Source organism: Cetorhinus maximus, chromosome 17, assembly GCF_964194155.1.
Source record: "Cetorhinus maximus chromosome 17, sCetMax3.hap1.1, whole genome shotgun sequence".
NCBI lineage: Eukaryota > Metazoa > Chordata > Chondrichthyes > Lamniformes > Cetorhinidae > Cetorhinus > Cetorhinus maximus.
Window position 1 is genome coordinate 66,839,212 of NC_135895.1, and position 63,097 is coordinate 66,902,308.

Below are 63,097 nucleotides of genomic sequence, written 5' to 3' on the forward strand. Positions count from 1 at the left end.
ATGTTGAAGATTTTAGAAGTGTGGGTGCAGCTTTTAAGAGCTTACAGGCTTCCAAGATGGCATTGCCATTCATTGCAGGACAATAGTTTTACTGTGCTTGCTGGTTTTGGTGGGCTTCGCAAACTGGCAGTGGTGCTCTTCGGGAAGAAGAATTTTCAACAATGGCCGCGTGGTTCGGCGTTGAGCTGACTTGATTTAATCAGTGAGTAGTAAGACATTTGAATGAACTGCAAGCTTGCTGTTTAAGGATTCAGACAGCTGCAAGTTGCCCGAGAGTTGAGTAAGTTAATTATTCATTTGTTTTTTCTTCTGTTCAACTTGGAGCCTACGTGTTGAGGCTCAGGGTCAGGGAATCGGGATTAGCACAGGTTTTGGTGCTTCTGATGAATTAGTAAAAGGCCTTCTCAGGACCGAATGCAGCCAGGAAGTGAAAAGGGTCTAGCTCACTCTTGCAGGCTGTGAACTCTGCGTGCTGAAGCTGGACTTCCAGGGGAGATTTTGGAGTCTTCTGCTGCGGTAAAACTTCTGACCTTAGCTTTCAGGCTCGTGTCTCTGGAGCTTTTTCTGGTGAATTTTCTCCACATCAGTAGCTTCATTTGGGAGCCTCTTTCAGTTCAGAATTAATTGAAGATGTCCTTTTACTTAGTTTTTCAGCATTTCTCTGAGGATGAGGGCTTTTGACCCCATCACTACCACCATGTTGGGATGGTGCTGGTTACAGAACGCGTCTGTTAGAGAAGTGTTCCTAGTCTTCTGAATGTTAACAGCAGTTCTTTATTAGCTACTTGTAATGACATACAAATACACAGTAAAGGGTACAGGCATGGAGCTATCTCCATCCTAAGTCTTAACACATCTCTGGCCAACATCACACTAACGCTAGGTCTAGGCCATCTGCCTTCATACGTCACTGTTTGGGTGGTACTGTACTCAGTCCAACATTAACCCTATATGTGTCAGACCCTTCCACTAAAATAACTGAAGCAGAGATCATATAGCAACATTTAAAAATAGGTTGGATAATTGGTTAAAATAAATGGATAAAGGAACAATGCCAATTTGGAGGATAGACACCAGTTTGGAGTCTTTAGGCCCAGTGGCTAGTTTCTGTGTTGTAATTTCTATTTAATTATTTGTATCCATTAAACCTTGTTTAAACTATTGGTTAGGTTGGGACTAGCATTTGCCTCAAGCTTATTTCCATTTGCTAACGTAATTTTTAAAAAGTCTATGCAGTAAGTTGTCAATAGCATTAACTGAAGCTTCCCTGGGGTGGATTTTTTGTCAGTGTCAGTCTGGAGTTGGTGCAAAAGATGCATGATTTTCCCCTAGATTATCTCTTCCCCACCTATCACATTTACCCTTGTTCCATTTGCAGCACTCACTCCATTTAGTCTACCATACATAGAAACCAGTTTATTTTCTTATTTCAATATATCTTTTCAGATTGATGCATACTCATAAAATAAATTCAGCAGGTACTGCTGTCTTTTGAAAATGTGGAGTATGAATTGGGTAGATCCACTTCATCTGCCTGCCCTGCAGCCTGCCTAAGACACTGGATCCAAAGTAAATAGAGAATTAGATAACACTGTTGTTGATGGGGAGTGTTTTTGGTCAATGTCCTGGCTACTCGATTCTGTTGTTTCTACAGGGCCTCAAACATTCTGGTACATACAAGTATCTAAACAAATTCAATTCAAATTCCACTCAAAAGTAGGCCAACAAAAGCAAAGCCTTCACAAATGCACAGCCACAATCTGTTTCCAAAGATCTAATTAGAATACTGAGAGACAATGCATTTTACGATATAAACCCCAACTGAAACATTGAGCCATTGGGCATTCATTCAGGATTCAACAAAAAGCTGTCCAGTAGGCTTATCAAAATGGCACAGAACCTTTTTGCATGTTTCCTGAATATAGTTGTCCAACAGCAAATTATTCCTAATATCCTGAAGTTGGACTGGAAAATATTATGATGAAAAGTAACAGAGCCGCAAGAAGAAGCTAGATGTACTGTGAAGGAATTACATTATATTTATAAAATGAATCTGCAATTAAAATAAAAATGACAAATATCAACAGTGTCGCAACTGATGGCTCATTGTTTGAACCCATCATGCCGGTGAATTTCCACACCATTTTCAAAGTAATTACTGTGCCAAAGTAGTGCAGGAAAATATTTCTGGTATGAAAACAGGACAGAAACCATTTGCACTTGTTTTCTGCCATTAAATGGCTTCCCCCAAGTTCCTACATACTTTTTGGCCCTTGCAGCCACCCATCCACTGATAAACACATCCCATCACTGGAGAATTCTCTTCTGTGTAATTGTCTACCTTTCACATCAGAGCCTCACCTTTTTTTTTCAAATTAAAGGGACATCCTCTTAATCCACTACCCATCCTATAATGTGACAACAGATTGATCCTCATGCCCCCCACTGAAAGTGGCAATAACGGATGGTTTATTGAACAAGTTATCAAAAATATGCATCCTTTCCTCTACGAACCTAACCTCCATGTAGACCAAAAAACATCAGTGCACATATTTTAATAGAATAATGTACAAAATGAGTAAAAAACCTGCACTCTCCTAAATCCCTGCTTCTCCTGAGTGCTTACAGGTGCCTTTTTTCTGCCAATTATGCGCAACCTTAGGAAGATTACTTGCTGCTTGTGCCCCACATTTAACTGCAGAAACATTATGCCCATGAAGATTTGTCAGACCTGCCTTTCCACTCCTCCACTCTCTACTATGCTGTAGTGTTCAGGGTCAGGATGCAGTTATAGCATTTGAATATTGTCAGTGGCTGTCCGAACGAGTACGAGCACCTCTTGTGTGCCTGCTTTGGTGGGTGACAAGGAGGGGTGGGGAGATAGGTGGTAGGGGGTACAGAGATGTGGCATTGAAAAGCTGCTTGCGTACTCAGCTGATGCCACAGCCTGCTAAGTATTTTTTACGGTGACACTCTTTAAAAGGGGCCAGAGCGGAGGACTGAACATTCAGGTGGGCCTCACCTGCACCCTAAAATGAAAAGAAGTAGGAGCAATGAGAATTCAGGCAGAAGTAGTTTTTCTGTTGGTCCTGATTCCTTGAGATGTCAAACTCGATGTTTGAACTGCATCCTCGCCCCGACCCCCACAATCTCTGCAATCCCAAATGGAAAATCATTCTGCTTCCTACTCTTAGCATCCTGCACCCATTTTAACCTCCCTTTCTTAATCTATTGTATCTCAGGCTACAAAGAAATTCAGGTCTAAAATTTTAGAATATAAAATATATATTTTTATTATGATTTTATCAAAAAACTTTTAAAAAACAGCAACCTTTTTGATGTTTAAAGTCCTTGTGCCACAGTATCCTCCTATGTCTCTGGTCTTGACAATGACAAGAAACTTTTGGGTCAGTTTGAGGAACCAGCACTGGTACAATTCTCTGCAACACTAACCTGTGACTGTATATAACATGGTACCAATCCCCTACTTCATTAGACTGTTTAATTGTACACAAAATTTTGCGGAATCCTTAAGTGACACTACATTTACTCCAATCTATTTTGGATAACACATATAATAAGGTTCCTGTTAGCTGATCTATCAAAAGTGTAGCAGGTCTGTGACTCAATCCTGTCCATGTCATCATACTGCTGTATGTCATTAAAATTAAAACCTACAAAACAAGCTGTGAGATTGCTCTTGTAACTTCCAGGAATTAGACAATATTTGTCTAGCCATGTAAACTAAAAGTTGTTTCACTCTGAATTGTGTGTCATATTTCAAGGCATTTTACTATGGGTGCTTTTCAAGCATATATGTATTTTTGTAACAATGAGTTTTGCATTTACGCAAGCTGGGAAATTTGGCTGCTGTTGCTGCTCGTAGCTACTCCTGTCATGCTTGTTTATCTTGCACCATCCTCGCACATCCACTGTAGCATGTCTGCAATCACTCTGTGACATCCTCATCCAGTCAACCCCTCTTCCTGCTGCCCTCCACTTTACCCTCTAGAAAAGGTCTCTGCAGCTTTTCAGCTATGATCAAATGGCTGGAATACTGACATTTTCTTTTCTGGATGTCACTTTCTGCGGAATTTTTGCTTTTGCTATTTCAAGTACCTCTCCATTTTTCTTATGGTCTTGTGTATGGAATTTTAGCACACATCTTGGTTCCCATTTTCTTCCACAGATTTTTACTTATTCCTCGGGTTTCTGAGGCATACAAGAAAGTGGATAGAATTCTTGTTACAAGCTTGAGTTTTCTTGTTAACACATCTTTCATCTTCATGAAATTACTTCTGGCTGTCTCTATCCTTCTTCTAACTTCTGCATCACATCTATCATCTTCTGTTATTGTCCTAAATAGACAAACTTATCTACTTGTTCCAGTGTGACATCAACTACTTTAATCTTCACTTTAATTTCTTCTAACATATTCCTTCTAACTACCATTGTTTTTGTCTTTTGGTGTTCATAGTCAATCCATATCCTAAACTTCTAGATTTTACTTGACCTACAAAATTTTGTAGGGCCTCCTGATTCTGCAAGTAGAGCTGTGTCATTGGAGTACTGCAAGTTTATTATGTTCTTGCCTCCAATTTTTACCCCTGGAGGTTCGTCTAATTCTCTAGATGGTAAGCTCAGCACATCCAAAATGTTTTACAGCCAATTAAATACTTTCTAAGTGTAGTCACTGTTGTAATGTAGGAAACACGACACCCAATTTGCATACAGCAAGCTCTCACAAATAGCAATATGATGATGACCAGATAATCTTTTAGGGAGAGTTTGGCAACAATACAAAGTCTTGTCATACACCTTGCTTCACTTGAAACATATCTGATTGTCCATTTTCTAGCCTGACACTCACTATTTGGCCCCAATATAGGCTCTGGATTGCCTTGTGCAGTAGTTCATGGAACAGACTATAAAATGGCTAGCAGTTTTGGCTTTAGTTGTCACTTATATTATGGTGCTTTTAGATGAGACATTAAACTGAGGCCTGGACTGTCCTCTTGGGCAGATGTAAAAGATTCCATAGTACTAAAAAAAGCTGAGAAGTTCTGTCTGGTGTCCTGACCAATGTTTATCCCTCGACCAACTTACCCTCTTTAAAACAGATTATCTGGTCATTATTACATTGTTATTTGTGAGAGATTGCTGTATGCAAATTGGATATTGTGTTTGCTGCCTCCCAATTTAGAATATATTTCATGGGCTGTAAAGCGCTTTGGATATTATGAGGTTAGCAACTAGAAGGACAAGACCAGCAGATACATGGGAACACCACCACCTGCAAGTTCCCCTCCAAGCCACACATCCTGACTTGGAAATATATCACCATTCCTGCACTGTCGCTGGTACAAAATCCTGAAACTCCCTTCCCAACAGCATTGTGGATGTACCCACACCACAAGCACTGCTTATCATCGCCTTCTCAAGGGCAATAAGGGATGGGCTACAAATGCTGGCCTTGCTAGTGACACGAAAATTCCATTAAATAATTTAGAAAGGTTGTGAAAGATATATATAAATGCAAATATTTTCTTTCTTTTAGGTGATGGGTATTGGTGATACAGACATACCACAATTCTGGGTCTCAAATTGGTTTTAATAATTGGTCAAATAACCTCTATTTGCGGAAATTCATATTCACAGATAAATAGTGCCATATATAGCCTGTCCAACGAAATAAATTATATTGCTAAGTACTTTTTCTGACATGTGACCTTCTACCTTGGACTCTAAGTATGGGACTTGGTTAGTATAGATTGTAGACATACATGGGGGGGAGGCTTTCATCCGGTAGAATTTCCATTGCTGGGGGTTGTTCAAGACTGGCAAGCCGGTCATTCCACAAGGCGATGCGGGCTTCAGATGGGGTTGATTGTAATGGAACAAAACTGTTCATGAAGCACTTCCTTGACTTTAGGCAGCTGGGTGTAGGTGTATGACCATGTAGAGGGTGCCTCTCATCTGATGTTTGACGGAGTCGCTCTTACTTGCTGGCTACCGTTCTTCTTATATCAGGGGGAGCGATACCCGCCAGGATATATAGGCTGTTGGTGTTTGTTGGTTTTAAACAACCTGTGATAAGTCGGCAGCTTGCATTCAGAATAGCATCCATCTTCTTATCATGAGTAGATCTTTCCCATGCAGGGCAGGCATATTCGGCAGTGGAATAGCAAAGAGCAAGTGCACTGGTTCGCAATGTTTTCGAGCTTGCTCCCCATTTTGTGTTAGTAAGCTTATTCAGGATGTTGTTTCGTGCGCTCACTTTTGCCTTTGTCTTTTCGATGTGATTCTTGAAGGTGAGGCATCTGTCAAGGGTGACTCCTAAGTAGATAGGGTGCTCGCAATGCGTCAGTGTTGCTCCACACCAGGTTACTTTAAGCTGGCATTTGGCTTCACGGTTTCTGAGGTGGAATGCACAAACTTGCGTCTTTGATGGGTTTGCGCGAAGGTGGTTTTCTTCATAGTAGGATGTTAGTCCCTCCAAGGCCTCAGAAAGCGTTTTCTCCACGGTGTTAAAATCAGTGCTTTGGGCAGTGACACATAAGTCATCAGCATATATAAAACGGCGTGTGACACCGTCTATAGGTTGGTCATTCGTGTAGATGTTGTACAGCAGCGGTGCAAGCACGCTTCCCTGAGGAAGACCATTCTTCTGAATACGCCACCTGCTGCGCTTCCCACCTAGTTCAACATAGAACCGGCAATTCTGAAGCATGCTTTCTAACAGCTCTTTTAAGTGAATATCTTTTGTCATCTCTAGGATCTTGCAGAGGAGATGTCTATGATTCACTGTATCGTATGCTGCTGACAGGTCTATAAAAACAGCACCTGTTACCATCCCTTGTTCAAAATCATCTTCGATATGTTGTGTGAGGTTGAGCAGTTGGCTTGTTGTTGGTTTGCCGGGGCGGAAACCTGCTTGCTCTGGAATGATGATCTCATCTACAGTTGGTGCTATCCTATTGAGTATCAGGTGTTCAAACAGCTTATTTGTGTGGCAAAGCAGTGAAATTGGCCGAAAACTCTAGGATCTAAGGATATGACTGCCTACCGATGCCACATTAAGATCCTTGAGAGCTTCCATCAGCAATGCTTGCTTCAAATCCTGGGGATCAAATGGGAGGACTGCCGGACTAACACGAGCGTCCTCCATGAAGCTGGGTCTACCAGCATTGAAGCCCTGCTCCTGCGGAACCAACTCCAATGGACGGGCCATTGCGTCCGGATGCCTGAAAACTACCTCCCTCGGCAGGTTCTCTTCTCACAGCTCTCAGTTGGCCAACGCAGGAAGGGTAGCCAAAGGAAAAGGTATAAGATACGCTCAAGGTCGCCCTAAAGCACAGAGGCATTAACACCACTAACAGGGAGGAGAATGCTGCCGATCGCTTGGCATGGTGCAAGCCACTTCGAGGCTCAACGACTCAACAGCGAGGTGGAACGGCGGGGGCAGAGGAAGGACAAGGAAGCCAACCCAGGGCTGCGATTTCCACTCCCCTGAGCAACAACGTGCCCCCACTGCTGAAGAACATGTGGATCCAGAATTGGGTTCCTCAGCCTGACGGACATCATCCTTGATTCCGAGGGACGACCGGCGACGAAGGCATATCCAACATCCATGAGTCCAAAGAACTTGTCACAAAGTGATAAGAGCCATGAATTAGTAGTCACAGATGAAAGGGGCAAGAAGCCTAACATAAATTTGGGCTTGTTAAGATCCAACAGTATGCCTATTATATACTCCTATTATAGTACTCCTACTGTAATGTTCCTACCACAGTGTCCAGTACTCTACTCTTACAGTGGTGCTCCTACATATTCCTGTTTACACTATTCCTGCCACAGTACTCCTGCTATAATACTCCTGCTACAGTGTTCCTGCTGCAGTATTCCTACTACAGAATACCTACTACTATATTCCTCTGGTATTCATGTTACCATATTCCTGCTACAGTACACTTGCTCAATACTCCTGCTTCGGTACTCATGCTACAGTATTTCTACTACAGAACTCCTACTGTAGTGCTGCTATTAAAATACATCTGCTTTAGCATTCCAGTTACAGTACTCCTTTGGAGTATTTCTACTACAGTATTCCTGCTGCAGTATTCCTACTGTAATGCTCCTACTACAATACACCTGCTACAATATCCCTCATTCTGTGTCCATCCCTGCAAAAAACTATCCTTCAAAACACTTATAACTACACTTTCAAAATCCCAACTGTCTAATCTTTGGCCCTCCATTTGCCTCAATAGCAACTACTGATTTGCTCAACTGCACCCTGACCGCCACCTTTGATGCCCTAGTCCCCAATAAAACCATTCCTCTCTTTCACCCTATTCTGCCTGGTACAGCCCTCATCTCTGCTTCCTTAAGTCCAAGAGATGTAGACTTGAAAGGATATGGCAGACAACTAGTCTAGCCATCCAGTGCCAGATTTGGCTGACCACTTAAAGCACTATCAGGTCCTGTTTTTGTCTACTAAAGCTGCTCACCATTCCAGGATCATCCTGGAATGTAAAGATAATCCCTGGCTTCTTATCTTGGCTACAAACCATCTTGTTAAACCCATCTCCTATTCCCTTCCACCCTCACTTCCAACAATAATTGCTTGGAGCACATGGACTTCTTTGTCCGTAAGTTTGAGACTAACCGATAAGCTGCCTCTGCTGCTTCCTTCCCTTCCACTTGCCCACCTGGCCCAACTTCCTATAATGCAGCCCCCACCCCACCCCCAACAGTCCCTTAATCATCTTTCCAAGCTTCACTTCTATTTCCCCTCACGCCATCTCTGAGCTGATTTTGTTCATGAGACCCACCTCCTGTTCCCTCGATTCTATTCCCAATAAACTGCTAGCCGCCTAACTTCCTCTCCTGGTCCCCATGTTAGCCCATGTTTAAATGGTTCTCTCTTTATGTGTTGTCGCTCTTGCCTTTATATCTGATGTCATCATCCCTCTGCTCAAAAAACAGGCCCTTCAACTCACCGTCTTTGCAAACTACTGCCCCACCTCCAATCTCCATTTTCTCTCCAAAGTTCTTGAATGCGTTGTCACCTCGCAAATCCATTCCCATCTTTCCTGGAACTTGATGTTTGAATCTCTCCAATCAGGTTTCCACCCCTGCTGCAGTACCAAAACAGCTCATAGTAAAGTTTTCAGTGACATGCTATGTGACAGCAACAAAGGTAAACTACCCTCCTTGCCCTTCATGCCTGGTCTCCAGCCTTTGACACAGTTGACCACACCATCCTTCTCCGATGGCTCTCGGGAGTCATTTACAAGGTTTCTGTTCCTCTGCCTATCCTCACATCATTATCTCTGGCATCGCCAAGGATCTATCCTTGGCCCCCTCCTATTTCTCATTTGTATGCTGCCCCTTGATTACATCATCCAAAAGCACAGCGTTAGTTTTCACATCCACACTGACGGCACCCAGTTCCACCTCAATCACCTCTCTCAGCTCTTCCACTGGTGTTAAATTATCAGACTATTTATCTGACATCCAGTATTGGATGAGCAGAAATTTCCTCCAATTAAATATTGGGAAGACTGAAGCCATTGTTTTTGGTCCATGCTCCAAACCGCATTCCCTAGCTACTGACTCTATCCCTCTCCCTGGCAACAGTCTGAGATTAAGCCAGCTTGTTCACAGTCTTGATGTCATATTTGATCCCGAGGTGAACATCTGACCTCATAGTCACACCATCACTAAGACCACCTCTTTCCACCTCCACAACATTGCTTGAATTTTCCCCTGGCTTAGCTAATCTGCTACTGAAACCCTCATCCTTGTCTTTGTTGCTTCTAGACTTGACAATTCAAATGCACTCCTGCCTGGTCTCCCACATTCCACCCTCTGTAAACTTGAGATTATTCAAAACTCTCCAAAAGTCTCCACTGACTTAACTTGCACTAAGTCCAGTTCCTCTATCATCCTTATGTTTGCTGACCTACATTGGGCCCCAGTCAAGCAACATGTTGATTTTAAAATTCTCGCCATTGGTGGCCACACCTTCAGTTGCCTAAGCCCCACCCTCTAGAATATTCCCCCTACACCTCTCCACCTCTCTGCGTCCCTTTCCTCCTTTAAAACACTCCTTAAAACTTACCTCTTTGACCAAGCTTTTGGTCATCTGACCTGATATCTCCTTATGTGGCTTGGTGTCATACTTTGTTCTCTAATGCTGATATGAAATGCCTTTGGATGTTTTATTAGGTTAAAAGTGCTATTTAAATATAAGCTGTTGATGCTACAGTACTCCGACTGCATTTTCTTTGGTATGTTTACACACTTTTTCCTTTTGGGGAATAGTGGAGGCATGTTGAAGGGATTGGCAGGCTGATTATCAACTTGTTGAACTATGTCTGTAGCCATTAAGTCCTGGAGTGGGACTTCAACCTAGGGCTTCTGGATTTGAGGTGGCTGCACAACACAACTGAGCCTCAAAACCTCCAGATTCCTATGACAGTACTGCTGTGGTAGTCCTACAGTTGGACCTTAACCAATACAAAGCAATGATAAGCTTCTTCTTACTTTGTCTTGCAGGATTCTCAAAATGTGATTGGCTGTTGACTTTTGTTGCTATGTAAAACCAGTTTCAAGGAGTAATAAATGAAGAGAGATTCAGCAAAGAGGAATTTACAGCATTTAAAGACAAGCAGATTTGGAGGGAGACAATACCTATGTGGAACTTAAGAAACATTCAACTCTGTGGTTTGAACATACATTTGACTTTTAGTAACTGTCAACGGTATGAAAACTGCTGTGATAGATATCTTGTAGAAGCTTGTGGAAGTTGTTAATCAGCAGCTCTCTTTATCCAGAATTCCTACAATGTGAAGCTTCAGTGCTAGCTAGGGGTTTTGGATTTTTTTTTCACAGGATGTGGACAATGTGACCAAGCCACATTGATTGCCCAGAGATGATGATGAACCTTATTTTTGAATAACTGCAATCTTTGTACAGATGGTGTTCCCACAATGTTTTGGAGCAGGGAATTCAAGTTTTGATCTGGCAATGATGTAGGAATAGCAATATCCATCCTCAGTCTGAGTCAGAATGTTATGTGACTTGGGGAAATTTCAGGAATATTCCTTCTTTTGGGTAAATAACATGGAGCTGGAAGATGCTCTCAAATTTGGTTAGTTGCTGCAATGCATTCTGTGGATCGTAGATACTGCAGCTACCAGGCGCTGATAAAGGAAGGTGGGCTGATCAAGCCAACCATTCTGGCTTGGATGCTGTCAAGCTTCTTGAGTTTTGTTGCAGTTGCACCTATCTAGAGGCAAGTGGTGACTATTCCATGGCACTCCTGACTTGAATCGTGCATCTAGTAGAGAGGCTTTAAGGGGTCAGGAGATGAACCACTTGTCACAGGGTACACAGTCTTGTAGCCACATTTTTGACATGGATGGTCCAGTTAAATGTCAGATCAATGGTGACTCAACAGGAAGTTGAGGACAAAGCAGTTGGCAATGATGGTACCTGTGATGGTTAGGGAACGATGGGCCTTTTCTTGTTGGACATGGTTAGTGCCTGGCAGTTGTGTGGCATGAATGTTATCTACCATTTGTCAGCTTGAACCTGCATGTTATCCCAGTTTAGCTGGAGGCTGACATGACTACTTTATTATTTGAGAAGTTGTGAGCGGAGCTGAACACTTCAGAATCATCTAACAGTTCCAGTTCTGACTTTCTGACAAGTGAAATGGTTTGGACTAAGGAAACTTCACTGAGAAGCTCCAGCAGTATTGTCCTGAGACTCTGATGACTGGCCTCCAAAAACCATAATCATCTTCCTTTGTGGCAGTATGATTCCGGCCACTGCAGAGTTTTCCCTTTGACCCCTATTTTTAAAAATTCTTTCATGGGATGTGAGCATTGCTGGCAAGGCCAACAGTTTTATTGCCCATCCCTAATTGCCCTTGAGAAGGTGGTGGTGAGCCGCTGCCTGGAACTGCTGCAGTCCATGTGGTGTAGGTACACCCACAGTGCAAGGGAGTTCCAGGATTTTGACCCAATGACAGTGAAGGAACGGCAATAAATTCACAAGCCAGGATGGTGTATAGCTTGGAGGGGAATTTCCAGGTGGTGATGTTCCCCTGCATCTGCTGCCCTTGCCCTTCTAGCTGGTAAAGTTTGTAGGTTTGGAAGGTGCTGTTGAAGGAGGCCTGGCAAATTGCTGCAGTGCATCTTGCAGATGGTACACATTGCTGCTACTGGGTGTCAGTGGTGAAGGTAGTGAATGTTTAAGGTGGTGGAAGGGGTGCCATTCAAGTGGGCTGCATGTTGAGCTTCTTGAGTGTTGCTAGAATTGAAGAGTATACCATCACACTCCTGACTTGTGCCTTGTAGATGTTAGACAGGCTTTGACGAGCCAGGAAATAAGTTACTCATCTCAGAATTATCAGCCTCTGACCTGCTCTTGTTGCCACAATATTTATATGGCTGGTCCAGTTCAGTTTCTGGTCAATGGTAACCCCCAGGGTGATAATGGTAGGGTACTTACAATGGTAATGCCATTGAATGTCAAGGAGAAATGGTTAGATTCTCTTTTGTTCGAGATTTTCATTGCCTGACATCAGTTTTTAAGTGCTCTTTGATGCCCTCAAGAAGCACGTTTTTATCCAAGATTAGAACTCTACCTCATATGCTAGATACTTGCAGTTTTTCATCCTCAACTTTTGAGGAGTGTAGTTACATAATTCCAATGTGCTATGCTACTACCTACTCTTTACTACAAGTCCAAGTGGAAGATGGACATTGAGACAATTCGAAATGGAACTATTTATTTAATTATTTAGAAATCCAAGCTTTTTTAACGATTTGCTCAGGATTCTGATATATTTTGAAATTATTACAAGGATAATATATAAAAACAAAGCTTACATATTGGGCCTTTTCAGCAAACTATGGCTTAGAGTGTCTCTTCACAACTGTACAGATGTCAGTTTATTTGCAGCAGTCATTAGGAAGCAGTTGCAATACTGCTGTGTCACAACACCATCTCCTGGCAATCAATGTTTTATACATTTGGACGTGCATTTATATAAAACCTTTATGCTGGGCAGGAACAGTGGCTGAATGGGTGTTAATTAAAATCAGCTAAGTCAATTTACTGAACTGAACTATACTTCAGTGCAGTAATGTGGGAGTGCTGCACTGTCAGAGGTGCTAACGGTGGGTGTGATGTTAAGCTGAGGCCCTCTCTGCCTCCTCAGGTGGATGTAAAATATCCTGTGACACTATTTAGAAGAAGAGCCAACTTCACCAGCATCATTCAAACAGATTATCTTGTTACTTGTTTGTGGGGTCTTGCTATGTACAAATTGTCTGACATTACAAAAATGACTACAATTTTTTTAAAGAAGTATTTAATTGGCTTTAGGACATTGTGAAAGATGCTGTACAAATACAAGTCCTTCTAATAAGAATAACTTTTGAACTTTACAACATTTTACCTTCCACTTCACTCCTCAACCGTCCCATAATCTAACCAACAGAGTACTCTAAAGCGTCTCACCATTTCAATGCCCTATTCCCTTCCTGTCCACTCAGCTGTTTATTTTCATCTACTCCACTCAATCTCTGCAGTCATTTCTTTGCATCTCCCTCACTGTTTTCCCCAGTCTCACTCTATTACCTGCTGTACTACAGACTTTATGTCCACTACAGCTTCTTATTACAATCTTCTGTTACACTATAACGTTCCTATTCTTACACATCATTTTATGATACTTTGAGCAACAACACCAGAGATCTAATAAGTGTATATCTATGTATATAGTCTGGCACAACACACACAGATATATGTTTAAATAAGTACTTTCATATATTGTGGTATTGATAAGTTGTTTGGTAAATCACTCAGATACAGTTTATCTATGTATACTTACAAAGTACATTTGTGCCACCTAGTGCCCAAAAATAATATTAATTTAATGCAGTTAATGGAGTGATTTTGATTCAGCTAGGTTCATTGAAACCACGAGTGTCTGTATTGGAGGACCCCTTTTTGTTGTTTGGAGTGCAGTAATTCATCAACAGTAAGAATCTGCCAAAAAAACACAAAAACTTCCGTTTATAAAGCTTTCCTTACACATGGATACTTCTTAGGCTACATTGTACAGCAATGGGCTAATCAAGGAGAAAGTGATGAATGGAGTTTAGAGAAGATTGAAGCACCATCGCAGAGAAGGGAAAGGTTTTTGAAAGCAAGGGGGATCCAGAGGGTTGGGGGGGTTAGGGATGGTGCTGCTAATGGTGAAGTGAAAGAAGTGGATAACAGGTAGAAAACCAGTGTCGAAACAGCAGAACATCCATGAGATACATATTGCTGGATGGCCATGGATGGATTTGAGAGAGATCGAAGATCTTAAGGTCAATTCTCTGCGGTGTTGGGGCCATGGGCAATCGGCAAGCAGTCTGGTGTCCTGGTAACTGTCACAATGCTTTCATTCTGCAGCCGTCCTCTGTGCCAACTGCCTACAGCCACCAGGGCAAACCAAAGGGGCTGCTCCTTGACATTAACCACAGGTTTTCTAACAGATTTCCCAAGGTACCAAGCATTGTGCATGCCCATTAGTGTTCTGCTGTGGCTGGTTCCATCCAAGTGCTCATCCAAGTCTTCTGCGCCCTTACTCTCCAGGGAGTTGGCACATGTACTACTCTTGCCCCCTGGCCTGGCTGCAGCACACTTGTGCTCAAGTGTATCATTGGGTGGAATTTAAATACCCCCACCACCCACCCCCCAAAGCAGGCAGGGTGGCTGTGGGATCTCTTAATTGAGTGGGAAGGCATGGGGTGGAGAGGTTGTCGCCTTCCTGACTTATCACAATTAAGTCCGGTAGAGGAAGGGTTGTGTATGGCCTTTCCACTTGGAGGCCTATTGAGGCCCTTAAGTGGCCACTTAAGGGCTTCATCCCACTGCCACTAGTACTCTACTAGCGGTGGGTGGGGGACACATCATGTGGGGGTGCAGGCAATTCACCAGAAAATATGACAGGGCCTCTACTGTGGCCTTTAAATTCAGTCCATTATGTGCAGATCCCACCTCTAATTATCCTCTAAGATACGTGCAGTGTCAGTATCTGAGATGGGGGTTGCAAATGTGAAATCAAAGTGACAGTTCATCTTCATCATCACCATCTTCCTGGTCTTCTTCAACTGCCTGGCCAGGTTGTACTTCCTGGGTATCTAAAAGACAAAGACACAGGGTAAGATTTTGGTGTGGGGTGAAGAAGGGAAGGTAAAGAGTGCATGCTTCACCATCTCATCATCATCGTGTATGCTCTGCCTGAAGGCAGGTCCTTGGTTCATAGTAGTATTTCCATATCTCTCTATCCTGTGTCTTTTCATTCACCAATAATTTCCATCAATTTTCAAACCATCCAGCATTGATGTTCTCTTCCTGTTTTTCCTTGAAATCTTCCCTCCACAACATCTCTTACAAGTCTGTTTCCTCTGAAGACGTGTCCTATCCACACTCGGTCTGATCCTAATAACATTCAGCAAATTTCTTTGTTCATTCACTCTCCTCAGTACTTCATTATTTATTACTGTTTCTGTCCAGCTGATTCTTTCCATTCTCCTACAAACCTACATTTCAAAGCTATTTAGCAAGCTGGCCGCCTCCTTCCACAAGGTCCAAGTCTCACATCAATACAAAACAACACTCCAAATCTAGCCCTTTACAAGTCATTTCTTGAGTTGTTCATTCAGCTTTCTGGCAACCATCTAATCTTACCAATATCTATCCTTCCTCATTGCTGTACTTGTTCTTATTCCTTTGCTGCACCTTCCTCCTACAGATATTATGCTCCCTAAATACTTAAATTCTTTCACCTGGTCTTGTTCTCTTCCTTCTATGAACATGTGAATATTTCTTGCTGATTTTGAGACATGCGTCACTTGGTTTTGCCAATGTTCCCTTTCATTCCAAAGTTCATGCATGCTGTCACAAGTCTGTCTAGTAGTTCTTATAATCTTTATTCTGTGCTTGCTACAACATCTAACTGATGTTCTGCTGCCCCCCCCCCCCACCCTCCCACCTCAATCTTAACGCCAGATTCTGTGTCTTTAAACACTTCTTTGATCATTGCTTCCACATAGACATTGAAAAGGACTGATGATAAACAACACCTCTTCTAATAAGTCATAAGTCCTCTTCTAATTACACAATTCCAACTCCCCTTTGGCTACTCTCACTACTGATGCCATGTACAGATTTCTTATAAGTCGTTTCTCTCTCCAGTCTACTCCAATGTCTTTCAGCACTGTCCAAGAGTTTAATCCAGTTAACCTGACTGAATGCTTTTTCAAAATCTACAAAGCAACCATATAATTAATGTCCAAATTCTAAACCGTGCTCACTCATTAATCTTTTGCTTCCCTCATCCTCCCTGAAATCCAAATTGGTCATCTCCAATGTAGTTCAGCCCCTTCCCACTCACTCTCTTTGTTACAATTCTCTACACAACCTTCGATGCATGGGCATGGAGATTGGAACAATATTGTTGGAGAAGGAAGAGATGACAAAGAAATAGGACCATATGACCTTGGAAAAAGAAATGAGCGAGGCCAAAAACAGTTAGATTTTTGCAGAAGAACGGGACTCGTGATAAAAAATACTGGTTTAGGCATCATAAAAGAAGGCGATATAGATGGAAAATGTTTGATGATACAGGAAGATTTCAACTGGACCATATAATGGTGAGACCAAGATACAGGAATAGTGTTAAGAACTGAAAAGCACAGCAGGGAGCCAATGCAGAATCAGATCATAATCTTGTTAAAATGGAATTAGTATTCTGACTGAAGAAGATCCAAGGTGGAATGTGCAGAAAACGATGGAGACTAGAGAGGCTGAAATAAATAAATGGAGAATTTGTAAATGAAACACTAGCTAGAATAGATAAGAAATGTACACTGAAAACAGAATAAAGAATCTGTCAATGAAGGAGAGGCAAGTAAGATTTTTATGATGAATAAAGGTCATAACCATGCAAATAATGGAAGAAAGGAGGAAATGGAAGAAAATCAACACTGAAGAAGGCAAGCTTTAATACAGACATTTGAATAACGAGTTTAGAGGAGAAACAGAAAAGGTACAAGTACCATGGTTAAAAGAGCAGTGTGATATACTTGAAGAATTGGATCAACTATTTAAGTTAGACCTTATGTATGCAAAAGCAAATTATTGGTAGAAGTGACCAGCAAACAGTCCTCATGGGGACAAAGTCCTGTTTTCTCACTGAGGGCACCCTCCATCGTGTTGTGTAGCACTACCACACGAAATGGAATAGATTCAGAACAAATAAAGTGGATGAGTTAACCGCGCAAATAGATGTAGACAGGTATGATATAGTCGGGATTACGGAGACATGGCTACAGGATGACCAGGGATGGAAACTCAACATCCTGGGGTATTCAGTATTTAGGAAGGACAGACAAAAAGGAAAAGGTTGTGGAAATGCATTGCTGGTTAAAGAGGAAATTAACATAATAGTGAGGAACGAAATTAGCTCCAACAATGTGGAATCTGTATGGGTAGAGCTGAGAAACACTAAGGGGCAAAAAAACGTTACTGGAGATTGTTTATAGACCCCCAAACTGTAGTGGCGATGTTGGGAATGGCATTAAACAGGAAATTAGAGACGCATGTGATAAAGGAACAGCTGTAATTATGGGTGACTTTAATCTGCATATAGATTGGGCAAATCAAATTAGTAACAATACCGTAGAGGAGGAATTCCTGGAGTGTACACGGGATGGTTTTCTGGATCAATACGTTGAGGAACCAACTAGAGAACAGGCCATCCTAGACTGGGTATTGTGTAATGAGAAAGGAATAATTGGCAATCTAGTTGTACGAGGCCCCTTGGGGATGAGCGACCATAACATGATAGAATTCTTCATCAAGATGGAGAGTGACGTAGTTGATTCTGAAACTAAGGTCCTGAATCTTAATAAAGGAAACTACAATGGTATGAGGCACGAGTTGGCTATGATGGATTGGGAAATGTTACTTAAAGGGATAACGGTGGATAGGCAATGGCAAACATTCAAAGAGCACATGGGTGAACTGCAACAATTGTTTATTCCTGTCTGGCGCAGAAGTAAAACAGGAAAGATGGCCAAACCATGGCTTACAAGGGAAATAAAAGATAGTATTAGATCCAAAGAAGAGGCATACAAATTGGCCAGAAAAAGACAACAGGCCTGAGGATTGGGAGCAGTTTAGAATTCAGCAAAGGAGGACCAAGGGATTGATTAAGAAGGGGAAAATAGAGTACAAGAGTAAGCTTGCGGGGAACGTAAAAACTGACTGTAAAAGTTTCTATAGTTATGTGAAGAGAAAAAGATTGGTGAAGACAAATGTAGGTCCCTTACAGTCAGAAACAGGGGAATTTATAATGGGGAACAAAGAAATGGCTGACCAACTAAATACATACTTTGGTTCTGTCTTCACAAAGGAGGACACAAATAAAATACCAGAAATGTTGGGGAACACAGGGTTTAGTGAGAGGGAGGAACTGAAAGAAATCAGTATTAGTAGGGAAATGGTGTTGGGGAAATTGATGGGATAGAAAGCCAATAAATCCCCAGGGCCTGATAATCTACATCCCAGAGTACTTATGGGAGTGGCCCTAGAAATAGTGGATGCATTGGTGGTCATCTTCCGAGATTCTAATGTAACGCCACTATTTAAAGAGGGATGTAGAGAGAAAACAGGGAATTATAGATCAGTCAGCCTGACGTCAGTAGTGGAGAAAATTCAAGAGTCCATTATAAAAGATTTAGTAGCTGAGCACTTGGAAAACAGTGGCAGAATCGGACAGAGTCAGCATGGATTTACGAAAGGGAAATCATGCTTGACAAATCTACTGGAATTTTTCGAGGATGTAACAAGTAGAGTTGATGAGGGGGAGCCAGTGGATGTGGTTTATTTAGACTTTCAGAAGGCTTTCGACAAAGTACCACATAAGAGATTAGCGTGTAAAATTAAAGCGAATGGGATTGAGGGTAGTGTATTAGATGGATAGAAAACTGGATGGCAGACAGGAAACAAAGAGTAGGAATAAACGGATCTTTTTCCGAATGGCAGGCAGTGACCAGTGGGATACCGCAGGGATCAGTGCTGGGACCCCAGCTATTCACAATATATATTAATGACTTAGATGAGGGAACTAAATGTAATATCTCCAAATTTGCACAAAGCTGGGTGGGAGGGTGAGCTGTGAGGAGGATGCAGAGATGCTTCAGTGTGATTTGGATAAGTTGACTGAGTGGGTAAACGCATGGCAGATGCAGTATAATGTGGATAAATGCGAGGTTATCCACTTTGGTAGCAAAAACAGGAAGGCAGGTTATTATCTGAATGGCTATAAATTGAGAGAGGGGAATGTGCAACGAGACCTGAGTGTCCTCGTACACCAGTCGCTGAAATTAAGCATGCCGGTGCAGCAGATGGTGAAGAAGGCAAATGGTATGTTGGCCTTCATAGCGAGAGGATTTGAGTGCAGGAGTAGGGATGTCTTGCTGCAATGATACAGAGCCTTGGTGAGACCACACCTGGAATATTGTGTGCAGCTTTGGTCTCCATATCTGAGGAAGCATTTCCTTGCTATAGAGGGAGTGCAGCAAAAGTTTACCAGACTGATTCCTGGGATGGTGGGACTGACATATGAGGAGAGATTGAGTCGGTTAGGATTATATTTGCTGGAGTTCAGAAGAATGAGGGGGGATCTCATAGAAACCTATAAAATTCCATCAGGACTAGACAGGGTAGATGCAGGAAGGATGTTCCCGATGCTGGGGGAGTCCAGAACCAGGGGTCACAGTCTGAGGATACAGGGTAGATCATTTAGGACTGAGATGAAGAGAAATTTCTTCACCCAGAGAGTGATGAGCCTGTGGAATTCGCCACCACAGAAAGTAGTTGAGGCCAAAACATTGTATGTTTTTAGGAAGGAGTTAGGTATAGCTCTTGGGGTGAAAGGGATCAAAGGATATGGGGAGAAAGCGGGAGCAGGCTATTGAGTTGGATGATCAGCAATGATCATAATGAATGGCGGAGTAGGCTCGAAGGGCCGAATGGCCTACTCCTATTTTCTATGTTTCTATGTAAATCCAGCAGATCTCACAACTGGGCATCCATGAGAAACTGTGCATATCAGCAGCTGCAGAATTGTATTCAGCCATAATCTGTAACCCGATGGCCCAGCATATGCCTCATTGTACCATTACCATCAAGCCGCAGGAGCAACCCTGGTTCAATAAGGAGTGTAGAAGATTATGCCAGGAGCAGCACCAGGCAGAGATGCCAACCTGGTGAAAATATAACACAGGATTACATGCCTGCTAAACAGTTCAAGGAGCATGCTATAGACAGAGCTAGGCAATCCCACATCAACGGATCTAAGAATCGCAGAATGACAGCACAGAATGATACCTTTCAGCCCATTGAGTCCACACTGGCACTCTGTAAGAGGATCACTGCAGGTCCCACTCCCTCAGCTTTTACCTCTAACCCTACAATCTTTTTCTTTTCAACTCCCTTTTGAAAAATACAATTGAATCTGCCTCCATCACAGTTAAGTCAGTGCATTCCAAACCCTAATCATTAGCTGAGTAAAAAAATGTTTTCTCATGTCTGTCGCTATTCGTTCTTTTCCCAACCATCTCAAATCTGCATCCTTTAATTCTCGACCCCTCAAAAAGGGAACAGTTTCTCTCTAACTACTCTGTCTGAACTCCTCATACTTTTGAACATGTCTATCAAGTCTCCTTTCAATCTTCTCTTCACTAAGGAGAATAACCCCAGCTTCTCTGATTTATCCTCATAACGGAAGTCCCTCATTCCTGGAACTAGTCCCATAAATCTTTTCTGCACACTCTGTAAAACCTTTACATCCTTCCTAAAATGTGATGCCCAGAATTGTGCATGAAAAACAGACCAAATCTTTGAAGTCCTATCACATCCAGTTATGAATGGTAGTTGACAATTAAATGACTAACCAGAGGCGTAGGATCTAAAATCATCCCCATCCGCAGTGATAAGGGAGACCAGCATGTCAGTGCAAAAGTCATGACTGAAGCATTGTAACCATCTTTAGCCAGAAGTGCCAAGTGGATGATCCATCTCGGCCTCCTCCTGAGTTTCCTGCCTTCATAGATACCAATCTTCTGACAATTCAATTCACTTCATACAGTGTCTAGAAATGGCTGTAGGCTCTGACAGGATACAACAAAGGCTATGGGCCCTGACAATATCCTGGCTGTAGTACTGAAAACTTGTACTCCAAGACGAGCCCTTAGTCAAGCAATTCCAGTACAGATGCAACATTGGCAACTACCCACCAATGTAAAAAATCGCCCAAGTATGTCTTGTCCACAAAACACAGGACAAATCCAATCTGGCCAATTACCACCACTCTCAACCAGCAGAGTGATGGAAGGTGCAAGAGGTGGCGGAATGAACTGGCCAGCGGCAAACTGGATCGGTCCCCAAGTCGCATGCAGTAGGTGATATCACTTCGGGCAACCGTAAACCCATACTGGCACCGGCTCACCAATGTTAGCAACAATGCATGCATTGGCAGGCGCAGTGCGAACCAATAGCACATGCACAACTGTTCCTAACATAAGGCAAATAAACGTCAGGAGTTGCCGTGTTTTGTTATCAACCTGACATCTTTTATACACACCTTTTTCTGCCTCATCTTCCTCCTTCTCTTTCATGCTCCAGGAGCTCCAGCTTTTTATCCTGACTTTTCCCCTCAATGTACCTCAACTGTGCCCAAACTATCTCCCCTATAAAGGCAGCCCATCGTTCAATTACAATTTTACCTGCCAATCTTTGGTTCCAATTCACCTGAGCCAGATCTGTTCTAACCTCACTGAAATTGGCCCTTTCTGCAATAATTATTTTTACTCTGTTTTGCTCCTTGTCCCCTTCCACAGCTAACCTAAACCTAATTATACTGGAATCACTGTCCCCTAAAAGGTTTCTTACTGACACTTTATCTACTTGATCCATCACATTCCCTCAGATCCATCAATGCCTCCTTCCTCATTGGGCCAGAAACATACTGATCTAGAAAATTCTCCTGAATGTGGTTCAAAAATTCTTTCCCATTTTATCCTTTACACTATTACTATCTCCATCTATCTTAGGACAATTAAAGTCTACTGTTATAACTACTCTATAGTTTTCAGATAGCTTTCTATTTTTCTTGCAAATTTGGTGAATGGCTTACTTCTGCTCCTAAGTCTTATGGTTCTCTATATCTTTCCCACTAGTTAGTGGTCTATAGAATGCACCCAATAGTGTCATGATACCTCTATTGTTTCATAACTCTAACCAAATTGATTCTGTTATTGTCTCCTCTAGGACAACATCTCCTTCTAGCACTATAATATTCTCTTTAATCAATACTGGCACTCCTCCTTTCTTTCCTTCCCCATCATTCCTGAACACCTTGTATGCAAGAATATTTAGTACCTGGTATTGCACTTTTTTGAGCCAGGTCCGCATTATTGCCACAGCATCATATTCCCACATGGCTATCTGCGCCTGCAGCTCACCAGCCTTACTTATTAAACTCTGTGTATCCACACTCATGCACTGTTGAAGCGAACAAAAAATAATATTGGGCAGAGTGTAAGACTGGCATTCCACTCAATTCCCATGGGTTTCCCACCCACTGAGTTAAGTTAGCCCTGTAATTATTAAACTCCCCAAGCTGTTAGGGGTCAGTTTATCAAAAAGAATATAAAAACAGAAAATGCTGGAAATACTTGGCAGGTCTGGTAACACAATGGAGAGAAACAAAGCAAACGTTTCAGGTCAGTGACTTTTCAACAGAGCTTTCATATCAAAAATTGTGCAGTGATGATCTGCCCAAGGGCAGGTTCTCTGCTAATTTCTCCAGGCCTCATGGTCCTGCACTTTCCTCTTCAATTGCTCTGAGGAACCTCCCATTTTCGACTTCATTGAGAAATGAGCAATACGGCTAGGGAAAAGAATACATGAGGTGGTTTCTCATTGTCTTCCTCATTTGAGCTTAAAGGAAACACAAGTCCTCTTCCCAATGGTTCCTCTGCCAGTAAGCAGCCATTGTCCCTTGAGGTGCTAGTTCTTCTGCTATCACCACCAAAAATTCACATGTCCCACTATTAGCCATGGCTCATACCCTGAGCATGGGATGTTTACTTGGGCTTGGGTGACTGACAAAAGGGCAGGGATGGCCATCCCTTGAAATCTCAAATGCCAATTGCACACACACAGGATTACCTAGGATATATTGCACAGAAACAGGCTATTCAGCCCAACCAGCCCATGCCACATAAGATAAAAGCAAAATACTGCGGATGCTGGAAATCTGAAAGAAAACAGAAAATGCTGGAAAAACTCAACAGGTCTGAAAGCATCTGTGGAGAGAAAAACAGAATTGACATTTTGAGTCCGTATGAACTTTCTTCAGAGTCCATGCCATGAATTCAATTCAATTCAATTTCACTTTATTGTCCATATGGAAATTCATTTTGGCTACTTGCTCCACTGGAGCCTCCTCCCAATTTTCCTTATCTAAATCTATCAGCATAACCCTCTATTCTCATCTCCCTCTATGCTTGTCTAGCTTCTCAAGTGCATCTATACTTTTCCCTGTGGTAGCGAGTTCCAGTTCTCACTACACTTTGGGTAAAATTCCTTATTGGATTTCTATATGACTATCTTATATACTCTTCCTCACAAAAGGAAACATTCTCACTGAATCCACGCTGGCAAAAAACCTCTATTAGATCACCCTCCTTTTTTCTAGAGAAAAGAGACCCACCCCGTCAATCCTTTCCTGATATGCATACCCACACGTTTCAGGTATAATCACTGTAAATCTTTGCACTCTCCCCAGTGCCTCTATATCCTTTCTATATATGGCAACCACAACTACACACAGTACTCATAAGTGTGGTCTAAAACAAGGCTCAATAGGTTTGACATAACTTCCCCAGCTACTTTCCAATTCTATCCAAGTAAAAATAAAGCCTAGTGCTCGGTTTGCATTTTTATGACCTTGCTAACCTGTTATTACTCTGAGGTCTGAACTCTACCCCACCCACATTCGCACTTTCCAAGTAATCCTCTTCTTCCCACCAAAATGTACTACCTCACATTGAGCCTTGTTTATTTGTGGGTCAGAAACAGAAGCACAGATCTGCATTCTGAACCTGAACCTCATTGCAATGTAATTGCTCAATGTGCCAAAGAAACTCCACCCTCTCTGAACGCCTGCCTTGTCCGCCACAGCACGTGACCTGGCTGAGTCCCGGTGCGCGGGCGCGCGGGCTGTGCTCGCACACGCAGAGGGCGCGCTCGGGAGGCAAATGAGCGGGAGCGCGCAGCCTGGCTCCTCCCCTGTGCGGAAGCGCCGGCCTCCGTTTACTTTGGGCTCCGGCGGGCGGCTCCCGAAGTGAGTGAGAGAGGGTTTGAAGCTGCTCCCTGTCCCCGACATGTCCAAGAACACCAGCGTCGACAAGTTCCGTCGGGTCAATGTCGATGACTACGACGAGAACAACTACGTGGACGAGGAGGATGGAGGCGAGAACCAGCTGGGACCTGACGAAGCCGAGGTGGACGCTTCCATTAGGCAATATCCTTCCTGAGCTGGGCCCCGGAGCGGGGGCGGGTGTACCTGGCGGGCCGGGGCCGGGGCCGGGGCCGGGGTGAGGGCAGTGGATGTACCTGAGCTTCAGGCCGGGCAGTCAGGGTGGCCCCCGCTTGCTCCCAAAGCCTGAGCTGGTCATTCACTCAGTGGGTAAGCCCACCTCCCCCTGTCGGCTGCACTGGCTGCATTTTCCTGTGGCCTGGGCGTGGTTTTTGCACTAAGGATCTACTTTGTGCTTCTGCATTTAATGTCACCTTATGCCGTTTTTACTTAAATACTTTTCTATTTGAGAGATTTTGTGCAAGGGCACCTTGTATTTACACAGTATCAATTATTGCATTCAAGGGTGGAACACAAATGGTGAGCAGTGGTTAGAGAGTTAGGCTGCTCACTGAAGGACCTGGCGGCTTTGAAGGAGCTTTTTGGGTGGGAGATGAATGTCAGAAATTTTAGGGTCAAGAATGCTGTAATTCTGTTTCAAAATGTAGAGCAGAAGATTCATAGGGAGGCATGAAGATGTGGAGAGACTGGAAGATGAGGATTTTATTTTACTTTGTGTGTTTGGGTACAATTCAGTATAGATTGGTGGGGTAGGTGTGACAGGAGTGGAACTTAATGCAGGATGGGATTTGAGAAGGTTGGAATTTTTGTAGAATGGAACGCGGGAGAAACTAAGAATTATATTGGATAAATGAAGCCCTGATTTGATCAACAATAACTTGCATTTATTTCAAGTCTTTAATGGCATAAAATGTCACAAAGCTCTTTGCAGAATTTCAAACCACTTAAGGAGACATTAGGACAAGTGACCAAAAGCTTGTTTGAAGAAGTGGGCTTTATGCAGCACCTTTAAATGAAGAGAAGTAGTTAGAGTGGTGTTGGGAGGGTATTTCCAGATGTTGGAGTTTGAAGGCATGGCTGCCAGTGGTGAAGAAGCAAAAGTCAGGAATGAGCAAGAGACCAGATTTGGAGGAGCCCAGAGATCTTGTAGGATTGTATAGCTGGAAGAGGTTTCAGTTGTAACAAAAAGCAAGGCCACAGAGGGATTTGAAAACAAGGATATGAATTTTAAAGTCACGGTCTTGCCAGAATGGGAGAATCAGTGCAGGTCAGTGAACATGGGTGATAAGTGAATGGGATTGGTGTGAGTTAGGGAATGGGCAACACTGTTCTCGATGAGCTCAAGTTTGAGGAGGGTGCAAGGTAGGAAGCTGGTCAGTAAGGAGAGCACTGGAATAATCAAATGTACAGCTATCAAAGGCATGGATAAGGGTCTCAGCAGCAGATGAGCTGAGACAGTTGTGGTAACAGGTAATTTTACCAAGGTGTATGTAGCAGTCTTAGTGAGAGAGAGGATATGGGGTTGGAAGTTCAATTGAGGGTCAAATGGGAAGTTGTACACTGTATAGCTGAGCCTCAGATGGCGACCAGGAAGAAGCGCAAAGTCAGTGCCTAGGGAACAGAGTTTGTGGCGGGGACCAAAAACATTCGCTTTGGTTTTTCTAATATTTGGAGGAAATTTCTGCTCATCAAGCACTGAATGTCAGACAGACACTGAAAAGCTTGAGAGGAGGTGGTTAAATAGGCTTGGATATCGTCAGCATACATATAGAGCTTGAACTGTATTTGAATGATATCACAGAAGGCAGCATGTAGATGAGAAATAGGAAGGAACCAATGATAGAGGTCTCAAGGGGTAACTGTGCAAGAACATCAAGGCATAAATGACTGTTTCAGTTATGTTAGGGCCAGAGTTGCAGGGTGATGTAAAACTGGAAATAGGTATTCTCAGTGATGGATAAGATGAGTTTTGGAGCTCATCTCAAGGTCAAACAGGACAGAGTCAAGTCCAGTTGTCAGGAAGTGGGCTGGAATTGGAGCTAGTGTGGCTGCAGTATTGCTTTTCTCAAGATGAAGGAAGTACACTCATTTGAAATTTTTGAAACATTTTGGTCACTTTTTCATGCAGAAAGAGGAAGATGTCTTTTTGTGCATTATTTATGTGGGAAACAGTGTAAGACTCTCCAACAGCCCCAGAAGACTGGGCTTTTTTTTTAAAAAAGGATTGTAAAAAGACAACATGGATCTATCCCTGCCCTCACACTCTTTCATTAAAAATTGAATTATGCGTTTGGGTAAAATGATGTGAACCTTGATTACGTCACCAGTTTAGGCCCCTTCCTTAATGATGATATGGTGGGTAAATAATAGAGCATTCTTAACAGAATACAAGAAATAGGAGCAGGAGTAGATTATATGGCCTGTCAAGCCTGCTCCACCATTCAGTACAATCACGGCTGATCTTGGGCTGCAACTTCATTTTTCCCACCTGCTCCCCATATTTCTTAATTTCCTGAGACACCAAAAATCTTTCTGTTCCAGTCTTAAATCTATTCAATGACGGAGCATCCATAACCCTCTACAGTGAAGGTTTCCAAAGATTCACAGCCCTATGAATGATTTCTCCTCATCTCAGTCCTAAATGATTGGCCCCTAATCCTGATACTGTGCCCCACGTTTTAGACTCCCCAGCTGGCAGAAACAATCTCTTGGCATCTACCCTAACAAGCCCCCCTCAGAATTTTGTATGTTTCATTCTTCTAAACTCCAGCGAATATAAGCCTTTCATCATAGGACAACCTTATCCCAGGGACCAATTTAGTGAACCTTCAGCCTCCAATACGAGTATATCCTTTCTTAAATATGGAGACCAAAACCACGCATGGTACTCCAGATATGGTCTCGCCAAAACCCTATGGGGTTTCAAGATTTGTACCTCATTTGCTGTGTACTTGCTTAGTTTTGTAAAGGTTTATTTTTCTGCGCTACTGAGCTTAACATTTCAACCCTCATGTGAAGTAGAGTTGATGGAGGGCCTCTAGAACTGCACGCTAGTAATGAGGTATTCTTAATCTGCAAATGATTGGTGCAGATTGCTGTGTAGCTTTGGAATAGGAACTCCGAATATGTTTATCATAGGGGAATTAAGGACTTAAGTCCCTGACAGCATTGCTGTATTGTTCAGAATATGATCATTTTACAGGTTGCAGCAGATGTTAGTGGAGTAGGTACTGACATTGTAGCTTTGTCCATATTGATTACATGGGGGTGAGTACCTAGAAGAGATGGTTCTGCAACTTGGAAGTGTGTTGAACAGACCCCAGACTGTCTCATACAAGTTTAGATATTGGGTATATGATACAGTCAGAAACTTGTCACTGTATTAACAGTGCAGCTTTTCAATACAAGGTTGCGACATTAAGTTAAGTGCTGCCTAAAATGGCTGCTTTGTCATACCTGCTGTTAATTTCCACCAAAGTATTTATAGGTACGAGTTTTAAAAGGTCATAAGTTGAGTAACGGTTAAGCTTTTCCTTGAATAGATCTTTAAACATAATTCTTATTTGACATGTGGGTACAAAATGTGTGATATGGAGGCTTTCAAAAGACAAGCCTTGTTTTCAGTGTATGTTTGACACCCAAGCTTGAACTTATGGTGAATGAAAACAAAATACTGTAGATGGCGGAAATATGAAAGTAAAACAAAATGCTGAAAACCCTCAGATCATTTAGCACCTGTGAAGAGGGAAAGGTAGAGTTAATGTTTCAGTTCGAAGATATTACATCGGATGATTTGCATTGAAATATGTGGAAGTGAATTGAATAGAACGCTATATTTTCACTGGGTTTCATAAAGTTAAGACCACTGGTTTGTGTTATTGGGGATAGTCTATTGTCTAATATAATCTGAGTGCATAGAATACAGCTAAGACAATTTTATAGCCGCTGAGTAGGTCTTGATGTTTTTAAGTTAGTGTGGATTTGGTTAAGGTAAGCCCCACCTTTTCCTAGTTACTATGCCTATTGCAACAACTACTGTGATAACTTTTAGCAATCTTAACAAGATCTTCAGCCTCAACCTGACTAATTTTGAGTAGAGAAGTACCACACTTGCACATAGCTGTTTTGAAAAGGAGGGTCATGTGCTGCCTCCATGTTGCCTGCATGTAGATCGCCCCTGCTTTTGTTTTGTAATCCTGATCTATAGTGTTTCTTTTGGAATATTGCTATAGAAATTTCAGCATAGGAGGTGACCGATTGCCCCATTGCATCTGTGCTGAAAGAAGCTTATCAACCGGAAAAGCAGTTAGCTGTTTAACTTCTAATAGTTGACTTTTCCAAGAACATCTTAAAGATAATCCCTAGCTTTTCTCCATTACTAACCAGCCCCTCAAACCTCTGCCACATCCAACGAATGTGTTGAGCTTATGGATGACTTTTGTCACCAAGAATGAGACCATTCATTCAGCTGCCTTTGCTGCTTCCCCTCTGCTTGTCCACCAAGCCAAACCATTGCCTGCCTTAGCTATGACCCTGTGTCCTTCACTGATTTCTCTGTCTCAGCTCATCTTGCTTGTGAAACCCACATCCTGCTCTCTTGACATCTCTTCACTGAATCGATTACGTCCACCCTCACCCACCCCCAACTTCTCTTCCTGGCCCAAATCGCGACCCCCTCCCCCTCAGACCCCAAACCACCCCACCAGCCAGTTGACATAGTAAGTGGTTCTCTCTCCTCTGGTATTGCTTCCATTCGAAACTCCTATCATCTGCCCACTTTCTCACAAAAAAACAACATGCTTAACCTGTTTTTTTTCTTGCAAACTGTCACCCTATCGCCATATTTCCTTTCCTCTCCAAAGTTCTTGAATTTGGAAAGCAACAATACATTCATATTCAAGTTCCCTGCAACTTCACGTGTAAATCTGTTCAATCAGATTTCCACTGCTGCCACAACACAAACAGTTCAAATAATGTTACAATCATTTAAGGAGGGATGAAATGGCTCCCCTCTTCCCTCTCCTCGTTTGATCACAACAGGTTTCTTTTGAAAGAAACAGATATACTTGCCAGCAGTGCTGCTGCTTTCGGCACCAAGGCAATTTAAAGATGTAGACGGAGAATTTAACTGTTCTTTTGGAGATGGCAGCATTGGGTTGAGTTTTTGTTAGAATCTCTCAATGGCAACTGGATAGTCAAAATCAGTAAATGTTCAAAACTTGCAAGTTGAATGGGGAGAGAGAGAGAAATAGGGAAGGAACCTACGAAGGGTCTTGTTCCTTTGGCGTTTCAGTTGCTTGTCCAGTTCTGTAGAGAAAATAGGTGCTGAAGCACACAAGGGGTTGTCTTGTCATATGACCTCTCTCCAACTGCCCAGTGACTCAAATATGGTTGTGAGTAGTGTATTTCAGTTACCTTGATTAGATTATGGCTGGGGATTCCTCTCTCTGCCAGGGTCCTATTGTCAAGGTCATTATATCTAATACAAACATACGAATTAGGAGCAAGAGTAGGCCACTTGCCCCTCGACCCTGCTGCGCCATTCAGAAGATCATTGCTAATCTGATTGTAACCTCCACTCCACATACCTGCCTGCCCCTATTGACCTTTCAACCACTTGTTTTTCAAAAATCTATCTAGCTGTGCCTTAAAAATATTCAAAGACTCTGCTTCCGCTGCATTTTGAGGAAGAGGGTTCCAGAGACTAATGACCCTCTTAGAGAAAAAATCTTCTCCTCATCTCTGTCTTAAATGTGCGACCTCTTATTTTTAAACCCTTATCCCTAGTTCTAGATTCTCCCACAAGAGGAAACATCCTCAACACATTATGGCTTGTCTACACCCAGTTGAGTACCCAGGTGATTGTCTGGACACTTTGCTAAAGGGATAGGAGACAACACCATTCATCTCTTTTGAGGCAATTTTTCCTGGTGTGGCTTTACATATAGGCTGTCTCCATTTCAATCGTTTTGGAATGTCGCAGGTACAGTGATGCTCATGTGCAGCCATCCTCGACTATGATCCAAGTTGCTGGAATGTAACTTAGTCCTTTTTTCAAAAAAAATCAATCAGGGGTTTCCAGCCAGTAAATTCAAAACTCATTTTTGATATAAAGCAGGGTTTCACAACATAAGTCACAAGGCCACCCTCTGACTGTCACCATGGTGCATTTTCTGTACTCTCTCTTTCAACCTTTCTGCAGCCTTTGATTGCACCAACCCCTTAATTCTTCAGTTCATACGGACTGCCCTCGCTTGGTTCCAATCTTTCACATTCAGAGCATCCCTAAGACCAGCTTCTCTTTCCATCCTGTACTGCTTTTTCTGGAACCAAGAACCTGTGCTTGGGCCTTTCATCTTTCTTGCCCACATCCTGTCCCTCAGCAATATCTTCTAAAAACTTGGGGTCGGCTTCTACATGTTTGTTGACACCCAGGTCTACCTCCTACCGCCTTGTTTGACGTCAGTGTTTTCTGACTGCTTGGCCTACATCCAGTATTGGATGAGCTTCAGTTTCCTCCAGTTAAGCTTTGGGAAGACTAAATTCATTGTCTTTGGACCACAGCACAAACTGCGTCCGTTTTCTTGCCATTAATTACACTCCTCTCTCGACCATAATCTCGGGATGAGTCAGTCTCCCCACAACATCGCCATCCTTTTTGATCCTCATCAGAGCTTTCAACCCAGTATTCCTCTATCACAAAAACTGCTTGCTCCATAACCTTACCTGTCCACCAATACCCCCTGTAATTTTTTTTTGTTGTGTGTGGTACCTTTGAATTTTTTGCCTAGTAGCGCACATGCACCATCTTAAAGAGGGCAACTTGTGTGCACCTGAGCAGTAACTTCCAAGTTGCTTAAAGAGAACCTTGTTGTTCACGCACTGGCCTTAGTCTGTTTTCTGCTGAAACTCCCATCCGTGCATTTTCAGCTGTTCCAGTGCTTTATGGCTAGCCCCCATTCCAGCATGCGATGTAAACTTCAGCTTATCCACCCCCTCTTTTTCATTTGATCCTTCTTAAAACTAACCTCCTTGGCCAAGCTTTTGCTCAATTCTCCTAATATCTTCATCTGCCATCCTATCTCCATTTTTGGCTGATTATGCCTTTGAAGTGCATTGGGGCATGGCAGAATTCGAGTCCAGTAAATTGGTTTAAAACCCATGAAGAGGCAGACGGTTTTCACAGAGAGAGATCTCAATGTTCTGAATAGCCTTGAATAACAACAAAAACTCTACTGCGCTCTGGTTGAAAGGTCACTTTTGAGGCAGGTAATTCTGAGCTAACTCTTTGTCTGCCAGCTGTATGAAACTATATACCTAGTCTGGTGTCTTTAGGGTGGAGGGTGCAGAGAGAGATAGACTGTATATCCGACTCCCATTGTTTTCTAAAAAAAATTCCTAGCAAAAGGCTAGATTCCTTATTAGTTGGCTTCCATTACTGCTGTCTTTCTTTCAACCTATCACCACAAAATCTGTGCCACCTTTATTGCTGGCATCTGCCTGCCCACTCCATCAGTAAGCCTTTTTTCAGTGCATAATATGCCTACAGAATATTAATTGAATTTCAAAGTAATCCATTGCGAATTGATTTGAGATGTTCAGAGGCATGACGTTTTATAAATATGAGTCATCTTTTGCAATCTTGCTGTACTAGCAGTGTGAGCATTAGTTACTGGTGTCTCTCTAATGGCAGTATACAAGTTAATGTTCATTATGTTGAAAATCTTGAAGCACTGTGAACATGGCCGTATAGTCACCTGAAATTTGAGACTTGCAGGAGTATATGTAATCCGGTTTGTGGAGTAAGAGTTGATTTCAAATGACCCACTTCCTTGCTTTGAAAGGGAATTGGGTACTTATTTATAGATTAAGGAGTGTAAGGAACGTGCCTGTCCAACCAGAGTGATATCAGTGGTGCCAAATGAGGACTTGAGCACTGTGATGTGTAGACATGCACACTTGAATGCTCTTATTCTGGGTAATGTTGCTCATTGGCTTATTCTCTGTCTGCCATTAATGGCTTCCCTTTTACGGGTTCTGCTTCTGATTCTGAGCTCATTTGAAAATTTTCTGCTTACTTTCAGATTGATTGTTCTTTATCTTTGACTGTAACCACTTTGCTTCCTGACTTGCTGAATCATTGATGTTAAGCGTATGTGAGGATATATCTAGGATGAATTAAGAACAATGGTTTAAAATAAGTTTGAAACATTTTCTTCAGTGTGGTGGTGATGTGATTGACCTTAGGAGGAAGAATGAGGAGAGGCAACTGAATTATACAGTTTTAAAGGGGATGAAGGAACAGAGACCTGGAGCTGTTTTGGACATGCATCTTTAAGGCTATCAAGACAAGTCGGAAAAGCTGTTTAAAGCATGGAGCTTTAAAGTACAAAAACCTGGTTAGGCCTGAATCATTATGTTCAATTCAGGGCACCATGCTTTAAGAAGGATGTCAAGGGTTTAGAGGTGGTGCAGAGAAATTTGCTAGAATAGCACTGGGAATGAGGAACTTCAGATATGTGGAGAGATTGGCGAAGCTGGAGTTGCTCTCCTTAGAGCGGAGAGGGTTAAGAGGAAGATTTGATAGAGGTGTTCAGAATCAACAGTTTTAATAGAGTAAATCAGGAGGAATTGTTTTCAGTGGAAAAGTTGGGAATTGAATTTTTTTTTCATTCATGGCATGTGGGCTTTGCTGGCTGGGCCAGCATTTATTGCCCATCCCTAGTTGCCCTTGAGAAGGTGGTGGTGAGCTGCATTCTTGAACCCCTGCAGTCCATGTGGTGTAGGTACACCCACAGTACTTTTAGGGAGGGAGTTCCAGGATTTTGACCCAGTGACAGTGAAAGAGCGGCAATATATTTCCAAGTCAGGATGGTGAGTGACTTGGAGGAGAACTTTCAAGTGGTGGTAATCCCATCTGTCTGCAGCCCTTGTCCTTCTAGATGGTGGTGGGTTTGGAAGGTGCTGTCTAAGGAGCCTTAATGAATTCCTGCAGTGCATCTTGTAGATGGTACACACTGTTGCAACTGAGAGTCAGTGGTGGAGGGAGTCAGTGTTTGTGGATGTGGTGCCAGTCAAGTGGGCTGCTTTGTCCTGGGTGGTGTCAAGCTTCTTGACTGTTGTGGGAGTTATTCCATCACCATCTACAAGACACAAGTCAGGAGTGTGGACAGGCTTTGGGGAGTCAGGAGGTGAGTTACTCATCGCAGAGTTCCTAGCCTCAGATCTACTCTTGTAACCACAGTATTTATATGGCTAGTCCAGTTCAGTTTCTGGCCAGTGGCAACCCCCCCTATGATGTTGATAGTGGGGGATTCAGTGATGGCAATGCTATTGAACGTCACGGGGCGATCATTAGATTCTCTCTTGTTGGAGATGGCCATTGCCTGACATTTGTGTGGCGTGAATGTTACTTACCACTTGTCTGCCCAAGTCTGGATATTGTCCAGGTCTTGCTGCATTTGGACATGGGCTGCTTCAGTAACTGAGAAGTCGTGAATGGTGATGAATGTTGTGCAGTGATCAGCGAACATCCTCACTTCTGACTTTATGGAAAGAAGGTCATTGATGAAGCAGCTGAAGATGGTTGGGCTGAGGACACTATCCTGGGGAACTCCTGTAGTGATGTCCTGGAGCTGAGATGACTGACCTCCAACAACCGCAACCATCTTCTTTTGCGCTGGGTATGATTCCAACCAGCAGAGAGTTTTCCCCTGATTCCCATTGACTCTAGTTCTGCTAGGGCTCCTTGATGCTACACCCTGTCAAGGGCAGTCACTCTCACCTCACCTCGTGAGTTCAGCTCTTTTGCCCATGTTTGAACAAAGGCTGTAATGAGGTCAGGAGCTGAGCGGTGGAACCCAAACTGGACATCAGTGAGCAGGTTATTGCTAAGCAAGTGCTGCTTGATAGCACTGTTGATGATCCTTTCCATTACTTTACTGGTAATTGGTTGGATTGGATTTGTCCTGCCTTTTGTTTACAAGACATACCTGGGCAATTTCCCACATAGCCATGTAGATGCCAGTGTTGTAGCTGTACTGGAAGAGCTTGGCTAGGGACTCGGCAAGCTCTGGAGCACAAGTCTTCAGTACTATTGCTGGAATATTGTCAGGCCCATAGCTTTTGCAAGATCCAGTACCTTCAGCCATTTCTTGATATCAAGTGGAGTGAATTGAATTGGCTGAAGACTGGCATCTGTGATGCTGGGGACCTCCAGAGGAGGCTGAGATGGATCATCCACTCGGCGCTTCTGGCTGAAGATTGTTGGAAATGCTTCAACCTCATCTTTTGCACTGATGTGCTGGGCTCCCCCAACATTGAGGATGGGCTCCTCCTCCAATGAGTTGTTTAATTGTCCACCACCATTCACAACTGGATGTGGCAGGACTGCAGAGCTTATATCTGATCCGTTGGTTGTGGGATCGCTTAGCTCTGTCCATCACTTGCTGTTTATGCTGCTTGTACACAAGTAGTCCGGTGTTATAGCTTCACCAGGTTTTTTAGGTATGCCTGGTGCTACTCCTAGCATGCCCTCCTGCACATCTTTATTGAACCAGGGTTGACCCCCTGGCTTGATGGTAATGGTAGAGTGGGGGATATGCTGGGCCATGAGGTTACAGATTGTGTTTGAGTGCAATTCTGCTGCTGCTGCTGATAGCCCACAGCGCCTCATGGATTCCCAGTCTTGAGTTGCTAGATCTTTTTGAAATCTACCCCATTTAGCACGGCAGTAGTGCCACACAACACGATGGAAGATATCCTCAATGTGAAGGTGGGACTTCATCACCACAATGACTTTGCAGTGGTCACTCCTACCGATACTGTCATAGACAGATGCATCTGCGGCAGGTAGGTTGGTGAGGATGAGGTCAACTGTGTTTTTTCCTATTGTTGGTTCCCTCACCAACTGCCGCAGACCCAGTCTAGTAGCTATGTCCTTTAGGACTTGGCCAGCTCAGTCAGTAGTGGTGCTACTGAGCTACTCTCAGTGATGGAGATTGAAGTCCTCCACCCAGAGTGCATTCTACACCCTTGCCACCCTCAGTGCTTCCTGGAAGTGATATTCAATATGGAGGAGCACTGATTCATCAGCTGAGGGAGAGAGGTACATGGTAATCAGCAGGTGGTTTCCTTGCCTATGTTTGACGTGATGCCATGAGACTTCATGGGGTCCAGACTCAATGTTGGGGACTCCTGGGACAACTCCCGACTGTATACCAGTGTGCCGCCACCTCTCCTAGGTCTGTCCTGTGGGTGGGACAGGGCATACGGAGGGATGGTGATGGTGGTTTCTGGAACATTGTCTGTAAGGTATGGTTCTGTGAGGATGACTATGTCAGGCTGTTGCTTTACTAGTCTGTGGGACAGCTCTCCCAATTTTGGCACTAGCCCCCATATGTTAGTAAGGAGGACTTTGCAGGGCCAACAGGGCTGAATTTATCATTATCGTTTCCAGTGCCTAGGTCAATGCCAGGTCGCCCATCTGATTTCATTCCTTTTTTGAGACTTTGTAGCAGTTTGAGTGGCTTGCTAGCCCTTTTCAGAGGGCATTTAAGAATCAACCACATTTGCTGTGGGCCTGGAGTCACATGTAGGCCAGACCAGGTATGGTTTTTAACAGCAATTGACATGGTTTCATGGTCATTATTAGACTTTTAGTTCCAGATTTTTATTGAATTCACATTCCACCATCATGTCGTGGTGGTGAACCCAGATCCTCAGAGCATTCCCCTGGGCCTCTGGATTACTAGTCCAGTGACAAAACCACTACACCCCATCGCCTATTTGGAGGCTCAAGTGACTGGGATGTTGCCAATTAAAATGTTTGGTAAGGCATCAGAATGGCTGCTTGGAATGTAATATCCTTGCAATGCAGAAGTGTTACTATGGTCCCTGAGCATTTCATTGTTATCTTTCAGGTTCCTTAGAGCTCACAATCGTGAGTATGAATGGGCCTCCCCGAAATTAGCTTTTCTGCTTGTACTGCTTTTTAATCAAGTTGTTGAGCTGTTAAATTCATCCACTATGGATAGTATCTCAAATTACTTTATTTTTAGATAGATTAGAAATTAAAGCTGTTTCCATTCCATTCCTTGAGCACTCTGCCTGAAGGCAGGTGCTTGGCTTATTGTCTGCTGATGCTTCATCCTGAGCCATTTTCCTTGGCTGTTTTTGCCATGATGGTTTGTGATTGCCTTCCACTCTTAAGAGCAGGATAAGGAGGTAGATCCCAGGTCTACCTCAGCTGGAATAGGAATTGAAACCATGCTGTTGGTGTTATTCTGAACCACCAGCTAGCCATCTAGCCAACTGAGCTAATCGACTCTAAATCTGCTTCTGAGATATATAAATTTTTGTTTGAAACTTGCATTTATATAGCGCTTTTCATGAGCACCAGACATCTCAAAGCACTTTATAGCTAATGAAATACTTTTGAAGTGTAGTCACTGTTATAATGTAGGAAACGAAGCCAATTTGCACAAAGTAAGCTCCCACAAATAACAACATGATAATGACCAGACAATCTGTCTTTTGTGATGTTGATTGAAGGAATAAATATTGGTCAGGACGTCAGGGATAACTCCACTGGCCATCATCAGAATAGTGCCATGTGATCTCTTATGTTCACCTGAGAGGCAACTTGGTTTAGCAACTCATCAGAAAGATGGCACTTTGTTGGTTGTAAAGCATTTCGGTATCCCTTTCCGATCCCCCTTTTTCCAATTATTTATATTTTTTTAATATATATATTTTTCTTTTCCCGCCTATTTCTATTATTTTTAAATGTATTTCCATTCATTGTTTTATCTCCACCTTTTAGCCCATTTTGACCCCTTCCCCCTACCCCACCCCCACTAGGGCTATCTGTCGCTTGCTCATCCTGCTTTCTATCCTTAATGTCACCATTAGCACACTCCATAGCTAATATCACCACCGTCAACACCCTTTTGTCTATTACATCTTTGGCAATCTCTTCTTTACCTCCACCTATCACTGGCCCTCTATCCAGCTCTACATGTCCCACCCCCCTTCAACCAGCTTATATTTCGTCTCATTTCTATTTTTCCTTAGTTCTGATGAAGAGTCATACGGACTCAAAACGTTAACAATATTCCTCTCCGCAGATGCTGTCAGACCTGCTGAGTTTTTCCAGCTATTTTTGTTTTTGTTTCAGTATGTCTGGTGGTCATGAAAGGTGCTATATAAATGCAAGTCTTTTTACACTCACCATAAAGTTAAGTCAAGTTTTTTCAAGTTTTAAATACCCTTTTATTAATGTAATGAGTGCTAATTACTGCCAAACAACCTCTGACACTGAAAATTAACGATTGCAAACATGGAATCTCGTTGATTTTGGTTATCTTAAAAATGTTAAAATTTAAATTTAATTTGTTTTTACTTTGTCTCTTCTTTCGCTTATCCAATCCTTCTTTCTCCCTCTTTCTTTTTCTGTATCTGATTTAACCCACTCTAATTTAATTCACCCACTCTAATTTACGCTTCCTTCTCAGTCTTGTGCTGTTAATTTCACAGCCCTTCAATCTGATCAATTAAAGAGATGTACAGTTGCTTGTCCTGTTCATTCAGGCCTCAGACATCCTGTTTCACTCGCTGTGATGTTATCAGTTTACGCTTTCAGCACCTTGCCACACAAAAAATGTAAAAGCCTGAATGTGCTTGGACAAGTGTAACAAAGGCATGTTACAATCCCTGTGGGGGAGCCATTAACCAAATTTGCCAAGCAAATTCTCCCCCAACCCGTGAAGAAATGACTAACGATATTTCACTTTTTGTAATTTATACTTTAATATGAATCAGAACCAATGCAAATGAAATATGAATTAACAGGCAACTGATATTTCAAATAAAAAGGCACATTTCACTTTAAATAGTCGATAGGATAAAGAATCATTTTGCACTGCCACAAGCACCCACATCACACCCGCACAAATAAATGCGGCACCACGTGCAATCTCTGTCTTTCGAACTCGATCGATTCAGCCCTCAAGTTGCATTCACCAACAGGCGTATTCCACCTGAGGTCCGCAGATTAGCAATTGATTAACAGCAACTTGGTGTACATCTACTAATTCCCCTCTCACTCGGGTCATGTCAGTCTTGATGGTGTAGATTTCCAGAGCTCCTTTTCAACAGACCAGCCAACAACACCAGTTCACAATCTGGTCCTTTGATACAAACTCTCAGCTCTTTTGCATGCTTGAGCTACTTGCAACATTTTTTAGGATTCAGTCCCTTTTAGTTCGCTCGTATGTCGCTTCCCCAAAAGCTTCTAGAATTCTGATTTTTTTCTTACTGCCAAACACAAAACTGACCTTTTTGTAAAGCTTTTTTGGCTTCTTCTCACACAAACTGTGTTCCTCTTTCTGTCTCGGTCTGCTTTCTCTTTGTGTCTGCATCTATGTGCTGATTGCCTTCATCCTTCAGCTTTCCTGTTTGTAGCTCTCCTTTGTCTGTCTGGCCACACAGCTTCTGTCTTCCTTCCTGTTGGTACTGCTTCCATAAGACCATAAGATGTAGGAGCAGAAGTAGGCCATTTGGTCCATCGAGTCTGCTCTGCCATTCAATAAGATCATGGCTGATCTGGTAATCCTCAATTCCAGTTTCCTGCCTTCACTTCCCTCATCCAGATTATTTATATATATATTGTAAATAATTGTGGCCCCAGCACTGATCACTGTGGTACTCCACGAATTACAGGTTGCCATCCTGAAAATGCCCCCACACTTATCCCAACTTTCTGCCTTCTATTAATTAGCCAAGTCCACTCCAGCCAACTTTGTCCTCATTCTTTTGCAATTACTCTCATTTAAGTGTAGCACAGTTGTTGCCGACCCAAGTTTCTCATTCTCAAACTGCGAAATTCTACCATGTTATGGTCACTGTTTCCTAAGGGATCCTTTACTCTTAGATAATTTGAAATCATTTATGAAACCTGCCTCATTACCAGATCCAAAATAGCCTGATCCCTGGTTGGATCCGCAACATATTGTTCTAGGAAACTGTCCCAAATACACTGAATTCTTGCTCGTGGCTACCTCTGCCATTTTTATTTTTCCAATGTACATGAAGATTAAAGTCACCCATGATTAATGTGCTGCTTTTTTTACATGCCCTCCTTATCTGCTGATTTATTCTCTGTCCTACAGTATAGCTACTGTTAGAGGGATTATGGACTACTCCCACCAGTGTCGTCTTCCCCTTGTTATTTCTTACCTCCACCCATATGGATTCTACATCTTCTGAGAAGATCATTTCTTGCTGTTGTACTTATTCCATTTCGTACTAACAAAGCTACCCTGCCACCCTTTCCTTCCTGCCTGTCCTTTTGAAAAGTCACGTACCCCTGAATATTTAGTTCCCAGCTTTGATCTCCTTGTAACCATGTCTCAGTAATGGCTATAAGATCATACCCATTAACCTCTATTTGTGCCATTAATTCATTTATTTTGCTCCAAATACTATGTGCATTTAAGTAAAGAGTTGGTTATTTTCCCTTTTTACCATGTTTTCTCCCTTTGACCCTATTTGCTGCTTTTTCTTATGTTTGCACACTGTCCCTTCCTGTCACACCCTGGGTATCATTTCCTATATAGCTGCCCTGCTATGCTCCCATATCCTTTTGCTTTGTAAACCTACTCCGGTATCCCCTCTCCAGAACCCACCCTCCACCACCACACACCCACCCCTCCCATTTAGTTTAAAGCCCACTCTGCAGTCCTAGTTACTTGATTCATCAAGACACTTGTCCCAGTGCGGGACAAGTGCCCCTCCCACCGGAACAGCTCCCTTCTACCCCAGTACTGGTGCCAGTGCCCCATGAACTGAAACCTATTCCTCCCACACCAATCTTTGAGCCACGCATTTAACTTCTTGACTTTATTTACCCTATGCTAGTTTGCCTGTGGCTCAGGTAGTAATCCCGAGATTATTACCTTGGAGGTTCTGCTTTTTAATTTAATTCCTAACTGTTCAAATTCTTTCAGCAGAACTTCCTTTCTAGTCCTATTAACATCGATGGTACCAATGTGGACGACAACAACTGGATCCCTCCCCTCCCACTCCAAGTTCCTCTCCAGCCCTGAGAAGATGGACCATGACCCCACCACGGAACATCAAGCATTGTTTCCAGGACTGTCACTGACCTCATCTCCTCTGGAGATCTTCCTCCCACAGCTTCCAACCTGATAGTCGCCCAACCTTGGACGGCCCGCTTCTACCTCCTACCCAAAATCCACGAACAGAACTGTCCCGGCAGACCGATTGTGTCAGCCTGTTCCTGCCCCACGGAACTCATTTCTCGTTATCTTGACTCCCTTCTCTCTCCCCTTGTCCAGTCCCTTCCCACCTACATCCGTGATTCCTCTGACACCTTACGTCACATCAACAATTTCTAGTTCCCTGGCCCCAACCGCTTCCTCTTCACCATGGATGTCCAATCCCTCTACACCTCCATCCCCCACCAGGATGGTCTGAGGGCCCTTAGCTTCTTCCTTGAACAGAGGCCCGAACAATCCCCATCCACCACTACTCTCCTCCGTCTGGCTGAACTTGTTCTCACACTGAACAATTTCTCCTTTAACTCCTCTCACTTCCTCCAAATAAAAGGTGTGGCTATGGGTACCCGCATGGGCCCCAGCTATGCCTGTCTCTTTATGGGGTATGTGGAACATTCCTTGTTCCAGTCCTACTCCGGCCCCCTCCCACAACTCTTTCTCCGGTACATCGATGATTACTTCGGTGCTGCTTCATGCTCTCGTCGGGACCTGGAAAAATTTATTAATTTTGCTTCCAATCTCCACCCCTCCATCATTTTCACATGGTCCATCTCTGACATTTCTCTTCCCTTCCTTGACCTCTCTGTCTCAATTTCTGATGATAGACTGTCCACCAATATCCATTACAAGCCTACCGACTCCCACAGCTACCTCGACTACAGCTCCTCACACCCCGCTTCCTGTAAGGACTCCATCCCATTCTCTCAGTTCCTTCGCCTCCGTCGCATCTGTTCTGATGACGCTACCTTCAAAAACAGTTCCTCTGACATGTCCTCCTTCTTCTTTAACCGAGGTTTTCCACCCACGGTCGTTGACAGGGCCCTCAACCGTGTCCGGCCCATCTCCCGTGCATCCGCCCTCACGCCTTCTCCTCCCTCCCCTTGTCCTCACTTATCACCCCACCAGCCTCCGCATTCAAAGGATCATCCTCCGCCATTTCCGCCAACTCCAGCATGATGCCACCACCAAACACATCTTCCCTTCACCCCCCCGGCGGCATTCCGTAGGGATCGTTCCCTCCGGGACACCCTGGTCCACTCCTCCATCACCCCCTACTCCTCAACCCCTACCTTTGGCACCTCCCCATGCCCACGCAGAAGATGCAATACCTGCCCCTTCACTTCCTCTCTCCTCACCGTCCAAGGGCCCAAACACTCCTTTCAAGTGAAGCAGCATTTCACTTGCATTTCCCCTAACTTAGTCTACTGCATTTGTTGCTCCCAATGCGGTCTTCTCTACATTGGAGGGACCAAACGCAAACTGGGCGACCGCTTTGCAGAACACCTGCGGTCTGTCTGCAAGAAAGACCCAAACCTCCCTGTCGCTTGCCATTTTAACACTCCACCCTGTTCTCTTGCCCACATGTCTGTCCTTGGCTTGCTGCATTGTTCCAGTGAAGCCCAACGCAAACTGGAGGAACAGCACCTCATCTTCCGACTAGGCACTTTACAGCCTTCCGGCCTGAATATTGAATTCAACAACTTTAGATCTTAAACTCCCTCCCCCCATCCCCACCCCGTTTCGTCCCCCTCCCTTTTGTTTTTTTCAATAATTTATATAGATTTTTCTTGTCCCACCTATTTCCATTATTTTTAAATATACAACTAATACCTTGTCAATCTTTCCACCCCACCCCCACTAGAGCTGTACCTTGAGTGTCCTGCCATCCATTCTTAATTAGCACATTCTCTTAGATAATATCAACACCTCTTTGATCCTTTTGTCTGTGACATCTTTTGATTCTCTGCTCCTATCACTGCTTGCTTGTCCCTACAAACACCCCACCCTCAACTTCTCTCCCCCCACCCCACCCCCCCACCTTAAACCAGCTTATATTTCACCCCCCTCCTAACTACACTCAGTTCTGTTGAAGGGTCATTGGACTCGAAACGTCAACTCTTTTCTTCTCCACCGATGCTGCCAGACCTGCTGAGTTTTTCCAGGTAATTCTGTTTTTGAAGATGTTCTTAACCCTGGCACTGGGCAGGCATCACAGCCTTTGGGAATGGGCTGCAGAGAACAGTATCTATCCCTCTAATTATACTGTCCCCTATCATCTACGACATTCCTACTTCCTCCCCCCACTTGAATTGCTCCCTGTACCACAGCACCGTGGTCAGTTCGCTCATCCTCCCTGCAGTCCCCCCCTCGTCCACATAGCTTGCAAGAATCTCGTAACTGTTGGAAAATTGCAGGGGCCGAGGCTCCTCGAAGGCTACCAGCTGGGTCCCCATACCTGCCTCACCTGCAGTCACACCCTCCTATCCCTGATCACAGGTCAAATTTAAATTACCTAATCTGAGGGATGTGACTGCCTCCTGGAGCAAAGTGTCCAGGTAACTGTCCCCCTCCCTGATGTGGCGCAATGTCTGCAGCTCGGACTCCAGCTCCTCAACTCTGATCTGAAGTCCTTCGAGCTGCAAACGCTTACTACAGATGTGTTCGCTCTGGATCACCTTGGTGTCCAGTGGGTCCCACATGCTGTAGTAGCAACACATCACCCATCCTGCCACCACTATTGTACTTTATTCAGTTTATTAATTTGGTAGTATCCCTGCTGTTTACACTTGAAGAACCACCCGCTCTTTACTCTTTATTGTTATTAATTTTTTTTACACCAGTATCGATCTTGTACTTAAGCTATTTTTTTTAAAAAGAGAGGGAAAAAAAGACTAGAGACCTAAACACAAACTAAAGACCTTACTTTTACTTTAAAGACTAGAAATCCTCACCAATCCTACTTGCCAATCAGCTGCTTTCCCTGCACTTGTGTCATGTTGTGGTTCATAACACCTCTTTGCCGCTGCTCTCGCTGCAGATAGGCCTCTTGATCCGTGCCTTTAATCCATTGCCACTCGCCTCTTGCTCAAAATATACTATTTTGAGCCTAAGGAATAGAATAAACCTTAATCACTTACCAGATACTCACCAATTAACCAGCTTCTCCTGTAGCAGAGCAAGAATCAATTCCTGGAGGCTGAAAAAGTTCAGGCAAAAGCAATCAAACACCCCTTTAACTTCGTGTTCCGAAGTTCCGCTTAACTCCCTGAGTGCTCTGGCACTCTATCCAAGTCAAGGGCCACTAGGTCATATGGACCAGTATTTCTTCCTTTCCAGGAAAATTGAATTGATCCGTTTACAATTGATGCAAGCTCTTAAAAGCCCCTTTCAAACATTCTTAACACGGGCATTTTAAAAACAAATTTTCCTTTCTGTACTGCTTTTGAGGTCAAAGATCCCTCTTAGATGCCTTGCCAGAGCAAATTATGGCCCATTGTTTGTTTATTTTAAAAAAAGCTTTGCAATTGCCAAAAGATTCCTTATTGAAATATATTAAACCATATTTTCATGATAAATTCGCAGTATCTTTTCTCCTTTTCCTGATCAATTTGCCTTGCGCAGTTTTACTACTTGGCACCAAGTAACAGTCATAGCTGATGAATATTGAAGCTTGGTTAGTTGAAAGATATTTTCAACTTCATTAAGCAGGTGAGCTTGATTGCAGACCTGTTGGTGCTGTGGTATATTAATATCTGCAGATAGAAGACAATAAGAAGTTTGTGTCTCTTTTGTTCTGTGTGTTATGTGTGAGCTTGGCCTAGTTGTGTCAGCTGTGGCTCAGTTGATAGCATCTTTCGCCTCTGATCAAAAGATTGAGTTGAAGTCTCACTCGAGGACTTCAACACAAAAATAAAGGCTAACACTCCTCTGCTGAGGGAGTACCACTGCAAATCCAGAGGTGCCACTTTCGAAGGAAACATCAAACTAAAGCTGCCCCCTCAGGTTGGCGTAAAAGACCTCATAGCACTATTTCAAAGAGAAGGGGAATTATCCCCCATGTCCTGTATTCTTATGAGTAAAATATAAAATCTGTTATATTCCTTAATATCTGTGCACAGGAAACCTGAATGCAGCTCTCCAAGCAGCACTGAAAAATCCCCCAATTAATACAAAGAATCAGGCTGTTAAGGTAAGGCTGAAGGATTAAATATCTTTGCCCTTGCAGCTTTTTGAAACTTAGTCTGAGGTAATTTTCTTTCAGCAAGTTCGTCCAATCCATGTGAGGCGGTCTAAGGATTTATATGCAGAGTCCAAAACTGATAAATTTTGATGCACTGATTTTGTTTGCTGGTAAAGTTTGTCAACTTCAGGGCCTTGATTTCAAGTTGAATTGAAATTGAGTTAAACTTCATGTGGAATTTAGATTCATGGGCTGAGTAGGTTTAATTCAGTTTGGTTAATGGCACAACTTACATTTGGTGGATCTGTTTTAAGCTGAGGCCTAATTGAACTTATCATCAGCAAAAACACTGACTTCAAAACTATTATCATTTGCTCAAATTCTTATCTGTGTACAATCTGACCCATTTTGGGATTAGTTTTGTACTTGAATCAATTAGAGCATATGCTATCACAATCTACAAACACACGGGACAGTGATCTGTGAAACATAGCATCTCCTCTTCATACTTACATACAGTTAAACTGCATGTTCTGCCTGCCCAAGCAGATGCATACACACACTACATGCACATGAGTTGTTGAGGAGAAGGTGAGGGGAGAGAAGCAGAGGAAGGTTTTTGTGAGCTGCCTTGTTGAAAGTATTCCATATAGCTTTCCACTCCACCGATTCAATTAAGTTTACTAAATCTAGTTTGTCAGCCCGTGCAAGCTATTTGGTACAGTGGTAGTAAGTTGATGCCTCTGCCGAGTTCTTGTCTAAAGTAAAGAAATACAAGTGGGACATTTAAATTCAGTTGATAATTGTAAGTATAGTGTAATTACCACTGACGAAGCCTTGTTTTGTCTTTAACAGGACCGAGCAGAAAATACTGTTGTTAAAGTTTTGACTTCATTTAAAAGTAATGATATTGAAAAGGCTGTTCAATCCCTTGACAAGAATAGCATTGACCTCCTGATGAAGTACATCTACAAAGGTTTTGAAAAACCATCAGAAAATAGCAGTGCAATTTTACTACAGTGGCACGAAAAGGTTAGTAGAGTATGGTATTTATCAATGTAAGAATAATGATTATTTTGCATTTTCTTCACCACAAGGGTATAGCCCAACCTGGTAGGTTCTGGGGGAAACTACGGCCACAGTATTAATATATTGACAGTTTCTGGGCAGGGAGGTGGAATTGCACGGGACAAAGCTGGCAGTTAACCCAGCAGATCAAATCTGCAGTCTCAGCTTTATTGAACTAATTTGCCTTCTGGATTTTGTGTCTCTAAGCTGTGCAGCAGATGTGATGCACATCACCATGACTGCTTAAAAGGAAAATGTACAAATAGAAATTGAACGTGTTCAGGATGGATGACAGACAATAGGGCAAGGGCAACACCCAGAGCTAATGATACATTCCTAGAATTACTACTAGGTGCAGTCAGGAGAAGGAAGGAAATATTTTTCCCCAGCAATGGGAGAAGGAAACCTGCAGATCATCAAGATCATCTGGTTGCAGATGGCTGAGGAGGTGAGTAGTAGAAACGGTGTGCCCCAGTCTTGGGTGCAATGTAGGAAGCCACTTACTGACTTAACCAGGTTAGGAAAAGTGAGTACATTTGCTGATTCAATTATATCCTGTGGTTTAAGCTCCTGCCCCCTTTCCTCCTTGCGAAGCGTTCTCCATCACATCACTCTTCACTCACACTGAACTTTTAGCAGCTCCCAGCTTCACCTGCTATGCACTTCTTCAACTCCCTATTTATTCGTCATTGCCACTTACTCCAATGCTTATGCAATTTGATGCATCTGTCTCATAGTCACCTTCACCGAATGCACTGCATCCGTAGGGTGAATGCCTGAACTTCAATCATTCACTCATAGGTCTGTTTTCTAGCCTCTTTAGAAGCGAGTGCAAAACACGAGGAAGAGGGCTGGAAGTGGACTGTCGCAAATAGTCCAGCTAACGGATGCCAAGAAGGAGACCCTGGAAATAAGTGACTGCGTTTCTTTTGGTTGGATATGGCAAGCCGGAGAACTCGTTGATAGCTAGTGACAGAATTACAGTTATCTCTAACAGGCAAATACCCACTTTAATTCATCATTGACTAAACTATGAGAAGACTGAGTGTGGTGATTGTCAAAATTGTGACTTTGCCATGACCAGATAACATCCCTTTCTTTTGCATTTCAGGGCTTTTATTGTTTCTGGACATGCATGAGGACAATTTCTCAGAGGACCTCAGTCATTCTGAGGGCACACTGTCATAGGGCATACAGGCATGCATCAGTGCAAATGCTCTAACTTCAGTGGATCTACTTTAGCAGTCAGTTGTCTTTTCATCTGGTGATTCATCCCCCACAAGTGAGCATGAGCGGACACTGGTGGCAGGGACAGTGGTGAAGAGTTCACATCGGGGAACATAATGCTCTCCAAGCTCTGCTCCAGTAGATGCTGATGCTGAACCAGGAGGTGCTGTTGTTGAGAAGGAGAATGCTAGAGATATATCAGCAACTGAGCCAGGCACTGACAGATGTGCCTTGTACGCTCTCAACAAAAGTGAAGAGCATTAAGGAATTTAATTCAATTTCTGGGGCATCAGTGGAACAGGGATTTGTGAGAATGCCATCGCTAGAGTATAGAGCTTCAAGCACGGCCCTGAAATGATTCTATGCAAACACGGCTGTGCAGATTTTGGATTTGAGCTTCTCTGCAGTTTTAAACATGATGCCACAGTGTCTCTGTGGCCTTATGACATGCCACTGACCTCAGGAAACTTGTGCTGCATAGGCTAAAGTTGAAGCAAAGTTAAAATCAATTTTCAAAGGCCTTATTAACATTTCCTTAGGATATTAATTGGACCAACAACCTGCTTACCTGCAATAACTTCAGGGAGCAGGTTTCTAGCTGGCATCTAGACATACCTGGAATAGCCCATTGGAGTCAAATTCCTGTTGTGCTTCATGTTTCTCCAATTTTAAGTACACCCACAAACTACCCGTTCTTGCCTGTTAAAATCCCCTCCTACATGTCTGGTGCAAATAAGAAGAAAATGTGATACTTCAAGTAGACAGTAATGCTAGTTCTACATGTGTTCCATGTAGATATACATCCAGCATTGCACTCGTTCATTTTGCCAACTAAAATTCTTTATTCCCCATACTGGTTATTGTAAAAAGTTTGGAGAAAGTCACTGGCTTCTCTTCAGGGGTAAGTTAGTTTGCCTTTTTTCATTTTTCTCTGGAACCTAACCTCTCTGCCTCTTTTTTTAAGATGCTTCTTAAAATCAGCCTCTTTAACCATGCTTTTGCTCATTTGCCTTAATATCTCCTTTTGTGGCTCAGTGTCAGATTTTCTTTGATAATGCACCTGTGTGCTGTACAAATGCAAGTTGTTGCTCCTTATCTTCAAACCTCCATAAAAGTGTTTATGCCAATTTAGTGCACGCATCCTTGTCTGAGAATATTAGAGCCTTAATTTAAAGAAAATAAATGAATAGACCAAAAATCACAGGCTAAAGATGTGTAATTTTCTATATCCTGGGAGAGCTGATGTGGAAAATCTCCAGCTCCCCATTTGGCATTTATCATTGGGCTTAGTTAACTTATTTTGGTTTTGAGTTTGCGTTGAACTAGGTGAGGTGAAGTGACCAAGAAATGTGATGTTATTACAGATTTTATTTTTGTTGGAATGATTTAATAAAAGGAATTTTAGGATTTGTCAAGTGCACTCCTTGCTGAAGTCGTGACACTAGTACTTCAGGCATCTGCACTGTCATGCATGCACACACCCAGTCCACAAGAAGGTTGCAGTCATTGCTTACAAATAAATGTGGGGAAGTGGCAAACAGATTGATATCAAGCTCCTGGCAAAAGCTTTTGAATTGTCATCTGCATCCTTTACCATTAATAAGTTATGGTCATGCAAGAGCAAATAATAAGTCAACAGTAATATCATTACCTCCTCAAGTAGGTTAATTGTTATAACCTAGGTGATTTCTCTTCAATAGGAACTGCCATTAACGGGATCACTGGACTTATAACTGTGCAGTAATAAACTGAGATGCCTTGTGGTTCTAGCAAACGTTAGAGAGTTGACTACTGCAAGCAATGATCTGTACAACAAGATTCCACTGTAACCCATTTCTCGATGCTCTCAGTCTTTATTTGAATGCTTGTTGCTTAAATATACCACAATGTACTATATTTACTTTGGGTTCACAACACATTTTCTAAAGGAACAATTGCACCATGGCTCTTGTATTATTCAAAGCGAGATAGATAAATATTGTAAGCCTAAGAAATCCAGACACACCCATTTGGGGACTCAGCATGTCAACACACCACATTGCCAAGGAATCTTTAGCTTTAGTTGACATTAGGGAGGGATTCACTTACCTCAAAGGGGGACAGTCCAGCCAGCCAAAGTGATTAGGGCATTTTTTGGTGTGAACAAATTTAAAGAGTTCTGTGTCACTTGTAGCACCAAGCTTTTGTTGACACAGACCTGGCTGTCTATTTTGTTCAAGGATGGAATGCTCCCAATTCACCAAAGGTAGCTTGAATAAATAGCTAGAAGGCTGCAAGGTAGAAAGTAGGGGCAAATAGGAAGTATTTGGAGTGGGAGAAGGTGGAAACCAGGGCCCCATAGTGCTGGGACCAATGTTCAACAATTTATATTAACGTTTTAGATTTTGGAATTAAGCAATTTCTAAATTTGCAGTTGACAATGGTGATGGGATGGGAGTGGCGGAATGGTCAGTATTGAGCAGCACTGCAACAAAGTATAGGACAGCATTAATAAGCTTGCAGAGTAAGTATATAATTGCCAAATGAATTTTGCCACTGAGATATTACATTTTGGTTAAAAAAATAAGGTTACATATTACCAAATGTGGAAAATAATCTAAATGGGATACAGGAGCAAAGAAATCTGGGAATACAAATACATCAGTAAAAGCAATGATGTAGGTTAACAGGTGATTTTTTTTTTCTTTTAAAATGAGCAAACCAAACATTTGGGCTTATTTCCAGAGGGATAGAATTGAAAAATAGAGAAGATATGCTAAACTGCTGTTAAACTTTGACACTTGGAGTACTATGTACTGTTCTGATTGCCATCTTATAAAAAGGATAGAGATGCATGGAGAGGATGCGAAAAGATTTACAAAATTGATTGCTGAAACGTGGCTATGCCCATCAGGAAAGGAAGAACAAAATGGGTGTCTCTCCTCATTGAAAGAGAAGGTTGATTGGTGACCTGACAGAGGTCTTTAAAATTATGAAAGATTTTGAAAGGGTGAACAGAGTGTTTCCATTAAAGAGAATTGCATCAATATAATATGGTCATCAAGAAATCACATGGCAAATGCAGAAGAAACTGGTTCATCAGAGAGCGGTGAGAATGTGGAACTCATTACCACAGGGAGTGGCTGATGCAGCTGGTATATATACATCTAAGAGGAGGCTAGATAAGCAGAAGAGGGAAAAGGGAATAGAGTATTATGCTTGTAGTTAGATGAGGAAAGATGGGAGGGATCTCAAGTGAAGCATCAGTGCTACCACAGACTCATTTGTTGGCCAAATGGCCTGTTTTTGTGCTGTATATTCTATTTAATTTGCTTAACGATACAAGACTCCAGGAATCTTCAGCTCCAAGCCCTCAGCAAGTACCAGTGAAGCAACTAAGGAGCCAGCCAGTAATAGTTTTAGACTAAGTGGCTAAAATATTTAGCACACTGTTCTGTAGAGAAAATTTGCTATTAATATCTTTTAGAAATTATTCAGGACCAAAAAAAAGTATCTAATGCACAAGTCACTGCTCAATGCAAGTGACCAAAAGTAGCAGGTTACACAATATGGCTTCAATAGCTCCAATCATCACCACAACCTGGTAAATCCCAGGTTTCAGTCTTCCATGGAAAATCTGGACAGCCCTCAACTGCTTGAAGACAGGTTGGGGAAGCTGTGGCCATTTGCTCCACAAGTGGATCATGAGGAACAGCTCAAATTATGACTATGGCCATCCAAATGAAACCATCACTCACATTCTGAACACCTACCCTGACAGACCCATTCCTGGTGATATCATAGACATCACCATAATGTCAAGTAAACTACTCACTGCATGTGGGTGATTGTTAATTTGAAGAGGGTTATGCGTCACTTTTTTTCCCATGACCAGTTTCCTCCTCTTTCTCTCCCCCCCCCCGCCTCCTCACTACACCCAACCCCACAAATAAATGTTTGGAGTTTAAAATTCAAAGCAAAATTATTGTTGAATCAGCCATTACCACCTTGTATATCTTGTTCCTTAGGTGTTAGCAGCTGGAGGAGTGGGATCCGTAGTACGAGTCCTAACAGCGAGGAAAACTGTTTGAGCAATGGAACCAAGAGCAGCTATCTGGTACAGAGAGGCTGGTGCCGAGACCAAAAGAACCAGTTGGTGCAACACTGGAGTCATATAATCTCCTTGCATTTTTTTTAAAAATTTGGCTTGCTTTTTATGACCAGTTTGTATATGTAATTAGCTCTGTTCATTTGTCTGTTAACCAGAATCAAAGATGCAATTTAATCTGGTTTTATAAACCCAGTATTTAGTACAATTTTTGTATCCGAACAAGAACATTTCTGAAGCACGGTTTTATTTTTAAAAAAAGACTTGCCAGAAAATTGGAGATTTTTCTTTGCAGAAAACTGTGTCCTTTTTTACTTCAAATGTTTTATTGAATAAAGGTACAGTATATGAATGTTTGATGCAGACATGAACATATTGACTAAAATTTGATGCATTCAAATGCAGTTGTCCCCCACACAGCTGTTCATGAGCATTTTAAATTTGAAGCTGGGATGTGTAGCTGAGTGATAATAGCTGAACCACATAAAATCACCAAAAATATTTCTGTTTGAAATCATGTCTTGGTTGATAATGGTAATAGTGAATATTAAGGTTTCAACATGTTAGGGGTGAATTAACATGCTATTATTATACCTGGCATGAAGGGTGTGGGTGATATAAATAGACCTCGGAGATAATTCCTTCCTGTCAACCTGTAAGGGGCGATATAACACCTTTCATATTTTTTGAAGATGAATTTTAAATTAAAATAAAGAATTGCACCAGAAGTACACAGTGAACAAATAAATTCAGACAATTACTGCATCAGAATAACCAGGGGTTTACAGCACAATGGTCACTGTCAGTTTTGCTACCATATCAGCAATGAGCTCATCCAGGTATTGCAGACTTGACTTGCCTGGCTTAATATTAATTCAGGATATCTAAATAAAGCTTCAAATTATGTTAAGAATTAAACTTAAACACACTGCTTTCACTGATTTAAAAGATAGGAAATCCAATTGACAACTTCCATTCTATCTATTAATTAAACAGTGCAGTTCACAAATGGCACAGAAACTCATGACTATGGCCTTTTGGTTTGTACCATGTGTACTAATTCTAACTAGTGTAATTATTTCAAAATGGTGCATTCAGCTGATGACAAGTTTTGATGTTTAAAGCAAATCACTACTTTAAAGAAAAAGTTGGTACCACAGTGAAAACACAAGTGAATCAGCTGTGAAATGGTTTCCCCTAATCCTGCCCAGCTCCTGTACCACCCACCCCCCATGTTCCTGAACCTTGTTAACCCCAAGGTTCAGCATCTTGTTACTCCCAATTATAACAGACTCACCAAGGAGCACAGTTTAACTTTATGCTTAAAATGTATCAACAGCAGCAAAAACCTATTCGTTGCACTGACATTTCACCTCAAAACTTAAGTGGTTTAGAATCTTTAGCAGACAATCTTGTTTCATTTTTTGTGACCATAAATGTCTATTGTATAACAGTGGACAAGGGGCTAAATAGCAGTTAAAATGTAAGCTCTGGTTCAGTCTGAAAAATCATTGAATCATGAAGCATCCTATTATTGATGATGAAATAAATGGGTTTTGATAGCTCAGCTACTACATCTAAAATGCCTGAAACAAGTGTGTTAAATAGGAATCAATATTTTTAATTTAAGTGATTACTGTTACAATTGGAAGCATTTTAATCAAATTGTCCCAAGATTTTTAATTTTTTAAAAAGATAAAATATTAAAATACCATTACAATTCTTTATTGCATGGTCGGGATTTAAATCACCAATACTTTGTTTACCTTAAGTTTGATGATAGGTTCTCTTTTATACTGCCTGTGTTAGGCCCCAATTGGGCCTGATTTAAAGTCTATGTCAGTGAAGGGTGACACTCGGTATTTTCATTTCTTCCTTCTTGTGGAGGGAGCACAGGGCTGGATTTTAACCTCCAAGCTGGTGGGTTTGAGGCCGTTGGGGTGGGGGCAGAATCGTAAAATCCAGTGTGTGGCCTGCCTGTGCCGAATGGTCTCAAATTTTATGGGTGGCAGCGAAGGCGTCAGGCAACCTGCCTGCCTTTGGGCCTATCGAGGCCCTTAAGTAGCCAATTAATGGCCTGATCCTGGACCCGCCACTATTTTATCAGCAGCAAGGAACACCCAGGCCATGAGGGAAACCCGGCAGCTTTAGCTGCATGGGACGGTGTTAGGCAAGCAGGGGGTACCTCTTTTACGGGTTCCCTGTGTGCCCATTGACGGCAACCCCCTCTCCTAAGATCATCTTTCTCTCCCCTGCACCCCCCCTCCCCCACAGCATCCACAGATGCTGCCAAATCTGCCTAGTTTTCCAGCATTTTCTGTTTTTATAACAGCAATCATTGGCTGAGTGAGAGGTGCCAGATTCCCCAGTCCCTCTTGCTTGCCTCATGAGAGTAGAGTTCTGTTTGTTGGATGTTAGTAGCGGATTGTGTTGTTGTAGATGCAGGGGGTGCAGCAGGTGCTTTCTTCAGACCTGGAGCACAAGGTAAACAAGATGAAGCACCTATCCTAGCATTAAGTTACTGGCCAGAGAAATTGACTGCTTTAAATAACATCTTGTTCAGAAAATCACGACCATGGCCTTTTAAAAAGCTTCAGCAGGAAAATGCCACGATTGCACTGAGGATTGTCTTTGGCCACAGCATGAAAATGAACTGGTGGAGCTCAGATGGGGGACATCACAATCCACTGGGATTCTGCCTTCACAGGTTGGCATCAACTTTCCAGCAGTGAGTAACCAACTCAGTAATCACGCTCGACTAATTCTGCCCATCGTCCTGAGAATTAGCACAAAGGACTAACATTTCAGCCTCAGCATGTCAACCTCTGGGATCAACCTCTGCACAAACGGGCAGTTAAAAATTAGGGTCATCTTAGGGCAGATGGTTCAGTAATGTGTTGCTTTTATTAGCTAAGCCATCTGGGGAGCTTAAGTTGTGCTGTGCTACAGTCGCTGAGTGTTTAATCATTGCCTCATTCCCACCCCTGCCTGATGTACAAGCACTAAACCTTCCTCGCTGTTGATTCAGTTTGGAAGCTCCAAGAGCTGGGGAGTTCAGCTGTTGAACCGTTAGCAGGTGGTTTGCACTGTCATCTGTTCAATACTCTGCTCTTTTTAACATTAAAACAAGGTGCTGGTTTTAATTATCAGATTGTGCAGTGACACTGTTTTAATTGATAGTTGAGGTTCAGGCCTGTGAGGATCCATGTGAGAAGTCAATTAAACTGTTGATCAATCCCAAATGAGCACGGTGCACCCTCACCTTGTTTTTCCCCCATCCTGAACTCAAAAGAGTAGATTTGAATAAAGGATTTCAGCCCACCCTGAACACCAAACTGCTGAACTGGAAAAGACCCACAGCAATGACAGAGTTCCATGGCCCTGAACCACGTGCTGTCCTGACATGAGTGTTTGTTCATGTTGGCTGCCACATGAAAGAGACATATAACCTGTTCTCATCACTTGGGTATTGCTGATACTTTGGTTGGATTCATATTCTGTTTCTTTATAAGGAGGTAACTGGAAAATCATCATCCTGACCAGACCAAAAATGAGCCCAACTGCAGTCATCTCATAGTACGTTTACAATTTCTGCAGCATCGGATGATGTTCAAAAGTCGGTCAATCCAAAGATTCAATTTTACAGTAGTTCATAGGTGAATAAGGCACTTGCAACTGCTATAGCCATTAAATAGTTGCTGTCAGTATATAGAGCAGACCACCCAATTACCCTTGCATGGGATGTGGTCAGATGTGAATATTTCCCATAATTTTGCTGATTTCTGTTTTGACCAGAAGTTGTTTGTAAAATACTTCATCCTATGCACTATAATGTCTGTGTACTTGTGTTGAAATGCATAGGTTACTTTTGTGATTTGATACTAATGCATTGGTCCACAGTCTTGACAGTAATAGAAGGTAAACAATGTGAAAACTATTATTTCTACCCACTTGAAGTCTAATAATTCCATCCGTTTGAAGTGGCCTAGAAGCATTTGCATTCACTACAGATCATTAAAAAGTGCTATAATGACAAGATTCCTTGTCACAAAAAAAAATCCATACTTTTTTTGTCTTCAGCCACTCTCATCCCTGCTTCCCCCTTTACCCTCCTCCCCTCTGGCCTCTCAAACCTGGCACCTCACCAAACCTACCAGCCTGTATCCAGTGATGACCCGGACTTACTTTAAGTCCAGGCTCCTTTTCATTAGGGCTGCCAGTGGTGACCATCAGCCCTGACATCCAATTGGCTGGCAGCTCTCTTAAGGCAAGACTTATTCCTGAGATGGGGTGAAAGTCTCACTTTAAAGCAATTAACTCTGCTTCCAATATTAAATTGTTGGAAGGGTAGCTGTCACTTTGATGGGCGGTCTCACCACCGACTTTTTATTCAGGTGGCCAGGGACCATGACGCCCAGTAAAATCCAGCCCTCGGTGTGGGTATTGAAACTGCATTTCACCTTTCCTGGTATCTGAAGTTAGAAACAGGAATAGGTCTGTTCTGGGATTCATTTTGTTCATGACTGAACTGATTTATACCTCAATAATCCAATTCACTATGTTGTCGTGCTAAATTGAATGTGTCATTACACTGAGGTTAAATTAATTTCACAATTGGTGTACTTCATATGTTTTGAAACTTGTGTTCCAAATATACTTAGAGACTTAAGCCTCATTATTCTTGGGATGCAGACATAAAAGAAGCACACTAGGCAACGTTGCACTTTTGGTTTTTGTGCATATTGTGAAATGGAGCAGAGTTTGTTTGCATAACTGGTGTTACCTGTTACTACATTTCTTGCCTTGGTTGACACATCTGTAATAAATTCTCCCTCCACATATGACTAACTAAATAATCAAAAAAAGTTTGGTTGTTCAACTGTGCATTGTGCATGCTTATCCATCCTGACTTGGAAAATGCTGATTTACCCACCATGCTGAGTCATTATGAAGAGCAAATCTCAGACTTATAACATTTTTTAAAAGTCAAGGAGTTACATAGACTTCTGCAAAGTAAGTGAAGTAACCCATATATTATTTTCAGATTTTAGTGAAGTTTTGAATGTGGGCCATCTCAGCAGAACCCAGTATTATTATGATTGTGAGTGCTGAGGCTTGTTGAACTTGCTCTTGTTAAAATACAGAGGCATTATTTAGCTTGTTGATGCTCGTAACATATTACCTATAGTCTAACACTTATAGGCATGATCACCAAATTGCTTCTAAGAGTCAAACTAAAAGTGAGAAACCAAATCGGAGGATTTTATTCATGGCAACATCTGGATCTAAACCCCACAAAATCAGACCATTAATGAGTCAGTCCCATTCCCTTGCAGAAAGAGTCCTCTTTCACGCTCTGTGTAAAGGAGTTGCCTTTGTTTATTCTCAAACATTCACCCAAATATAAACATCGGGGCGGGGGCATGGTGGAAACTCCTTGGTTGCTTATCTAATTCAATTAAAGGGAAAGGAAAATCTTTTGACTCAGATGGAGTTGAAATCCATTTTCTGTTGGGTTTTATTTAAAGGCAATTAACATTGATTCTGCAAATTTGTAAAAGAGTTCTGTTTTTAATTCCAAAAACTCTGTTATCCAGACGGCATGTTATGTACTTATCACTTCCATGTACACCTTTTTCATTTTAATTTAGTAGCTTCTTCATTTTCTCAGTGCTGTATTCAGAGCCACATGACTTGAGGATGAACCAGACTGCTTGCAATCTTGGTGTCATATTTGACCATGAGGTGAGCTTTAGACCACATCCACACCATTACTAAGACCACCTATTTTTGCCTTTGTAACAGTACCAAATTGTACCCTTGTCTCAGCTCATCTGCTGCTGCAACCCACACCCATGCCTTTGTCACGTCGACTTGACTACTCCAATGCATTCCTGACCAGCCTTCCATGTCGACCCTCCATAAATTTGAGGCCATCCAAATCTCTGCTTACCTTGTTCACACCAAGTCCCATTTGCCCATCACTCCTGTGCTTGCTAACATTGACATCTATATAAACAACGCCTTGATTTTTAAATTTTCATTCTTGTTTTCAAATCCCTGCATAGTATATCCTCTCCTTGTCTCTGTAATCTCCTCCAGCCTCACAATCCACAATCTGCCATCCTGCAATTCTGGCCTCTTGAGCATCCCCGATCTTAATCGCTCTACCCTTGACTTCAGCCACCAAGGCCCTAAGCTCTGGAATTTTCTTTCTAAACCTCTAGCTCTCTTTCCCCCTTTAAGCCATTCTTTAAAACCTACCTGTTTGACCAAAGTTTTGGTCATGTGCCCTAATATTTCCTTATGCAACTTGGTCTCATATTTTGTTTCTTAACACTCATGTGATGCCTTGTGACATTTTACTACCTCAAAGAAACTGTACAAATACAAGTTGCGGTTGATGTTTGAAAGCAACATAAATATTAAGCTATTGGGTTGCAACTCCTTGACCAATGTTAACATTGTGAATCAATTACTTCCCTGGTCTCCTGGGGGAAAGCTTTGGAATTTATTGATGGCTGTCAGGTAGGTTGGAGGGGATGGGCGTTTGAATTTGATTGCAAAGTAAATTTGCATTGATTTGAATATGAAATGCAAAACGCACATGAAATCCACCAATTTAGATGGGCACTGAGCAGGAATTAAAGGAGTTTAAGCAGGCCAGTGGAAAACATGGTCAACAAGATGGTGTTAATTCAGGCAGCCAGGCGGTAAGGCACAGTGAGATTAGAAAAAATATTCCACAGATGGGGGTGGGGTGGGGGGGGAATATTTCAGAGATGGTGATGGGGGGTTGAAGGGGGTGCTCGGTGGTGTGTTGGCTCAAAGATGGATGTGGATTTCAGGCCAAGATACAGCACCGTTACCTGCAGCGAAATCTGTAGTTTTAAGGTATAGTTTATCTTTAAAACTTGCAGCATTTCCATAACTTCATATGACCTTTTTGCAGGTAATTGGTCTTCCAATATATTTCACGGTTATACCTGTGTCATTTTAGACTACAGACCTGTTTCCTGTGAGCACACGATCATTTCATTGTTTTAAGCTGAACTGCTATCGTGTTGATTTGGAAGTAAAGTTAGGCTGTTTTAGGCCTGCCTGATGACTCAATCTTCAAACCTGTGTGTTCCAGGACACTCGTTGATACTTTCGTAACTCTTGAGTTACACATCAGAAGCGGTTCAGCAATGATGCAGAGATACAAAAAACTTGAGTATATTGAAAAACACAGGCTCTAAACTGCTCCAAGTTTACTAGACAGGCAGACCATTTATCACGGCCAGGGTGTAATCTGCAGGATTTGCTGCTGCATATCATCCCTTTGATTACCAATGCATAGCTTGCCAATACTGACTATGTAGGTTTTGGATGTTTGAGTGTAAAGGCCTAAACCTCAGGCCATGCAGATAATAAACAAGTGATCTCCAGTATATTGTGACTCATTTTGCAAAACAATTTAACAATCAACTCAGTTGTTAGTCATGGCTACTTATGAACGACAACAACCCAAACATTTACTGTAGAATAATAAGCAGTGGCCCATGCTTTAGAAGAGTTTAAAAAATACCTGTTTTTCAGAAGTGGTTTCCATTAATCGGTAAAAGAAAAGCTGATTTATGGAGGTTATCTTCTGTGCTGTGTGTGCAAAATTTTAAAACATGTTTACAGTTCTGTAACAAAGCACAATGAATTATATATCCCCTCCCTGTGGACAGTTTACAGATGAACTCAAGCTAGTGATATGGAATATAATTATTTCTCATTGCAGAACCACATCATATACACTCTTTAAAAAGTTTTTTTTTGGTAATATGACTGAGGGCATACTATGTGGAGAGGAACCCGTTTTACCCTAACAGTCACACAAAGTTTTATGGACTCAAACATTGACCTTATTTTAAATGATTTAACTCAGGCACACCCATTGAATCCTTCAACACTGCCTCTATGGTGTTCCCCCAGTTTTCTCTCAAGATGATGCTCATGGATATGTGCCAACTTCTACTGAGGCTGCTGATAGCACTCAGTCCTTCTACACAATAAACCTTTAAATAATACTTTAGCAAACAAGTCTAATTGTAGGATAGAGTAAGATTCCAAGGGCAGAATTTCACAGTTGGCGTGCGGGGGCGGGCCTGACACGCATGTACGTAAAATGACGCGCGATGACATCGGGCGTGCGTCCTGACGTCACCGCGGGCCATCGTAATATTTCGGAAGGCTGGTGCGCTATGAGTTCTGAGGCGCGCCCGCCATTAATTAACAGGCCAGTTAAGGCCCTTGAGGCAGTAGTTGACAATGATTTTTCGCAGCCCGTGCGATTTTCAGGGTGTCGCACGGGCGCAACGGGCAGGCAGGTAGGCCACATTTTTAAAACTTCATCCACGGGCGGGATAAGGGGTGAGTGGGCTCGTGAATGCGAGTTGTTAGAACTTAGATTATTACTTACTGCTGCTTGCTTGTGTGAACAGGACAACTTCATTTCGCTTCAGAGCTGCTTTGACAGAAATAACAGGCTTCAGTTGAGGACTCTGGAGGAATCATAACACTTGGGGCCTTCCAGGTATCAGACAGCATCCCCTTAGCCTGGGAATGGGGATTGTGGTCTCCACTGGAAACCCCTCCTCTGAGGAGGAAGAGAGGGCCAGAAGGGGGAGGAGGCCAGGAGTCCATATTCAGCCTCCAGGGGAGCCACATATGGGAAGAGAGACGCAGGCACAAGGGGCGCAGGATCAGCAGGAAGCCCAAGGCCGAAGGGGCCACAGAAGATGTCACTATCCTGCTGCCAGAGTTTACAGACGGGGATGCAGCTACCTCAATATGTCTGAGGTACAGTGCCGAAGGAGGGTCCGTCTCTCAAGGGAGACAGTGACCTCCATCTGTCAGAAGATCGGCGCTGAGATCCACTCCGATTGTGTAGGTGGATACCCCATGCCAGTGGTGTTGCAGGTCATGGCTGCCCTCAACATCTATGCCTCCGGCTCTTTCCAGGGATTGGTGGATGATCTTTGTGGAGTCTCCCAATCAGCTTTCCACAGTTGTGTCAAGTTGGTGACAGACGCTCTGTTCAGGTGTGCATTGACTTTCATTCACCACCGTACGGACGAGGCCAGTCAGGCAGAGCAAGCCAGAGGCTTCGTGGCCATTGTTGGCTTCCCCCGTGTCTAGGGTGCAATAGGCTGCATACATGTGGCCATCAAGGCGCCAGCAGGTGAGCCCGGTGCCTTCGTCAACAGGAAGAGCTTCCACTCCATGAACATGCAGATAGTGTGTGATCACAGGATGCTGATTCTACAAGTCTGTGCAAGATACCCAGGCAGCTCCCATGACGCCTACATCCTCAGACACTCCCAGGTGCCAAGACTCTTCAGTGCTCCAGCCCGGCTGGATGGATGGCTGCTGGGTAACAAGGGCTATCCCCTCAAAAGGTGAACCATGACGTCTCTCCGCCATCCAAGAACAGAAGCTGAGCAGCGGTACAATACGACCCACGCCACCACGAGGGCCATGGTAGAGAGAACCATCGGTCTTCTCAAGATGCACTTCCGATGCCTGGACCGTTCAATACCCCTCAGATCTTGTGTCTATGATAGTGGTTGCATGCTGCGCTCTCCACAATCTGGCGCTGGAAAGGGGGGACGCTGTGGAGGAAGATGATGTAGACGCAGCTGCTCTGTCTGCAGACAATGAGTCCAGTAGTGAGTCCCAGGACGAGCTCAGGAGAACGCTGAGGGGATAGATGCTGATCTGGGCAACCTTCAGGGAGGCAGGGACACCCAGGAGGCTTTGATCCAATGATCCTTCAGCTAGCCCACCACAGATGGACCTCCAACACATGCCAGGGCTGCAGGCTCCATACGCGATACCTGAGAGCAACATTTGCCTGGTTAGGAACACTAACTACGCGCCTTGTCAATAAAACTCAATGACAAACAAGTCACTCATAACATCATGGGTTCCCGTCCACCTGCAGAACTAATGAAGCACCCAGAGGCTTGTTGAGAACCAATATATTTAATGATTTGCAGCTTGGCATACAGAAATCAAACTCAATGAAAAGGTGTTGAGCATCACACCAACTTAGTGGGGCAAAACAAAACCACTAGTGACAAGCCCGTGTTGTGCTTTACGTTTATGCTTGTGGGTGCTCCGTCTAGGTGCTCCCCTCTCACTGGCACCAGCATCTGAGACAACCTGCTCACTCTGCTGCCCTGTTGGCCTTGGTGGGCGTCCTCTGGCCCATGGAGCCTGTGCTGGCCCCACCTGGGAGGGAGCACCTAGTGGCACAGCTGGCGTCTCCCCAGTCACCGCAGCCTCACTGGATGCCACGGTCACTGGCAGAGGGGCGGAAGAGCAGCTGCCCTCATCCAGAGTGCTCTGAGAGGAGCCCAGAGACGACAGGCAGCTTGTGCACCAATGTGAGGTCACTTTGACCCTCTCTGCTCACCTTTAATGGATGGGCACCTAGCTGGGATCCTGGATGCCCAATCCATCTCCCACACTGACACTGACCAGCTGAGGTCAATGCCACTGTGAGGGCTTGCAGGTCTGAGTGCATTCCCAGGAAGCCCTGATTGTTCTCCAGGAGGAGCCTTTCCATGAGAGTCGTCACTCTCCATGGAGGAGGTAGTGCGCTCATGCTCCACATGAACTCCTTCATTGCGGAGACCATGGCATGCATTCCCTCATGTATCTCCTCCACCAGATCCTACCGCACACCCTGCTGGATGTCCAGCATCTTCTGCATCAGGGACGACTCCAGAGGCACATCATCAGCCACCGGCTGAACATTGTCCTGATCCCCAGCCGTCCTCCGACTGCCAGTGCCCTGGGCACTCTCTGCCTCCGCCTGCACCTCAAGCAAGTGTGAAGTGCTCTCATCACTGAGATACTAGCCGACCATCTTATCCCCACCAAGGTGCTGGTATCTGCACTGGTGCCTGCCTGGCTGAGAGGGTGTGACGCTGGTACATTTATATCTTCTGTGCCTTCAGAGGTCAGCGGCGGACCTTCAAGCTCCTGAGTCTGGGCATGCTCTGGTGAGGCTGAAAGGAAGAACAAGCACATTAGATTAGTTGAAGTGGTTACACTGTTGATCTGCTTGCCTGGCTCCCCGGATCAGGATCCGCTCGGAAACCCATGTTTGATGCTGAAATCAATATACATTCAACAGTGGAATGTTTGCAATGACAGACATTGTGACCTCAGTGCACGGCACTCTTACCTCCCACTGGCACCCCAACCTCACCGCTGCCGGTAGACCTGGGCGCATGGTGCCTCTCCAGCTACAGTGTCTCCTGCTCGTATCTAGTGAGGATTCAAAGGTGGGGCTGCCCTCCCTCAGTCCGCAGCCTCTCAGCATTATTGTGCGCGGTCTTCTCCTGAAAGGAGAAAGGAGCATTGATTAGTCCACCCTGTACCTGCATTGCCATTGCAGCCTTGCCACCCCCACCTGAGTGAAACATTGCAGGGCTCATCCGATTCGTGACCCTGGAGCCGCCATACACTCACTCCAAGCAGACAGGGCTGACCCCCTTGCCCAGATGCTGCCTCCATTACATTCGCCACTCAGACTCTAAGACCTTCCAAACCCACGAGCACTACCACCTAGAAGGACAAGGGCAGGAGATAGATGGGAACATCACCACCTGGAAGTTACCCTCCAAGTAATTCACCATCCTGACTTGAAAATATATCAGTGTTCCTTCACTGTTGCTGGGTCCAAATCCTGGAACTCCCTTCCTAACTGCACTGTGGGTGTACCTACACCACATGGACTGCAGCGATTCAAGAAGGCAGCTCATCACCACCTTCTCAAGAGCAACTAGAGATGTGCAACAAATGTTGGCCCAGCCAGAGAAGCCCACATCCTGTGATTGAATGAATGAAAAATCAAAATTCTGAGGTGGAGGATGTGCAGGCAACCT

The 63,097-nt window shown here is 43.1% G+C and overlaps 1 protein-coding gene across 1 annotated transcript; it reads left to right on the forward strand.

The window, feature by feature from the left end:
• The first annotated feature begins 24,385 nt into the window (after nt 1–24,385).
• Nucleotides 24,386–51,519, forward strand: LOC144692470 (actin-related protein 2/3 complex subunit 5-like). Its single transcript, XM_078561377.1, has 4 exons — nt 24,386–24,669; nt 44,712–44,794; nt 45,641–45,817; nt 51,088–51,519. Exons 1-4 carry the CDS (start codon nt 24,531–24,533, stop codon nt 51,148–51,150), a joined length of 462 nt encoding a protein of 153 aa, XP_078417503.1. The 5' UTR covers nt 24,386–24,530; the 3' UTR covers nt 51,151–51,519.
• Nucleotides 51,520–63,097: the final 11,578 nt, after the last annotated feature.

Coding starts and splice junctions, on each gene's coding strand:
- LOC144692470 (XM_078561377.1), top strand. CDS start 24,531: ATGTCCAAGAACACCAGCGTCGACAAGTTCCGTCGGGTCAATGTCGAT. Junction 44,795..45,640: donor CAAAGAATCAGGCTGTTAAG/GTAAGGCTGAAG, acceptor TGTCTTTAACAG/GACCGAGCAGAAAATACTGT. Junction 45,818..51,087: donor TACTACAGTGGCACGAAAAG/GTTAGTAGAGTA, acceptor CTTGTTCCTTAG/GTGTTAGCAGCTGGAGGAGT.